We start from the raw sequence: 72,089 nt of genomic DNA, 5'->3' as shown, positions 1-72,089 counted from the left end.
GAGGGCGTTTATTAATTTTTCAATTCTCCTGCTTCCAAAAAAACCTAATGTCTCTACAAGGTGATCATCTACCGTAGGTGGAGTTATCATTGTTATGAGACAAGCCGATCTAGGGAAAATAATACTGAAATTGCCATTTTAATGTAATAGGCTACAGTATGTTTCAGTTTTTAAAGGCTGGACTGTTAATCATGAGGCAGCCGGTAAAAGATGATAATCTAGCGGTCATTTCGTTGCCTCATCTCTGAGGATGTTACGCAGTATTCGTCACAGGAACAAAATAAATGCTTTTGCATCCGCAAACGGAGAAAAGAACAGTATTAATATGCAAACTTCATATGGAATCCATCGTGTGGTAGATAGTTTCTGCTAGGAGTTCTGCTAAACACTACTCTAGCCAAGGAGAGAAGAGAAATTGCGTTTTTAAATATCATAAATTGTGATTTAATTAAGTTTTATTAATTATTAAAATTTGTAATTTTATAAGACATAGATTCTCTTATTATAATTTAAGCAAACTCTTAATTAGTATAACAAACTGGTAATTCCTTTAAAAATACTGAAATTTTGAAGAGAGAATATTTTTTTATAACTAATCTGTACGCATTCTTTCGAAAGATTCCAAATAGTTCATAGTATGACATTTAAAAAGACATCTGGAGCAAGCTGGATGAATTTCCTCTTTTATTATGAATTTGACTTTTAAAAGAATTGATGAGATTATTTCGACACAGCAAAATGATATAGGTTTAACTTTAGCTAACTGGTTTTTTACAAATCTCCTTATGTACCAGTTTCATCAGTCAATGAATTTCATGTATAACCTTGATGAAATGATAAACCTCGGTGTAAGAGTAAAAGCTATCACTCAAAGATTTCAAGTTATAAATACACATGAAATACGCATTCATTCTTATTTATCAATGGTATGACACTATTTGAGGGGAGATAATTAATTTTGAAACTCTCAGTGATTGTTAGAAAAAAAAGTCTATCCAATAAATACTTATGTAAGAATAAAATACTTATGTAAGAATTGAAGACAATTAAACTGTTATCAGCGGTATCGAATAATTTCGAATCGATAGATTTGCGGACGTTTTACTTGAAACACCCTATTAAAATTATGATGTGGAATGAAATCTTTATATCTAACACAACAGCACTTGGAAGCGAAAGACAGTGAAGAAAGTTTGAATTAAGCCAAAAGAGCAGATTTAGTTTCACTTAGATTTTGAAAGAAATCCCATCATTTCGTGATATCTGCTTTTGTCTCATAATACAAGGAGCTTTTTCACTTGAAATTAATGCAAGGCAACGAGTGAATTTTACTAATTATTAATTTTTAAATTTCACTCCTTTTATAGCGTTTATTACTTTATAAGGTATTTCTCTCGTCTTCTTAACATGTCTTCGTGGTGTAGCGGTCAGCACGCTGGACGCATATTGGAGAGGTCCGTAGTTCGAGTCCCGGCGTGAACACTGCTCTTTTTTTCATATTTCCTGCTTCGGTGAGTATATAACGTATTTCTCCCGCCGTCTTAGCATGCCTTCGTGGTGTAGTGGTCAATACGCTCGAGAGATCCGTCGTTAGAGTCCCGGCGAGGGTATTGCTCTTTTTTCATCTTTCCTGCTGCGAAATAACCTAATGTCTCTACAACTTATAACTGTAAACACATTCTTTCCATGATATGCAAATCACTCGAGGCTCCATCTCAGAAAGGTTTACTTGAATAATACACTAATTTAACAAAGCTGGTACACATTCAATCCACACATTCAATCCAAAATACCATATACTGAAATCGTATATTCGTATGATGATTCAGAACATTTCTTAAATAACAACACTGAGATCTTGAACAATGAGTTTTCTGAATGTCTACCAACTGAAATTCTTAGGCTTTTTTTCAGAAAAAAAAAATCTTCATCGAGGAGCGTAATAATTTTCTGCCAAGACATATTTCAGCTGGTGCTGTACTACTGGTATCATGTTTGGCGGAACTTAGTGCATAGGTTAGTTCATTAACACAGTTATTCCAGCTCTGGTAGTAATCTTTTGTGTAGGTGCAGATCATTTTAACTACGTTTCTATTTACACGGTCTGCAGTATTCGACAGTGGTCGATAAGTGGCCATTTTAAAATATTTCATGTCAAGACACCTACTCATTTCCTCACACATTTGACTTACAAATAGCTTATCATTATCTGAAATTATTTTTATCGGAGCTCCGAATTTTAATATAATTTATTTTAAAATGCATTAGCAACAATTTTTGAAAAAGACCTTGCAATATCTATTTGCTAAACTTTCAGTGTAACCGCTGAATTAAGTACCAGAACCAGATAGGAAAAGGATTAAAAGAAATTAGATTCTTTAAAATTCACAATGCGTCGACTTGACAATAAGAACCTACGCTCGCTCGGGTGGTAACACAAGTAGCAAGAACTAAACTTAAAATTCAAAGATATTAACAAAACAGTAGAATTTTCCCCAGGGCTCATATAATCTCGTTACCTAAAACGGAGTCGAAGTCTAGTGGCGGCAGAATAATAGCAGTTACGCTACTTTAACCAGCAATAAATACAGAATCAGAAGCTTACGCTACATAGGTACAGTGCTTGCCCACTCTCTCTAACGTTCCCGTCTTGAGCTCAGTATTTAAGCCTTTCTTCCTAAATGGTAGAATTTGCATTCCTTCACTCGCGCTACCAAATTTAAACATTCTGGCATTGACAGTTAGGGAAATGAAATGCTTATAGGAAAGAAAGCATAAAAAACTTAATTGATTAGTAAAAATAAATATAAATCCATACAACTTTCAAAGGGGAATTATTTGTACCCTCTCTGAAAAATGATTAACAATCACGAGCAAGTACCTGTTTTTAATTTTTCACTACGTGGGTAAATAGCCTAAAAGAGACCGCCCAGACGGTATACGTAGTGGTTAGAGGAGCCTGCTGCGATATAGAAGGGCTCAGGTTTCAATACCTTATAAAACATGGATGTTTGCAAATGTATAGTGTCTGCGAGGCATGGAGCACTATAATATGGGTTGAGCCGAAATTCCTCTCCAGAGGTTGATGGTAAGGGAAGATAGATGGAAAACCCTCGATCAGTTCCCCTCCCCGGATTGCTCTCCTTCAAAATTGGGGCTGGAACTGAGTGAAATCGAACGCTTACCTGTATGGTGCTCAAGACTCTTGCCAACGACAGGCGCAATCTTGTTCTCCTTGCCATGATGAATTTCGCAGACTTGTTCTGATGTTACTGTGAGGCACAACACACAACAGTACAACAGAACCTAAAAGATCAGTTCCTACAATTTTGTTTAGGAATGGAGGTTTTATGTTATTTATGTACCTGGCTGGGATATAATTAATATCGTTAATTAACTGGCAAGTGTTACAAGGCTTGACATAGTCAGTTTCAAAATCATTGTAACTGTGAAAAATAAACAGCTTGCCTTACTCTTTGCGTTGTACCTCATATTCCGCGATGGCTTGCTAAAGGCAAATCAGGGAATTTATGTAAAATACTTAATCTTAAACTTGGTGGGATAATCCGCTGTAATTCATTGTTCTGATATGTTCCTTTCAAATAGAACAGAAGGTTATCAATGATATCTTTGGTGATAGCCCTGCTCCTAATTCCTGTTATATCAAGATGTTCAAAGTGGATAGAGATCTTTCAAATAAGCGTAGATATTTTTAAATTGTGGGTCTACTTGCAACAATGATTATTTCTCATGAATATATAGTTTTAAAAACAGTAGGGTATATTTACGTTCTTTTACCTCATCATTTAGTTTAATTCTTGATACAGCATCCGCCACAAATTTTCTTTCCCTGCAATATGTCAAATTTTAAAATTGTACTCTGGTAATTTAAGATGCCATCTTATGGGTCTGAGTGAAAAATTCTTCCAGAATGCAGATGTATTGCAGCCACACAGTTCGTATATACGGTAACAGCTTCCTTGCCAAAATAAACTCGGAATTTTTGAACGGTGCTTGTGATGTGACTGTTATGGCATCAACATAAATGAAAGTTGATTTACCAACTACAGACGTAAGATTATGTCCATTGCCTTTGAAACGTAGCATAAGTTAAACGGCATTTCAAAAAAACTATGAACAATTGATTTGGTAATAAGTACAGTTTGCGGGTCCTCATGTTTCACACATATCTGAAATCTGAAGTGAGATATTTTGTACATTTAATTTACTATTATTGATAAGGGGTAAACTGGATATTTTGTGTATTGTTGAGTCTCCTGTGATCGGCAACGAATCTCCAGGTTTCAAAATCGATGAGAAGATTATTCTTTTTTCGGCATAGGTCGACAGGGCTAGCGTAAGGCTATTTGTAGGGAGTATAATTTTGTTTTTCAGCATGTCCCACAATTACGCGTTTCTACGGTCTCCACTTTATCGTAGAGGTAAGCTTTTCCTCTCCATAGACGATTATTTCCCGTTTCACTCCAGTGACTCACCACATGTGATAATCCTAAGGAATCATCAAGTAAAATGCAAAAATTTCTTACTAGTTGCTCGAAATTTATTTTATCTTCCAGTTGTAATTCTTTGAAGTTTAAAACTTGAGGCTGCACTTCTTTCTACGTCAGCTTTTTCATATTTAACTACATCGTATTCTCGCGGAAATTATTATGTGCTGATTTTTAAGAAAAATAATCTCGAAAACAATTTCTTTCGCTCATTGTTAGTTCCATGTTCAACGTCAGCCCCTCCACTCATTCACAATCTTATTATTGCCTTGGAAGCTGCAATATAGATTAACCAATGACTACTAGACTACTAAAAAGCTTCTTTGCGCCCCTATGTCCAATAAGGCATCTGAAGGAATTTCATTCAGAATAATTTGGATATTCGGGAGTATACGTTTTTAATTAGTATCGTATTTAATTTATTACACATTTCTTTTCGTTCATCTTGGGTGACAGACCTTTCTGACCCATAGCACCCATACTTATTTCATTTAATTTAAAAGTTTCCGCTTGCTATCAGCCAATTTAATTTTTTGAGATTTATCTTGTCCATCGCCGTTAGCGAACAGAAAATTTTCCTACCGAAACGTCTTTTGTCGTCAAATTTAGCTCCTCTTTCGGCGGCGACATTCAAATTTTACAGCTAACACGAAACCCTGTTTTATCATACCAGGGATTCTAAACTCTAAAAAACCTTGGATATGCGCAAATCCTGAGTAATATTATCAGGTTCAATGTTCCGTCTTCCTTTCTTCGGGAACATGCAAGGACCTGACTCGGAACAGAGAGCTTACTAAAGCTATGTTCAATAACTGTGGGAAGTAGACAGGATACACAAGAAGGGTATACAAAACCCTTTATTTTTCTCTATTTAAAATAACTTCCGTACTTCGGAATACAAAGACCCACTACTTGTGGTCTAAACGTAAAAATATAAAAATAAAACTAAACTCTAATTTAACTTTAAAATAATAAACGTGGAAGATTGGCCTTATATTAACAGGAAGCCGTATGTAGTACAGAGAACTGTGAACACTACAATACGTTTAAAGTTATCAAGAGGATCAAACCTCTGGCCTGGAAGGCAACCAGCAACCGAGTAAAACTGCTAAGGTACGCGGCCTGCTTCGACTAACTCCTTCCTCTCTCTCGCTTGGCAAAAAGCCACAACTTAAGTACTTGGCGTTCGCCAGACAAATTTTGCATAAATAAGTTAAAGCTTTTAATTCTGGCCGGAAGTAGAAAATAAGAAGTGATAGTAAAGATTTAAAATAAAATAACCGTTAGTAAAACTTAAGATCCTTACATACTTCCCGCCAGAGTTAATTAGTTTGAAACTGAGGTCTAAAACGACCTTGTTGAAAACTTTTAGCTCTAGAATCTAACGCGAGGCCAATCTTTTACAACATTTTTCGCTAGAAACTAGAAATTTAAAAGAAAGAAATTTGTTTTTACAATAGCAGCTCCCAGGACACGCAATTTTTTCATCTGTACTGCATCTAAACAGGAGCTTTTATTCAAATCTGGTTCCTTCCAGAGATCTGGAAGGAAAACTAGTTTAATGAAATGTTACACAATGAAATGGCAAGTAACATGCATAATTATATTTCTCTTAACATTCTTATTTCATTCATGACTATTTTAATTATCTCTCCCCGTGCTCTCTGACATGTGTTGTAAAAGAACCCCAAACACGAATGTGTTTATGTCTACGTGTTCAACACTTCCTCCTACAATCAAAGCACTAACGTGTTAAAAATTCAACATACCAAGACCTCGTAACACACCCTAACTTCAACTCTAAACCCTGAGGTACTATTCTGAAAGTGGCTAACTCTGAAGTGTAGCGTCTGAGAGCCTAACTACATTCATTCAACCTTTAACACATATTCACCATGATTTGGTCTTTTTACAGTCACACGAATAACAAATTTTTAACATTACTTTCACTTTTACCATATCACGGTATTTCTTAACATTTGAAATAACAGTTCACATTGTATATAAGAACATATTAACATGCCGTTAATTTTACGCATTTGACAACATACATTAGTAGTACATTGTTAACTTCTATTCTTTTCAAAGCAAGTGCCAATTCTTTATACATTGAAATACTACATTTCAAAAAGTCTTTCAGACTAAAACTTCTTTCTTGCCAGAAAGTTTTAAATAAAATTTATACAATAACTTTTACAATATTTAAGTCTTTACACATCGCTATTATACATCAAATTTAGTTTTACACGCGAGTAATTTAAAAACATAATACCAAAATCGGTAACAACTCATTTCTCGCCCTTTTGGCGATAAAGGTAGACCTCGCATGAGGTAAAACTTCTTGAAATCTGCCACTGGCAGTAAGAATGAAAGATTAACTTAAGTTTGCAAAGTAACACAAAATTTTACTTATCTTTGTGATATTCGGACATTCTTTTCTGAGCCCAGTCCTGGAAAGTAGCGAAGATTCTTGTTTGATTTATCCTCCTTCGTGTGCGGGCTCGCCCTTCAGTGCCTTTCTCTAGAAGCTTTCTTTTTTTTCCAGTTCGATCACCCTTGAATACCTTCTTTTTCGCCTCTGCCTGTTGTCTTGGCCGTTTGATGGCAGCTGGTCTTGGCGGAACCGGAAAATTTCTTTCATGTTCCTGCTTGGACCTCGTTGCTGGCCGTTCAAATTTTCCTTGTAACTTTTCCTCCGCCGCTGGTGGCCCTTCCGCAGTTCGGCGACATTTGCTGCGGAGAGTCCTGTCGGATGTAGAGTAGATCTTCCGTTTTAGAGCCGGGTTATAGTTGTCGTCATTTCTCCTGGCTCTCTTTGCATACGTCGTCCTTCTCCTTTCTTCATTCTGGGGGTGTTCGTGAGCTCTCTTTTCTGGACGGTGGAACGGCGTCTTTTTCTTGCTACCTTCAATTTTCCGGCGGGGAAACTTTCTTTTCACTTGCTCCTGCCTCTTAATGGCTTGACCTTGTACTTGTCGTTGTTCCACCTCTGGAGCTTGTGCCTGCGGTGTCTGCCGTGCCGGATCCTGCAAAACATCTTTGAAAATTTGCATTTTATTACGATCCTAATAGGGTTTGATTTGATCAATGTTTGCGGAGCAGGTTTCCCCATTCCTGGCTTTTAACACTATTACAGCGTGAGTTATTTTTTCTATGACATATGGTCCTTCAAGTCGTGGAAAATATTTGGCAGTTTTATCTTCTGGTGCTGAAGAAAGTGAATGCTTAATTTTTAATACTTGATCCCTTACTTTATAAGTTACTCCCCGTCGTTTCAAGTCGTAATACAGCTTTTGTTTTCTCTGTGCTACTTCCGTATTCTTTTTCGCTTCTTTAATTAGTTTTTCTATATCACCCATTTTAAATTCTGGGGCTCTTTGTTGCACATAAAATAATTTATCTAACGGCGTTATAATCTTTCTGCCTAAAAATAACTCAGCAGGAGTTTTGCCCGTTCTATCATGTTTTGCGGTCCTAAGGGCGAAAGCAAATTCATTGACATAGTTATCCCAGCTTTTATGAAAATTTTTAACATAACTACGGATAATTTTCACTATATTTCTATTGACCCGTTCCGCTATATTTGATTGCGGCCGATACGGGACCATTTTTGAATGACGTATGCCCAGTTTTTTTCACATGTCTTCAAATACATTACTTACAAATTGAGGACCATTATCCGATATAACTTTTAGGGGCGCCCCCTATTTTAAAATATATTATTTAAAATAGAATCAGTAACTAATTTCGCGGAGGCTCGTTTTAAGGGAACAATTTCGGTCCACCTACTAAAATGATCAACCATAACAAGGAGATAGCGACTTTTATTTAACTGACTTTTTGGGAAAGGGCCCAATAAATCGATGCCAATTATTTCATTTGGAAATTCGGATTTAATACTATTTAGAAACCCGGCCGGGCGGAAATTAATATAATTAACTGCCTGACATGTTGGGCAGGACTGGACATATGCCCTTGTTAACTTTTGCAGTTCCGGAAAATAGACTACCTCGCGTACGCGTTGGATAGTTTTTCGAATACCAGCATGAGAAGCTAAAGGGCTGTCATGGAGCTCCTGCAGGATATTTAATCTAAGACTAGCTGGGATAACAGGTCGAAATTCGTTGTTGGAATTCGTAGTTTTTGTATAGAATAATAGACTATCTATTAGTTCGTAATGGGCCGTCCTATTTCTTATCGCCATAATATCTTGGTGGCTAAAATTTTCAGGATCCTTTAAATACTCATAAATGCTTCCAAACTCAGGATCCTTACACAGTTCGGTTATTACAGTTTCTCGGGAATTTATTTTACATGCTGTGAGCATTGCCACCATTACGGTATTACCTTCTTCATCTATTTTAATTCTGGATAGGGCATCTGCTACGATATTTTCCTTTCCGGGGGTTTGCTTGATTACCAGATTATATTCTTGTAGCTTGAGTGCCCATCTTATTAACCTTGGAGATAAGTTTTTCCCTGAGTACAATCTAGTTACCGCCGCATGATCAGAGTACACTGTTATCGGCGCCTTTCCAAAATAGACTCGGAACTTTTGCACTGCTAACAGAACTGCAAGTGCCTCTCTCTCGGTCGCGGAATAGTTTCTTTGTGTTTGATTTAAAGTTCGGCTAAAAAATGCCACGGGCTGCTGATTTTGCGAAAGTACCGCTCCTACCGCATAATCCGAAGCATCCGCTGAAATTTCTAAATTCTCATCCTTTTCAGGAAATTTCAACACAGGGACTTGCGTTAATGCTTGTTTTAATTTTTCAAAAGCACTATTGGCTTCGGCCGTCCACGAGAATCTTGCCTTTTTCCTTTTTAATTTTAACAATGGTTCAGCAATAGCTGCAAAATTTTTTATAAAGGACCTATAATATGAACAAAGTCCTAGAAAAGAAGAGAGCTTCTTCACCGTGTTTGGAGTCGGATACTTTTTTACAGCGATTATTTTTGATTCGTCTGTCTCTATTCCTTTCTGAGATATTTTGTAACCTAAATATTTTAATTCAGGGGCTGCAAATTTGCACTTTTCGACATTAACTTTTAGACCGGCCTCATTTAATAAAGAAAACACCTGTCTTAAATCCTGTACATGTTGGTCGAGATTATCACTAGTAATAATGATATCGTCTAAATAGATAAATGTGGACTTTCCAAGAACAGGCCTTAACACAATGTCCATACATCGCTGAAATGTTGCCAATGCCCCTGAAAGGCCAAACGGTATACACAAAAATGCATAAGTGCCAGACTTGGTTATAAATGCAGTCTTAGGCACGTCCTCAGGCCTAACCCCTATTTGAAAATAACCAATCGTTAAGTCTAAAGTCGTCATATATTTGGTGGATGTTATGTTGCGTAGAATTTCTTCAATAATAGGTAACGGATATACCGGATATTTAGTTATGGAGTTTAATTTACGGTAGTCAATTGCGAATCTCCACCTTTTTGGATGTGTCAAAGGATAGTCATTATTTTTCTTACATAAAACCACCGGGCTAGCATAACTACTTGAGATGGGCGTTATGATCATTTTACGTAGCATTACGGTGATATGCCATTCTATAATTTTTTCCTTATTCTTATCATACCGGTATGCTTTGTGGCGAACTGCATTGAATCTCCGGTGTCAATACTATGGTTAGTAACCTGAGTAAATCCTGGAATATCACTAAATAACGAAGCAAATTCACTTACCACTTGTCGGATTCTTCGCTGTTGTTCATTAGGCAGGTGGTCAAGATTTAACATCGGCGGTTCAACCTTTTCTCCACGAACTGGTTTCATCGTCAGCTTAAGGGACGCTTCATTAAAATCCAGCGTTGCTTGTGCCTCTGAAAGAAAATCTATTCCTAAAATAATATGTGCTTGCAGATTCTTTACTATGAAAAACGTAACCTTTACTTGTTAGTCCTTGATACGGACATACAGCGGTAATTTACCTATACACTTACATTTTTCTCCTTGCGCCGCTAACACTGTCGTATTATCCGAATTATATATGCGGTATTTCAGAAAATACTTCCTAAAAAAATCTTTTGCCACACAGGAACACTGCGCGCCTGTATCCAGGAGTGCGGTGGCTGGGATATTATTCACCAACACTTCAATCTTCGGATGAATCAAATTTTTCACCATTGCTGTATTTAACTTGAAGGAAGATGGGTTTTCGTGGCCTTCGGATTTCCGCACCCTCCCGTCAGGAGAAATCCGTTTTAATTTAAATTATTTTTCATTTCCGTGCTTTCCTTCTTTTTCCACTGGCCTTGAGACTTCCTGGATTGCTATTGAACAGTCGACGTTCGCCGGCTGTTTTTGAATGCTCGGGTTTCCTTGCCCACTGATTCGCTTTGCTTCCGTAGCCGTGTGCTTGACTTTGCTGTAGTTTTGGCGCACCAAATTGGTTTCGCTGTTGATATTGGCGTGCGTCTTCTTTCAATGTCCGCCGTTCTTCTACTTTCAAACTGGATTGCTAGCTCAAATAACTTTTCCAGTGTAGTCGGATTTCTTAATTCAATAAAGTCTTGCACTTGGGGCAGTAACCTCGGCAAAATCACTTGAATTATCTCAGGATCCGGACGGTTTCCATACAAGAGTTTGAAGACGTGAATTTTTCTTAAAATAAATCTTGAGAGATTTTCGATTCTTTGCTGATATATACTAAAAAGTTCCGTTTCTAATTTCGCACGATCCCTTACAACAGGGAAGGCTCTTACTAGGGCAGTCTTGAAATTCTCGTAAGTATAGGTGGGACTTCCTGCTTGACCCAAGAGACTTCTGCCTATACACTTGAACCAATTAAGCGCTTGGCCCCTCAAAGCGCTGGTAGCTAAGGTAACTTTTTGAAATTCGTGCACGGGGTAGAGCATGAAGTGGTCATCCAATTTTTCCAAAAAACTGGTTACCGGTGAGTTTCCATTAAATGTTGCTTCTGGTTTCATCGAAGCGCGCATGGTCTGGACGATGTAACCAAATCCTTCCAGGGCGGCAGCTGGCATTTCTGGATTCTGAGCCGCTTCTGCAGGCAGCACAGGTTCTTCTTGAAACTCGGCCATGGTTATTCTTCTTCGTCGGGCGCCACTATCAGGTTCAATGTTCCGTCTTACTTTCTTCGGGAACATGCAAGGACCGGACTCGGAACAGAGAGCTTACTAAAGCTATGTTCAATAACTGTGGGAAGTAGACAGGATACACAAGAAGGGTATACAAAACCCTTTATTTTTCTCTATTTACAATAACTTCCGTACTTCGGAATACAAAGACTCACTGCTTGTGGTCTAAACGTAAAAATATAAAAATAAAACTAAACTCTAATTTAACTTTAAAATAATAAACGTGGAAGATTGGCCTTATATTAACAGGAAGCCGTATGTAGTACAGAGAACTGTGAACACTACAATACGTTTAAAGTTATCAAGAGGATTAAACCTCTGGCCTGGAAGGCAACCAGCAACTGAGTAAAACTTCTAAGGTAAGCGGCCTGCTTCGACTAACTGCTTCCTCTCTCTCGCTTGGCAAAAAGCCACAACTTAAATACTTGGTGTTCGCCAGATAAATTTTGCATAAATACGTTAACGCTTATAATTCTGGCCGGAAGTAGAAAATAAGAAGTGATAGTAAAGATTTAAAATAAAATAAACGTTAGTAAAACTTAAGATGCTTACAATATCAACTCAATAATTTTTACAACGATTTTTTTCCATATAACAAATTCGCAACCTATACTTTTCTTAAAATATGATCAGTTAGTCTTAGATTATTATTTATCATAAAGTATTTACCATAAAGAGATAATTTATCATAAAGTTCCGATTTCAGCTTGGCTCTATCTTTATCCACCGCGAATACTCCCAAAAGTGCATTTTAAAATACATCTATCTTATTTTCGAAGTCCCTGCTTCATTTAGTATATATTTAGTAGTACCTTTACACCATTTCTGTACTTGACCTTGTAGCTGAATTGTTGGTATGGCCATCTTTTGCACTTCGAAAACTAGTTTAATAGTAAATGTGTCTTAAAGTTTTCTAAAAAGGCCAGGACCTTCTTCAACACTACTCGATGGTTTCATTGAGGCATGCATAGAGCCATGCATTGACTATAAATCTGAAGTCTTGCGTGTGACTTCAAAAGTCACATGGAAGGCTTATTGGTACCGTAGGCTTCCTGGAGCCGTTGAGCACCAAATGTAGGATTCTGGTTTGTCTAAAAGCTTGTGTTAATGTCCTGTACACTGGAAACGAGTATCACTTATTCTCAAACGAAGAATAAGAAACAAAAAAGACTAATACACAAAGTCAATAACAAAGTTAAAAAAAACCAGCTTATTTAATTTTTAAATGTACAGAAAGGCAGTGCTTATGGGGCAGATTAATCTCCATTACTTGCGCGAATTTAAATTAACGTAAAATAACATTAAATTCAAATGTAGCTAATCTGAAACTGCAACACAAAACAAACTATTTTAACTGGCTCAAGATAGTTATTGTGCGTATTTTAAACGTCAGCTAGCAAGATTCTAAAGCTGGAAAAAAATTGGGAAAACTGGCGATATTAAGTAACAGAAAGACGAGCCTGCCAGAAGTTCTAAGCATTCAAGCCTTCGGCTTAAATACACAGACAACTAATTTGCATTCTGGCGAGGACCACGAAAATAAGAAATTACAATAAAGTTCAAATCATAATAATTGATTAATTAGCATTATCAGGTTCAATGTTCCGCCTTACTTTCTTTGGGAACATGCAAAGACCCTGACTCGGAACAGGGAGCTTACTAAAGCTATGTTCAATAAGTGTGGGAAGTAGACAAGATACACAGGAAGGGTATACGAAACCCTTTATTTTTCACTCTTTACAATAATTTCCGTACTTCGGAATACAGAGACCAACTACTTGTGGTCTGAACGTAAGAATATAAAAATATTAACTAAACTTTAACTTAAATTCGGAATAATAAACAAGGGCCTACGTGGAAGATTGGCTGTATATTAACAGGAAGCCGTATGTAGTACAGAGAACTGTTAACACTACAATACGTCCTTTTTTGTTCACAGATTATTTTTTTTTGTGAAGACTTACTTTTTCATCGCTTTTTCATATCTCTTAAAATAATTTTAGGTGCGAGTGCTGCAGAGGAAATGCCAAGACCTAATGCCATCAAGTTCCATCTTCCCTATCACCTGACTCCAAAGTCAGATAAAGCCAAGTATATTTATGTAGCCAGAAATCCTAAAGACTGCTGCGTTTCCTATTTCCACCACATGAAAAATATCCCTGGTCACGGCTTCAGTGGAACTTTTGATGACTTTTTCGAACTTTTCATTTCTGGAAACATAGACTACGGGGATTATTTTGATCACGTTCTTGGTTGGTACGCTCACAGGTAATTCCAAAGTAATTAGCTTTAATAACAAGTCAGTTCATAAAATCTCTTTTCTCCATACTATATTGTTACTAATTTCATCATATATCAAAATAATATTAGAATAAGAAAATAAAATGATGCTCACCTTTCTTACCTATTTCTCATTGCGCTGGTAAACACCTTCCGTTTTAATTTCTTATTAAATATCGAAGGAAGCAGCAAAAACATTTTTCAACTAGGGACCACTTTTATAAATTATATTCTCTATGCACCAACTTCTTCTTGTCCCTTTCAAAAGTAATTTTTTCTCACATATTACTACCAATATACTTATGCTTTTAAAATACAAATAATTAAAATTCATTTAACTTTTATACTGCCATTAACTGATTAAGTTAATAGAAGATAATGTATATTTGTTTTGAATAACTTTAGCACTTTAGCATTTTAGACACTATTTGGAATGCAAGAGAGACCACGTGGAGCCGGCCGTGGTAGAAGAGAGAAATATCTTTAAATTTCTTGCATTTCCTCCATCTAAAGGTCAACTGAAAGGAAGAAGTATGGATGCCAGGTATCCCAGTTTTTGACGAAGTTGTCTTCTGTCTTGAAATAATGTTTTCAAAACGTTAGTTTGCCCAAGATTTTTTTTCATATTATTTCTTACAATAGTCTGCCTCCATCTGGTGTTCTTCGAGATATTCACGTGCACACGATTTCGCAATCATTTTTATATTTCTCCTGTCCAAATATTTTATTGATCTTCCCCTCGGATAGGAATCTGGTTGGATTCTGTTGTTATCATAAAGCAGCTGTGAGCAGAATATTGTGGTAGGTTTTCTTTCGTAATCAATAGCGGCAATCGTTGCATATACGTGAATTCAGTTCAAATATGCCCTTCGAAATTTTGATGTGACAATGACCCACATACGGCAAGCATTGTCTTAAGATATTACAGGTGGAATATGTGAACATTCTGCGAAATTTCCATAGTTTTCCAATCATATATTTGAATGTACATAGAATATCATAATGTCCACTTACTATTAAATGCCTTGGATCTTCCCAAAATATTCAAGGAATACATCTTTTAGGAATGTTTCAGAAATTTAAGCTATGCACATAAAGTCTGTTTCTATGTCAATACCTAAAGATTTCCTTGGACTTTTATACAAGCAACCATCATAACCCATTCTTTGCGAAGGTTAGGTACACCTTTAAGAATATATGAAAGATTTTTCTTTACAGTGTAAAGCCCATGAAATACAGCTCAAATATTTCAGGCATATTTTTTCAAATAGACTGAAAGAACATTCAAATTGGAATATGCTTGAAATAAATCAAATTACTTGCGATTGTTTCGGGAATATTAAGGGAAGAAAATGCTGCGTGAGGAGCAGCACAGACTATTCCATGCTATGCAAGGCAAAAATCTAAAATTTCCAAATATGAAAATTATTCCATTATTGCTTTAGAAAATATTAAGGCGAAATAATATTCTTAATATGTTTAGTAAAACTAATTTAGTGAATAAAGCATGATTTATTTCCGTAGAAATATCCTTGATGATAACAGTAAAATAAATATGCCGGGTTTTGGCAGTCAAAAATAGCGACAACTCTAGGGAGACTGCAATAACCCAGTCAACTAGAACATTATGATAACAAGTCCCCATCTATCAAGTTTTGGTTTTGTCACCACTGTGGAGTCATTAATAATCATTCTTGAGCAGAGAATATCGAACAAATAGTTGTACTCTCGCTAGAAGCTGAGACCTTCCAGTTGCCAACTGGTATGGTTGGATACGGTAGTAGCTCACGAAAAGAATAGCTTTAAATTTCTTACAAAAGACCTAACAGAAAGCAAAAGTATCTTTATCTCAGTCATCTACACTGGTGTGCAAAAATTAAGGACGAAATCGAAAAATTAGCATATTAGCTGAACGAAGAGGCAGAGCGGACAGAAAGACCAATCAGGAGATTAAGTAAGGTCATGTACGGTAGCACATGCGCAGATATGCAGGCAGACGTAATGGGGGGGAGTGTCTGAGTAGTGTAAAGCATGTTGTCGGTGTAAGATCAGTATTTCTGGCAAAGAGATTGCACGTCGTATAGCAGTTAAAATCACACCGAGTTGCTGCCTCAGCGAGAAATGGCGAATAATCAATCTGTTAGACGACATCTGGATGCTTTTACCCGAGGTCGAATCATTGGGAAGTTGGAGGAAGGCCGCAGTGTGAAAAGTGTGGCTGCAGAGTTTGGAATTGCTCACAGCATCGTTTCACGACTTTGGAGACAATTTCAAACTACAGGAACAGCTATGCGGAGGTTTAGTAGTGGTCGTCCACGAGGAACCACAACCGCAGATGACCGGTATATTGCCTTACAGGACAGAAGAACCAGGCGGCAGACAGCAGCAGAAATCGCTAGACACACGACACAAGCGACTGGATGACCGATATCGCGTTTTACCGTGGCCAGAAGACTGCACGGTGGTGGTCTGTTTGCATGACGCCCTGTACGGTGTGTATCTCTAACGCCTGCCCATCGGAGAACGCGTTCTCTGTGGTGCCGGGAACACCGGAATTGGAGAGACAATGAATGGGGACGAGTACTCTTTACAGATGAGAGCAGATTCAGTCTGAGTAGCGATTCTCATCGCATACTCATCTGGAGAGAGCGGGGAAGCCGCAATCATCCCTCGAACATCATTGAAAGGGACAGCTATGGAGGTGGCGGTGTTCTCGTTTGGGGAGGCATCATGCTTGGTAGTCGTACAGACCTTCACATCTTCGACGCAGGTTCAGTCAACGGGACCCGTTATTCTAACGAGATTCTTCTTCCATATGTGCGTCTTTTTAGAGGCGCTACGGGTCTGCAGTTCCTTTTCATGGACAACAATGCACCATGTCATCGCAGAGTAGCTGCCGAACAGCTCTTAGAGAGTGAGGATATTGAACGTATGGATTGGTCGGCACGATCTCCGGATCTCAATCCCATCGAGCATGTATGGGATTTTCTAGGCAGACGCTTGGCAGCTCGTACCTTACCACCAGTAACGATTCTGGAGCTTCGATTGGCGCTGCAAGACGAATGGGCAGCAATGTCTCAACAACTCATTGACACCCTCATTCTCAGCATGGGCAGACGCTGTGAAACCTGCCTAGCAGTCAGGCAGATCATATCCCCTATTAAAGACCGGATGTTTCTTGCTGGACACCCATCACAGGGGTGTTTCGGCCTTCAGTCGCATTGCGCTCCATGCAACGTTTTTCAATAAAGCTTCTTTTTATCCCTCTGATTTCTCTTTTAGTAAGTGTTGCTTACATTACTCATGTCCTTACGTTTTGGGGATCTTACGGTATTTAATGTGTTGATTTGGAAAGCTTTTGTACAAAGTTATATTGAAAAAACCATCTCGTCCTTAATTTTTGCACACCAGTGTATGTGGGTAATCTGTCTGTGTAGACATTGACATGATTCTTGCCTCTACATATTATTAGTCAGCAATTATTTTGTCAAAGAAACACAATTCTGGATAAAACATAATGACTCATTTCACAGGTTAATATTCTTGATAGAATTGCAACATTTTAGATTTCGGAATTTTTTACGAATGCGCAACGTGTACAGTTACGAACTTATTGCATATTTTTTTTTTTTTAATTTAAGACTTGCTTCTCTCCGTAAGCACTTAAAAAATTATGATTAAATTCTGTGTCTTTTCTAGGAAGGATTCAAATGTACTTTTCTTGACTTATGAGCAAATGAAAGAAGATACAAGTGGTGCTATTTTAAAAATGGCATCGTTCATTGATGACTCTTTATACGCAGAACCTCTCCGAAATGATCCGGAAATTTTGAATAACATATTAAAATTTAGCAGTTTTGATTACATGAAAAATAAAGTAAACAAAAGTATGGAGGAACTGACATCAATGACTAAAGAAGAAATAATGAATTCTTCTCTTCCTAGCCAACTGAAAAAGTTGTTCACTTCTTTTGATCGTCCAAAACCGGAAAAAATACAAAGGAAGAAAGATGAAAACAGCGGTTTTGTACGAAAGGGAATCATTGGCGACTGGAAAAACTACTTTTCTGAGGAGCAGAACAGACGCATGGATGAGAAATTTGCTGAGAAAACGAAACGCACCGATTTGGATAATTTGTGGAAAAATTACATGTAACTAATTTTCAATGATCTGAAACTAACAGAGGAAACAGAATGATCTCGTAGTTTTAGAATACCTTAATAATATGTGCAATAAATTATTATTATTATGTTTGAACCTTTAATTTTATTTACTTAGCCTTTCGAATATCTGATGCATTACATCATTATATGCAAACCTTCACTATATAATGCAATATTATTTATTATTTTATTAACATGAGATAAGAATTAACGTTAAGTGAAATTCTGAAAATACGTATTTTATACACGAAGATTAAATGCATAGTAGCACAGGCATAATCTAAGATAAAGATAAAAAGAAATATTTTAATTATTTTTTAGAACTGTCTCCTTCTTATAATAATTCTTTTATTAATGCAATAACTCCCACTCGCTCAAGATTATTATACCTGCTTTATGTCTTTGAAGCTATGAGTGCAAGCAGTACTTAAATATTTTATTTGTATGTATTTCAAATATTTGTAATTACTTCAAAATAATATAATTTCCTTTTATCCTCCGTTAAACAATCACGAAATTTTGTAATATTCTTTATTATATATTGAAGACTGAAGAATACGTTTTCTTCTACAAAATAATTTTTGTTAGTTTTTACACAAATTCTTTTTTTAATTAATTATAAAAAGAAGGTGTCGTGTCTAAACCTATCAAATCTTAACCTATTTTGTATTGGATTGATTATGGCAAAGCAAGCACGGGTTATCTACCTAAGAGAAATGATGCTTTCATGTAGGATTCTTTAACAAAAGCTGGGTAGCATTTTTGTTTCACATGGAGAAACTCGTGGAAACGTCCATGTAGACAGCCCATTCTTTGGGTCGAATTATCAACATTTAGCAATTTTATCCACCCGATTACTGGTGTGCTTATTGTTTTCGTGCTAAAAAAATTAACCTCAAACGCTAAAAGGGAAGGTATGAAGATAAAAAGAGGTATTCAAAATATACAATTTACATATAAAGTAGAGGTTGCATCGCCAAATGCAAATAAGCAACCAAAATTAGCACAAAACGCAATCCCACATTCACACCACAACGACTTAAAAAAGGGCATGCCGCAACTATGTGTCAGTTCGCAAACAGCAATAATTCAGTACAATCCAAGACGCCAAAGCGGAAAGCCATGAGCTGAAGATACCATTTGCATGATGAAATGCATTGGACGGCTGTCGGCTAGTGCAAGACAATCCGTTGTGGCGAGAGAGCTGAATGTGCACCGTAGGTCATCAATATGCTGTGGAATCATTATCAAAGGGATCAAAATCTCTATAGAAGACGTGGGTCGGACGCCGAAGTATTACCATAACAGTAGATGATCGCTACCTGTTGCTATGTGTAAGACGCCATAGGTCACTAACAGCATGACAGTTGGCGTCACATCTCTCTGCTGCTGCAGAACATATAAAATATTCTTTTATATTAAATAATTCGCCTGTACACTCTAGGATTACACTCTAGGATAGAGTGTTGTATAATTATACACCTTTTTCAGTGGAAGTTTTTACTTAGCTCTTGAAGAAAGAAAAAAAATCTTAATAAATTATTTGCATTTTAAATTAAAATTTGCGTGAAAATTCATTTAATTACGTATTAAGTATCATTTAACTTTTGAAAGTCACCCTGATCTGTGGAGAGGTTAGAGTAACAGACTGCCGTATCGTTGGGCTCGGGTTCGAATTCCGGAGAAAGCTTGGATCTTTGGGCATGGAGACACAAGTTCGCTCAAGAATATTTTCGGTAGCGAAAGAAGAGTGCGAGACTCTCGGATCCACCTCTCGGGGTGTTTGCAGTCAAAATCGTTTTGCAACTTCTCCCTTACTTGCGGGTTATAAATGAGTTGTCCCCTGTGGAGCACCTTGGTGAGATGGTTGAATGACCTATGGATATGGACAAGTGCCGATAAATGCATTAAGTTGTAAGTGTGCGGTCAGCAAGCTAATTTGCAACAGTAGAAAATCTAATACAGCTCAAAGCTCTGTGATAGAACTTAGAGCCTGAAATCTTATTTATGCTCCAAACTAATTTGTAATTTAATCAAAATTGATGAAAGTTAAAAGAAAGGCGAAACAATTAAGATATTGGGTTAATTAAAATGAAACCGTACAAGACTATCGGAAAAGAAAATATTTTAATACACGATTTCTCACACTGCTTGGCACATACGAAATTCAATTGAATTTTAACAAGTTTACTAATGGCTATGTTAATTTTTATGATCATTGTTTTATTTTTCCTGCCAATGTAATTTAACTTTATAGCAAATTTGCATGTTTTGGATGTAGCCTTTCACCAAATGTTATTTTCTATTAATGACGATTTAAGAATGGATTTTTTTCTTACTTTTCTTATTACAAAAGTACATTCGGTTAAATTTTTATTCTTGAATACTGTTTTAATTAAGTATCAGAAAAAAAAACTATCATATCCAAATATAAATATTTTTATTGCATTTAAAAACTACATGAAATATAAATTGCTATCTCTTTATAATGACATTGCTATTAACTTCAAATATATATCATCTGTTTTAAATTTGTAGAATTAACATCATTAATTTTACCACGTCAAAATTTCACTAGGCATCTCTGAATTGTATATGCTACTGTTTATGTATTAAAGGACGTTTAAATTTTAAAAGAATTCAAACTGCATACAGATTCAAATTTAGTTCGATACGTGGAATACAGAAATTATTAAGATCTATAATAACACAAATCTTCATATATAATCTGACAATTCCGGAGTCTTATTGACTTGATTTTTGTGCCCGTAGTACAAAAACTACTAATAAAACTCCCAGTTCTGTAAAAAATGGAATAAGCGAACGCGTGAAACTCGCTGCGGTATGAATTGTATGGAAATGAGAATCGTAAAGTTAAAAAGTAAAAAATAAATCCAGCTTTAAAGCTGTACATACATTTTGAAACCTGGCGATATGAGCAAGGGAAAATTAAACAAAATTAAATAATAATAAAAAAATCTAAAAGGTTTCAGATTTTAAATATGTCCAAAGGGGCGTTTTTTTTTTTAAGTTTTGTGTGTTACCTTTATTTTTTAAATATCATGTTCTACGTACTCAAACCATAAAATTCAGTCCAACAGCAAAATCCCAAAATAATTATGAAATGAGCATATCTTAAGAATTTCCGACACAGAGTCTTGCGCGTTGAAGATAAAAAAGTTTTTTTTTTTGGGGGGGGGGTACAATGTTGCCATTGCTCGCTTTGAAATCGTTTAGTTTTTTTAATCAAAAATTCGTTGAAGTGTTACAAAATATGAAAGCGGTAATAAAACAAATTCCAATTAGGGCTTCCACATGCCGATATTCTTTGGAAGATTACGTTATTCAAATTTTGATGGTTCTAGGTACCGACGTTTCTTCACAATGCGAGAAACATACAGACATTCATGCAGATTCTTCATTATTTAATTTCTTTAAATATAATATAGGGCGATAATATTTGGTGGTAACAATTTGAAACGTGATTCGCCGTTTATAGTTTTTAACGCAAATGCCAAAACGAAATTAATAGTCCTTCAGGTCAAAGTTCCCCTTTAGACTAATAAATCAACATTAAAAGAAGGTGTGTCAGTTATTCTATTGTTTTTACATCATAACTCAAACTTTGCACAACAGTGATCAATAAAATTAACAAAATTAATCAACTCATGAAATTAAACAAATACCTTGTTTCGGGTAAAGACATTGTTAAACATTAATAAACATTCATCAGCTGAGTGCAACCACGTTTCTCTTGCCTTTTTCTAATATAAGATTTTCCTTACAAACCGCTTATAAAGGCAAATCTCTCAAAACAAATCTTACATATATAAATATTCATTGCGATAAATACTAAATAACTTTTTAACATAAAGTTATTTTTAAATCAATATTTATGTTTATTTTTTACAGCTACTGAAATGACTATGATGAATATGATCCTATTTATAAAGATAAGTTTTAACATGCTGACAAATGTTCATTTGAAACATATATCGCCGTCTCTCTTTATCATTGTATTTACACATCTGTACTCATTTAAATTAACTGAAACAAAAATGTCTCATGTCGTTATTAAATTAGACGTGATTGTGTAAACATGATTTCTTATAAAGTTCATTTACGACACTGTATTTTGTACGAATTCCAAAAAGGAAGAAATACCACAGAAGGGTGTCCAAATTTAGGGGAAAAAGAGAGTATGTGAAGGACATGTTTGAAAAAATTTGAAGCAGGTGATTTTGATCTTAATGATAAGACACATTCCACGCTCGGGATGGCCATCTTTGGTCAATGACGATATTGTTAAGATCATGCTGGAACAAGATCGTTTTTTGACAACATCGGGGCTTGCAGAAAAGCTTTATTAAGCTCAAATAACCATTTTGGACCGTAGTCGGAAACTAGAATTTGTCTGTAAATTCCAGATGTGCGCCTCATTAGTTAATTGATTGAGAGAGATAGAGAAATTGCAAAATAATCATTGTAAAATGTAGCGGTGGTACTTAAGTTTTTCAGTTTTTATTTAGACGGTACGCGTTAGTCGAAAGGTTGATATACGCTGCTGTAGACCCTACTGAAAAGACTAAATAGCGAATTCTCGGCAGGTCTTGGAAGAACAGATGACTTCAGAAGAAGATTTTTAAAACTTTTTTATTTGAACTAAACTTAGCAGAAACGCACTCACTCGGTGTCACAATTTACCACTAATGTAATTTGTGGCTAAGTATTTGAACAGAAAATAAAATAGACAATCACAATAAAAGTAAAGATTAGCTGCACGACTGGCTCCTGCTTCATCTAAATCGCTAAATCGGCTGTACACAGCAAAGCAGGGCCTAAAATATCAGAAGACTGGCTGAGCACCAACTATTCACGTATAGAGATTCTTCAAGCACGCAATATAAACTCGGAACTAACTCTCTTACTAAAAACTCTTAAAACCGCTGCTGAAATACTGATTCTGAACTCACTTAGATTTGCATGCACGTCATTAAAATTTACATTCTGGCAGTAAACTGAAATCATAAGGGAAAGGAGAGCTTCTAAAACTAAAAATAAATGCTCAGAATAAAATAGGGTGTTTACAAAGCGAGTGCCAATTGTATGATTAAAGGGCACACCAGTCGTTCGGTTTAAATCCGCTGAATATCGGCAGTTCCCGTTTCGGAGCTTAAATCTCGGTAAAAGAGAAATGCTGGAGAGAAGATTTTATAGCCTTTCCCATACTTCATTGTTGATATGTGCTAGTTTCCTTTAGAAAGTTCCACCAGAAGTTTTTTTTTAACCTTAGGCAGGTAGACTTCCCGTATTTCATCTTATTCAACTATGCAAATAAGATCGTTTTCATCATCCAAACTCGCTTGCTATACTATTTCCTCTTCTGTCGTAATATTCCTAGTTCAGAATAAGTTATTGATCAGCATACCTTTGAGAACTAAAGAAGGAACAGAAGTTGTTGTAATTTTAGTACAATCTCCTTTTAATATTTTAATGTTTAACTCATGTTGGTATTTAACAATAAATAAATAAATTAAATATAAATGTAATCTTGAAGTTAAATTTTAAAACTTAAAGATTTTATATTTTATTCCTCAGTTTTCATTGCGCTTCCTTTCAATCTTTCTGAAATTATCTTCGACTCTCTATGGATGTTTCGTTATATATCTGAGAAGTGCTTTGAATAACAAGTTGATAATCGTAGCTATAAAATATTCAACAGAAAGATTTTAAAAAATTATATTTTTACTGGATTATGACAATTAAATGTTTTTTCATATATTAAATAACTAGCAGCTACGCGGCCCCCCTTTTAAATGTACCGAAAAATACCTGAAGGGAACACCAAACGTTAAATTTTAAAACTGCCCAGAATTTTACTCTACAGAACAACTTCATCAAAAAAAATTCAAAAGAAATATATTACATATAACAAAATTACAACGAAATAAGCAATATCTCTTAATACAGAAAATATTAATTATCCTAATAAATAAATTAACCAACTTCCCGTTGCCTTCTCTCAACAAAAGTCCAGTATCCAAGAAAAACATTAAATTTAAAAACTGCACAGAATTATCGCCCTCCTTTTTCTCATTTTAATTAATGAAAAACTGTTGCCTAAACCACATTTCTAAAAGAATAAAACTATTCTAAATCGAAAAGATAAATTTAAAAAAAAAATCTAATTCGAATTTTGAAAAACAAAACCGCTTCGAGGTACACTGGCTCTTGTCTAGATGCACTTATATACCAAATTTCGTAGCCCTGGGTGTATTAGCTTAAGCGCAGCACCAACGAAAGACACAGACTCTTTCTTTTATTATATGTAGAGATTAAATATGTTATGATTAACCTATGCAATATTACACATTTAATTTTATAATCTTAAAATCGCATGCATTCATTAAATCATAAAATTAGAAAGATAGCTCTCGATTCAACTTCTAAATTTATATTATCTCTGCATTTTAGATAGAACTAATAAAACAGGCTATTTGTGTGCTTATATATATTCCAACATCATACTTTACTTCTTAAACTCCTATGAATCTACAAAAGAATATAATCAGGAAATAACTGGTAGATTTACCTGCAATTGGTTTCCAACGTAGTAAGCTGGTTATTATTACTATTTATGTGTTCCGCTTCTAAGGCACTATACAAAATGAACGGATGCCTTCGTGAAGGACTTTCTAAGGGGAACTAGCTCGTATTAATACGTTACACATGACGAAAACTCCCATGCAAGCAGCCGGTAAAGACCTTTGCAACTTTAGCAGAAAATGTAATTCTAAATTTTTTTAGCCGATTTAAAATAAAATCTTCTCTATAACTGTATTCAGACAAACCACTGCCTTTGTTTACAAGCAGAATTCTGTACAGCACATAAAGTAGATCAAGTTGCAATAGACAGTTTTAGAAAAGCAACAATTAGTGCATTATTATGGGAAATTTGTTAAAATCTGTATAAGTCTACCTCAAACTGATTAAAAAGGCTTTTTAGAACCACTGAAAGAAGTTAATATTATTTGAAAAATGTTTGAGAAATGTTTATGTCAGCTGTTTTTTTTCACACTAGGTTCGACACAATATGCTATACTGGGCCGTTATTAATAAATAAAAACTAAACTATGGAGCTAATGAATTTTATGTAGACTATTGACACCACTTATTTATGTATATATAGAGAGATAACCTCTATATATTTAATTTTACCTAATGACCTGATGGTCAATGGCCAGGCATTTCATAAATAAAATATACTTAATAATATTTATAAAGATAGAGATAGAGATAAATTCAACTGTATTCAGACAAATTAGAAAGATAGAGATAAATTCAATAACTTTAATTTAGATTCAAAGCATGGAAAGTTTCGAAAGATAAGCTACATTTCAGTAGATGTCATTCCATTTCAGCTGATAACATACTCAAAGTCGCTTTGTTTTTCAACTCCAGTGCATCGCTTCTCGTCAGAATTTCCAGGTATCTCTCTTTTCTATACTCACATTTTAGTTTGATGAAATAATATTTATATGTTTGTAGGTGATTTATAGCATAATTTTAGTTGAAATATGTATATTTACCCGAATTAAAAGCTTTGAATGACATATCAAAACTCATTTTTTCTCTATGAGTGGTCCAAATTAAGATTTCCGCTGCTTTCCTTCCTAGCATTCAATATGTTGCATGTATGTTTAAATTAGGTGAAAAGTTAGATTTTGTATTATAATTGTAAAGCTCGTAGAAGAAATGTTTTACAACTTTCTCTGTAGGAAGTTCCATAGCATACTATCATAGCAAATGAAAGACATATTTTTATTTTTCAAAATTGCGAAAGAAAATATGCTACAAAACTTTCAACCAACGAATTATTTTAAGTTTTGCATCTTGAAATTATTATACACTGTTCGAAAACTGAAAAAAAAAAAAAAAAAATCACCGAATGTTAATTTTATTGCCTTCATTTTTTTCTTTTGGTGAGGAAAAATCAAAACATACTTTTAGACCATTTCCCTGTGTTTAAAATAATATCCAAGACTAAGACAAAGATTTTTTGTTTTGCTTCTGTGTTTTAGTTGATGCATTTGTCTTGAATTTGTGACATCCAGTAAGATAGTTTACCACTTTTAATTGATATTATCTCTACATATTTTTTCTCTTTCTTATACATGTGCCCGCCTATAAGATAAAAAAAATAAATAATAACAAATACTCATGTTAATTTAGAGTAGATTCTTAACCCTTCTTTATAATCTGGTTGTTAATGTTTTCTATCCTAAAAAAAATCTGATGTGTACACCACATGACTTCCTTGCACGGAATATTAAATTATATGCATATTTGTTTGCATTTCTTTTAAACTTATTGGATTGAATTTAATCCACTTCGTCAATAGCGCATAAACCACAATAGAATAAATGCATTCTTTAAAATTCACTATATTTGTTTACCATAGCGACACTCTGACACTAGGTTCACTTAACATGTTACATTTCGTTCATATTATAACTCAGAATGCACAAAATTTATATCATTTGAAAAATTATCTAATCGTTGCGACATGTTATATTCAAATACTATAATAAATCTAAAACGATATATAAAAGAAATTAAGCAAACAAAACAAAAAAGAAACAGTGTCTCACAGACGATTCAGTATTTCTCTTTCAATTAATTCAGTTCTTACTTCCCGAAAAAGCAAAAAAACACACAAAAACTCAAATATCTATATTAAAAATTATGAAGTAAATCTTAAACACTTATTTCCTCGAATAAATTCCAGAATGTATTTAAGCACGATTTAATTCGCAATATAAAAGAAGGCGTTATCTTTGTTGTTGCGAAGCTTAGTTTTTCTAGATTGGCAATAAATCCGCTATTCTGCCAAGTTTAAAATGTAAACAAACATGGCGGCTATCGCAAAACTAATTATTCTTAGCCGCCCTTAAACAAGTTTTAAATTGCTGATAACTCCACAAATATTGCATGCAGATTTACTAAAGGCCTAGAAACCTTAAACGGAAGATAAGAACAACGTAATTCAATCATTTTTAAAGCAAAAAATGCACAATTTACAAACATATAAGTGTAAGGAAACTGAGATCATTCAGCCGGGTAACAGAGTGGATATATATATATATATATATATATATACATATATTTATATACGTTTGGTGCGCTCTATTGCAACAAAAATACGAGGTGCACATCTACATGTTATAGCAGTCCTATATACAAAATTTCAACGTTCTGAGGTTACTCGTTTTTTGAGTTATGCGGGATACGTATGTATCCCGCATAACTCAAAAAACGCCAAGGAAAATTCTCTTCAGAATTAATTTAAAATCCTTTTATAATTTTTTGGGGGTAAATGAGTCTTTTATTTTGTTCTTACGTACAGATGTCACGCAAAAGCATCGTTAAATTGCATTCGATAGTAGTAAAAATGGATATTTTCGTTGAAATATGATGCTTGAAACTTTTCCCGAATACAATACTTCCTTTTTACTTCGTACAAGGGAGTAAAAAGGACACATGTTTTAAAAATATCTCTAAACTGCTTTATTTCCAAATTAATTGTTGCTGTGTCATTCTTACTAATACTAATGACGCAAGGACTTACATAGCGTTTCAGCCAATAATAGTATTAATATCTGAGAAATTAAATTAACCATCAAAATGAAAACGAACCAGATTTATTTATCCTGAGCCAGGTCTTTATATCAGAAACTTGGTCTTCCTTCTTTGCTTATCTGACGGCAAGCTTTTTGCTGTTTCTTTTCCTTGCTTCAAATAAATAAAAAATGCTAACAGCCACAAAAGTGATCAAGGACGGGAGCACATTATATGTCCATTAAGCTGTGTGTATCTGTGCCAAAGTATTTTTTCAAATAAACATGACTGTCACTTCATCTTTGTGCATCATCACTCAGTCACTAAGTTGTACATCATCATCATCTAAATTATTATATGTCTGTATAAATATTGTGTCAATACTGTTGTTGTAAAAACATAGTATGTGCTCAATTGGGCGTGATTACTGCTATATCATTATTCATCTCTGTCATTAACATCTAAATATTACATATTATTTATTTACGTATGCATTTCATCTCTATATGCATGCATTAATTGCATATCATCTATATATGCATGTATTTACTTACGTATAACTGCAGAAATGCTATACATTCAATGGTTATTTTCAATATTTGACAGAAACTCTTCTGTCTAGAATATTTTATCAAAGCTAAGTAGTTATTGACTTTCATTCTATAGTAATGAATCTTGAATAATGTTAAAAATGCACTTTTTGAAGAACTGACTACTTCTTACTACTTTTCTAGACAGAAAGAATTTTTCCAGTTATTTCCTCTATTTTATTTCTTTAACGATTTTGATATTAAACATGCTTCAAAATTTCAATTTTTATTTCTGATAAATTAAAATAAATTTTAAGAAAACTGTGAAATAAATTTAAATTTTCATTATGAGAATAGAGGTGTTAATAACAACCTTTAGGAAAAGTATAAATTAGTGTAGAATTTTTTCCGCTGTCATATTCTGAAAACTCTCTCTATATATACACTACTAGCTACCCAAACTGCTACACCAAGAAAGACAAGAGGTGTCACAACAAAATTTATTTAGTAGATAACATGTCGACCAAGTATCAAATGATTAAATTTATAGACTTCTGTGAAGTGTGGTTCCTTCCAGAATCAGTAGCCAGAGTATTCGTCATTGTTGGAGATCACCGCTGCCACACGCCTCGGCATTGCTTCAAAGCGACTTTGGATGTGTTCTTGGGGTACGGCAGACCAAGCAGCTTCCACACGTTGCCAAAGTTGATCTAGTGTGGCAGCTTGGGATGTAATCTGGGTCAATCGTTCAGCAACCATAGACCACATGTTTTCAATCGGCGAAAGATCCGGAGAGCGAGCCGGCCAGGGAAGCAATTCAATCTGGCGATTGACGAAGAAAACTTGGACAATGCGTGCACGTGTGGTCGCGCATTATCCTGTTGAAATATGGCTGTGGGCAAGCCCTGAAGGTAAGGAAGGACAACTGTCTCCAACACCTCAGAGATGTAGCGCTGGCTGTTTAAAGTACCGGCAATGCGTATTAGAGGAAAGCGAGAGTGATATCCAATACTACCCCATACCATAATACCCCTTGCAGGACCAGTGTGGCGGTGTGCAGCTGTTCAGCATCCTCTCTCCACGATGTCTCCAGACTCGAATCCGACCATCGTGGTGTTGCAGACAGAAGCGTGACTCGTCAGTAAAGACAATTTCATTCCATTCTGCCGTCCCCATCCTTATTTCATCGCACCATTGGCGGCGGAGACGTCTCTGGTTCTGCGTCAAGCGTAGACGAAGCAATGGACATCTTGCGAACAGACCACTCTGCTGTAAACGACGTCGAATGGTACGCGCAAACACTGAATGATGCGTTACAGACTGAATGTGCTGTGCTATGGTTCGTGATGTAACTGAGCGATCCGTCACTGCCATGCTCACAATGTTTCTGTCATCACGTGAAGTGGTGCACTGAGGTGGATGCGATGGAACACGTCGGTCCGTCGCACCCTCCTGCATCCAACTGTCACATATCCGCATTACAGTTGTTTGGTTTCATCCAACACGACTACCGATTTCCCTGAAAGCTAATCCACACTCTCGGTAGGCCACTATCCTTCCTCTGTCAAACTCGGATACTTGATCAAACGATGATTGCTGTTTACTACGAGACATAATTGATCGTTTTTTCTAAAGAAACCACAAGAAAAACATAATTCCGGAACTTGAAATCGTCGAAAACTCCAAGCCTTAAATAGCACTTCGAAGTGGCATCACAGGCGCACGTGATGTGCGGTCTGCGCTGAAATTCTAATCATTTGCATATTTCACCTCCGCTAATGCATGTTGTAAATTTCATGTTATTTGCATGCTTCCTTCAGGGTGTTGCATTTACGTTGGCGAGCAGTGTATATATAAAAGATTAAAAAATATGGAAATTAGCTTTATAATTTTATTTATCTATTACCTCTTAACTCCTCCTATTTAATTTGCGTATTTCCTCACCGTATTCTAGAAACGGTAATAACTTTTCTGGACTTGGTCATTTCCAAATCAGTCTAGGCCACATGGCTTGCGTAACGCTGATGACGTACCCTTTGGACTGAACTCAGTAACTGAACCCTTTGGAGACGAATGTTACGAAGCGATTAACGATACGAATGCGAAGTTCGAAAGGCGAGTAATAACACTTGACGATTCTTGTTCGAACGCTATTTTTGTTTCGACGCGTTTGAATCACTCTAAATTTGATTTTGATTTGGTACACAAAAATACATGACGATATCTTTCATCTATATTTAATGAAAACACCAAAATATATCACAGTAAGACAGACACGTTGCAACGGCGAACCACAGTTACATAATGTAGACACACAGAAGAATTCTTTCAGCGCAACAGCGCCCTCTATACTATGAAAAGTTCGAACACACCCCACCTGTACTCTGTTAAGAGCACACTAAATTTACACATCAGTAATATATGTAGATATATCACAAATCAATATATAGAAACACAAATCAATTGTGAAAACTACATTGCAAATTAATATTATACATGACAAAAACATATATTATACTCGTATATCACTTTAAACTTCAAAAGGATAGATCAATTGGACAAGTCTTCGATAAAGTCCTTGAGAAAAACAAATCAAACATGAACGCACATACCCATCCCTACCTTTATAAACTTCTTCTATAATTCTAATAGGCCATAAAAATTTTGATTTCGTCGATCCCTCCAGCAATACAACCTCACCCTTTCCAAGATTCCTTTCAGGAGATGGATTTATAAAAGTATGCGCAGACCTTAATTCGAGGAGATAATTCTCCTTCCACTTTTTCCAAATTTGTTTCAAAAGATTAGTTTGATACAGTTTTCTCCTGTTCTGCCTGTTCAATGGTTCATTCCTGAAAAGGTCGGCGAAATGTACAGGTTAAGAAACATTTTCTTGCCCTGGAAACAAGAAATGGGCAAGTGTGAGAGCTTCTGGCTCTTTTATTTCATTGTGGACATAAGTAAGAGGTCTATGATTTAGCACTAACTCAATTTCTAATAGAATAGTCATCATTTCCTCAAAGTTAAGAAGAGCCCTTCCGAGAATCTTTCTCAAAGGATCTCTGATACTTTTCATAAGCCTTTCATAAAAACCACCCCACCAAGGCGCAATATATTGCCAAGTTATGCCGTTTATTGATATGAAATCTTTCAATTTTGAATCTATTATAATTTTTGAAAATTCTTTAAGAATTTCATTAGTGGCTCTGAAGCTATTAGCATTGTCGGAAATGATAACTTTACAATTTCCTCTCCTAGCTAAAAATCTCCTTAATGACAAAATAAAATTTTTTGTTGACATATTTGTGATTAATTCTATGTGCACAGCTCTAGTAACACTGCATGTAAATAATGTTATATAAGCCTTTCGAGGCGTATCCTTTCCTGATTTTATAAAAACTGGGCCAGTGGAATCTATGCCAGTTACAGTAAAAGGAGGGTTTTCAGTAATTCTAATTTTAGGTAGTTGACTAGTTATTTGTTCAGCTGGTTTCAACTTATACTTTCGACAAATTAGGTAGTTACCTAATACTCTTTTTATAATTTGTCTACCTCGTGGAATCCAAAATCTAGACCTAATTTTTGCTAGCGTAAATGTAACTCCACCATGAAAAATTTTATTATGTTCTCGAATAATAATTAACTCTGTAAATTTAGACTGCTTAGGAAGAAGCATGGGATGAGCTTCATCCTTTGTAAACGCTCCTCCTTCTGATCTGCCTTTTATGCGCAATACACCATAACTGTCGAGAAATGGGACTAAATTTGAAAGTAGAGAGTTTTTGGGAATCTACTTCCCATTTTTAAGGTTTTGTAATTCTAAGTTGAACTCAACGTTTTGCTCATGTTTTATCCAGTCTATTTCAGCATTTTGAAGTTCTTCGGCTGTTAGGGGACTTGCAATCGTTTGTCGTTTTTGAAGCTTATTAACAAACCGTTTAACTAGTGCAGTTACTCTTAGTACTTTTAACAAACAACTATATTTCCTTAAATCTAAATATAGTTTCCTAAATTTCGAATATTCCTAAATTTCGAATTTTCTACCAAACAGTTATTTTGCACTGTACTTTCAAATTCTTTTTTAGCTCTAAGTCTTCGTCTATAGATTTTCTCTCTTTCAGTAGCCCAGTATTCAGGTGATTGGCTTAGGCATGGTGGACTGTGCCACCAAAGTTGGTTTGTAGCTAAATTTGCTGCAGAAATTCCTCTGGACAAGATATCTGCAAGTTTATCCTTACCAGGGCAATGAGCCCAATTACTGGTATCTGATAAAGATTGAATTTCTTCTATTCTATTTTTTACGAAAGTTTTGTATTTACTAGATTCTCCCTTAATCCAACATAACGTAATCATTGAGTCGGTCCAAAAATAACTAGAAGTATTAAATTTAAGACATTTACTAACTTGATGGACTAATCTTGCGAACAATAAAGCTCCCATTAATTCCAGTCTTGGTAATGTAAGACCTTTCAGAAGAGCTACACAACTTTTAGAACAAATAAAACTGATATTTATCCTCCCATCTTCAGATATAGCTCTTAAATACAACACAATTCCATAGGCTAAAAGAGATGAATCTGAAAAAGAATGAATTTGAAATGAAATAAATTTACAGTTCAAATTTGAAAAATAACATCTAGGAATCTGGAGATCTTCTAAGTGTTCGACTTCACTGCACCACAACTGCCACTTGTGATCCAGTGACGATGTAAGTTTGTCATCCCAGTCCATGTCATGACTCCACAGTTCTTGTAGAATGCACTTCAGCTTTATGATGAAAGGTCCGAGAAATCCGATAGGATCATAAATACGACCCACTACTCGAAGAATAAACCTTTTCGAAGCAGTTCCGTTTTTGACAAACTTTGATAATTCTTTTACTTTGAAAGATATACTGTCCGCATCTGGATCCCAAACTAGACCCAACACCTTGAATGGTGAGTCAGGTCCCGTACTTGAGCTCTTTTCCTCATCGATGTCGAACTCAGCCTCTTTCCACAGCTTACGCAGTTCCATGGAATTGGTTTTCCATTTTCGTAATATCATACCACATCTTTTGAGAATTTCTACACTTTCAGTCGTAATTTTCAAAGCCGCTTCCAAGTCTCCAATTAAATCGTCGACATAAAACCATTCTGATAGTAATTTACAAGTATCAGGAAATTTTTGTTTACATTTATCAAAATGATATTTCGGAGTTGCAGCTAATAAATACGGGCTTGGTTTTAGTCCAAATAAAACTATACTAAAGTTCATTTCTTGATATGAATTAGAACCGATATTATCAGTCCAGAAGAATCTAGTAAATTTTCTATCACTAGGATCGATCAAAATTTGTAGATACGCTTGCTTTATATCCGCTGTGAAGGCGATTGTATTTTGTCGAAACTTTAAAATCATTTCAAATAGATTTGGATGCAGGTTTAGTCCTTTAAATAAACAGTCATTAATTGAAAGTTGTCCTCCTTCATGAGAAGAACCACCAAACACGATTCGCAGTCGACTAGTAGATTTGTCCTCGCAAATGACAGCGTAGTGGGGTAAGTAGAATGACTGCTCAGAATATGAACTTCAATATCTGACGACGAATTCTCAATGATACCTTCCTTACGATAATCATCAATTACCTTTTTATAATCCTCAAAAAAAGCTGTATCATTTCTAAATCTCCTAACCAGACCATCGAAACGTTTCCGAGCCACTTCTCTATTATTTGCTAATTTCTCCTCCATACCTGGTTTCCACGGCAACTTTACACAATACCTTCCATCTACGAACCCAACAGAATTATTAAATTCATCAAGTATCTCCTGTTCCACTAAAGTCAAACACTCCGCTTCCTTGTTTTCAATACCTAAACTTTCCAGTTCCCAGAAACGCCTGAGTTCAGCTGACACAGTGCTTTGATCACCCAAAACTAAGTTTACAGCAGCCATTTTACACATATCACCACAATTTCCTTGCAAGGACCATCCAAGTTCTGTGTTTACAGCTACCAAAGACGTACTTAACCTATCAAAATCTTTTGTCAAATTCCAATAAAAATCTATACCTATTAACAAGGAAATTTCATTATCATCTGATGCTTGATTATATCCCCACGTTAAAGTTAATCCCTTGGCTTCCATTTCAGCTCTTGTACTCTCATTCGGCAAATTAATCGCAGCCCTCGAAATTTCATCTGTTTTCAACGCCTGTATTACGACTTCTTTTCCATCTAAAATATTTCGCAATCTCACTTCAACTTTGCGACATGTTTGCAACCAAGGATCCTTTGCTCCAAATGAATAAATCTTTAATGTTTCTGACCCTAGACATTTTAATCCCAACCTCATAGAAACATTTCTTTTAATAAAACTCTTTTCACTACCGTTATCAAACATTGCAATAACTATACCTGACGATTTACGACCAACAATTTTTGTCCTAACACACTGCAATAAAATCTCATTCCTATCATTTACAACTGCATTCGAAATAGTAAGCTGAATTTCCATTTCCTTTGGTTTTTCTTCTTCCGATTTTGAATTAGATTTTTCACTTGCTAGACTTTTCAAATTTAAAACAAATAGCTTTGGCATGTCTACCAAAGCAGAATGAACACTGTTTAGCATTACAGTTTTTCACAAAACAGTTTGTGTTACAACATAACAGACATCTTCTTTCCTTAATTAATTTATCCCCTTTTTGCTGTACAGTCATGTTTTCACATTCAGTCTTAGTGACCTTGACCGCAGAATAAACAAACTTGGGAAGTTTTCGCCATAAATTCTGTTACTGACGTGTGTTGATTATTGCGACTTGGAGGGAAGTTTCGTTTCTGATTTCGAAAATTGTTTTGTTTGTGTTGGTTAGAATGAAAATTATTATATGATGATACATTATTAGATTTAATACGGAATGCTTTTTCTCTTGCACTAATAGCATTATGTAAAAACTTCATCAATTCCTGTAAATCATGACAATTATTTTTATTTTGCTTATAAAATTCAAGAGTCAATTCTCCTGACAGATTTTTTAGTATTATGTTAATCAGTATTGTTGTGTATGTTTCCGATTTAACATTTAATTCCTCCAAACATCTAATTTGAGTTTGGGTTTCAAAATAAAGGTTACGAAGAGCCTGAATATTGGAAGTATTTTTTACAGGTGTCAAATTTATTAAATTTGAGCATTTATAAAAATGTCTCTTTAGCCAAATGTTTCAGAAATTAATTTAACAGCCTGTTTAAAATTTCTGTGGAGTAATTGATAATCCTTTAATGCTACCTAAGGCTTTACCACCTAATAACGACTTTAAATAGCAAAATTTGTCAACCTCAGTTAAATTAGAATTATTATGCACAGAATTCTCAAACTGATTCCAAAAATCTAAATATTCTGAAGGCTCACCATAGAATCGAGGAAGCGAAAGTTTAGGAAGTTTAGTTCTGTTTCCTAAATGCAAAGTTTTATTTTCTACGTGAACATTTTCTGGCTTTCCTGTTTGTTCACCTGACTGAATTTGAACTTTTCCAATTGATTTAATTTTGTTTTGCAACTTTACTTTAACTGGTATTATTTTTTCGTTATATTCATCTACTGTGTTAATTTCATCCTTAATTTCTTGTTCTTCTTTCAACAATTCATCAGTGTCACTATTTAGTACGTTAATAATTTCAATTTTACTGTTCTAAATATGAATCACATACATCTATGTCAATACCTGATTCATTCAAATATCTGTTTATCTTTTCTACTAACTTTAAAATTTGTTCACGATGTGTGTCACGCTTAGTTCGAAGCTTTAACAATTTAGCCATTTTCACAGTTTCTAGCAACAAATTTTACCCCTCAAATACTTTAACAATAAATTCTAATTCTAGAATTCTAAGAAAACAAACTGTAATATTCAACAACAAATCACACTTCAAAGCATTAACAACAAATTCTAATAAAACACAACATTTTCTTACTTACAAATACATTCGAACTTCCAAATATCAATGCAAACATTCAGTAAATGCGAAACCGAAAGTTGTAAATTTTTACCATACAAGATGAATGACATCAAACAACTTTACTACTTCAACAATTACAAATTATTCTGTTCAAACAAATTTTCAACAAAACTATTTACTCACCCCACCATTACGATATTTCCCGACCGACAGCACCACATGTTACGAAGCGATTAACGATACGAATGCGAAGTTCGAAAGGCAAGTAATAACACTTGACGATTCTTGTTCGAACGCTATTTTTGTTTCGACGAATTTGAATCACTCTAAATTTGATCTTGATTTGGTATACAAAAATACATGACGATATCTTTCATCTATATTTAATGAAAACACCAAAATATATCACAGAAAGACAGACACGTCGCAACGGCGAACCACAGTTACATAATGTAGACTAGAGCTGCAGCAAATCGCATGTATTCGTTACTGAGTAACGGGTACATCGGTTGACTCGAAGTACCGATTCGGTACTCACAAATTCATTTCGTTACTCGCATCTGTCGTATGATGCGGTTTATTCGAGTACGAATGATGCGGTTGCTATTCGAATACGTATGATGCGGTTGCTATGCGAATACGAATGATGCGGTTTCTATGCGAATACGAATGATGCGGTTGCTGTTCGAATACGAATGATACATTTGCTAACAATACCCGTGTGCCACATTTTTCATTGATAATTTCGATTTTTTTTTGGTTACCTCATCGGGCAAACTCTTGTTTACATTATGTGTTTTAGATGAAATATTGTTTAGTTGTTGATATTTAAGAAAATGATCAATTTTGATAGCGTGAAGCGTTATTTTGTATTTGCTTTTCACGTTTAGATTTATGGTGCATATTATGTTTGTAATTTGAAAATTTAGATCATTATTGATTTTTTTCTTGAGCGTGCCATTGGGAGATTTTATTGAGTTGAAATATTTATATACTGCACTTAGGTATTGTTTAAATAAGGATATGTAGGTTAATATAAGTTCTTTACTTCCTTGTACGAAATAAAAAGTAAGTAAGTATTGCAATCGAGAAAAATTTCTGGGTATCATATTTCAACGGAAATATCCATTTTTGACGATTACAGGATTCATGTGAATTATTTTTTTGGATGACGTCTGTACGTACAAACACATTTTTTTTTAAATTTTTTTATTCCAGAAACGGATTGTTAAATGTAATCCCATTTACTCTAAGCTGATACTTATGACTAATGATTATGACTCTAAGTTGATACTTGAAAGAGATTTTTTCGTGATGTGTAAGTACGTATATATGCATTTCGCATAACTCAAAAACGATTAGTTCTAGAACGTTGAAATTTTGTATATGGGCCTGTTATAACATCTAGATGTGCACCTCCCTTTTTATTGCAATTGGTAATACTACAAAACGTAAATATGTATATTTTAAAGAAATTATAATTAAATGTAAAGTACATATATATATATATATATATCCTTATAATTAAATGTAAAGTACACACACATATATATAAATATAAAATAAAAGCCAAGTAAGGCGAAAATAAAAGCCTTGGATTTTATTTTATTTATTTATCACTAAGTAAGTTACTTGGCTTTTATTATTTTACCAGAGTATAGATAGAAATTTGGTTATGTAGCCTATTCTTCTAAAACGACGTTTCGTCGCTGCCTTCCCCCACCAATTCCCTATTTTCTCGGTTTCGGATTATTTGGTTACGGCAATGCACACTAGGGCTATTGCCTAAGGGAAGGGATGCCTTCGTGGAGGACTTTTTAAAGGAAACTGGCTCATATGCAAGTTACACATGGGGAAAGCCACGAAAACGCCCGTGCAGCCAGCCGTTAGCCGGGAATTGAACTCCGGAACGAACTATTAGTCTTCAGCGACTTTACCGCTCGAGCGCTGGTGGGCTCTTCGGTGTTTGCAAAGTAGGTGTTCACTTTACGATAAAGCAAGCACCTGTTTTCTTCAATTAAAACAGGTTAGACGATATGACTCTTACTACTTCATTCTCACTTAGCTTTTGATTTCTAATATTGATTCAATATTTTCTGTAGACATTCTGATTAGAATAATGGATTTCAAACATGTGCAAAAGGTGTGTATCTGAATATAATTAGGTTTTTACAACATACGGCCCATTTTATCAATTTATAAAACAATATTATCGCTGTTTAGAACCACATTATCGCTGTTTTGAAAGAAAGCAAAAATGTGACAAATGTATAATGAACATTAATATACATGCTTTACTAGAAATTCACCCTTTCGTCATTAGCGGTTCTGATGAAAGGAATGGGGAGAAGCAGCAAACGAAGTAACGAATAACCGACAAATAACGAAATCTAATCTTTAATGCCCTCTCCCAGTTTCTTTAGCCCACCAGCGGTCTAGCGGTAACGTCGTTGAACACTGGTAGTTCGGTCTGAGGTTCGAATCACGCGAACGGGCTGGCTGCATGGGTGTTTCCGTGGTTTTCCCCATGTGTAAAGTGTATATCAGCCATTTCCCTTAGAAAGTCCTCCACGAAGGCATCCCCCCTTTAGGCAGATAGCCCTAGTGTGCTTTGCCATAATTAAATACATCAACACCAACCCAGTTTCTTTATTTGTATTTGGGAAAGTTTTATTGTCATTAGGAAAAGTGAAATTTGATATGGATACCGCATAACTTTTTAAATTATGCTTATTTTTGCTGCACTTCATTTAAACTTATTTCCTCGAATTATTCTAACTTAATTAAGCGATACCCGAAGGCAAGCTACAAATGGCATCAAACACTGCAAATTTTGAAATTAAATTTCCCGGTCAATCTCTGTCTACGAGAATCAAACTTCTTGTATTTTTATTTTTTCATAACGAGTATAAAACTTTGCCAGCTATAAATATAGGAACCAGAAGACAACATTAAAAGTTAGATTTCATAATTTGTCCAAAATTAATTCTTTTTAAAATTTGACATTGACAAAATATGAGTATTTTCGTCATTTAAAATACTTCTGTATTTTGTTGCACCGTATTTAAACTTGCTTCTTCGAGTTATTGACATTAAATTACATTAATTCCGTTATCTATTAGAAAATAATTATAGCAAATCATCTAATTACCACATCTCTAAGAGGTCACTTTCTAAGAGATCTGTATTTTTTGAACATAAACAAACATTGGTAGTGAACATCGCCTTTTTAAGACCACGACATGTAAAATTCTCTAAAAAGCATGAATGGTTGCATTTAAAGAGGACCCATTGCTTTTAATAAAGAATGTAACATTAATGTTAATTATACATGTTTTTGGTGTGTGTGTGCCAAAATAGTGATACCGTGGTTCTGTTGCTTTAGAAATGTGTGAAATTAAAAAAATGGATACAATATAACAAAAATGTTGTTATATTTAGATACAACACCTTCTGAACACGTCTGAAATTCATTCTTCTGCTCAGCATAATTCGTCTGCATAAAATAATAAATAGTATTAGAAATCAAAAGCTAAGTCGAAGTAGAAACAGTCATCTCTTCTAAACCCTTTTAATTGAAGTAAACAGACGTTCGTCTTATCGTAAAGTAAACACCTATTTTTCAAACAGCGGATAAAACGGGAAAGAGGGAATTGGTGGGGGAAAGGCAGCGAACGAAATGACACTTTTTGGAGCTGGAATGAAATGAGAAAGGACAAAAAGGTACTAAGCCAATAAGACAAGATCTGGTATTTTACTTTATAATTTAACTATTCATCATAAATTTAAGAATTATTTTAATTTTTATTTGTCTTTACATTTTTATTAAATTTTACTTATAGGTATTTTATATTTCAGTTGCTAATTATTATGTTACTTTAATTATTCATTATTTTACTAAGTAATTTTTACTAAGTAATTTTTTATTATTTTAATTACTAATTAATGTTATTATTGTAATATTTATTTTATTTATTCCTATTTTCCTGACGGCCTTCCGTAGGCGCTTCTGACTTCTGACTTTTGTGGCACAACAAAAAGAGGTGAATTATTTCTATCCAAAAATACGACGTATAACTCCCTATCGCATAGGGCCATATACCGATCCCTAGAGCCGTATACCGATAAAATAGGCTCAGGATACGAATACCGATGGATTTTACCGAAAGTAACGAGTAACGATACGATAGTAACGAGTACTGGTTCACCGAGTAACGAAAACATACGGGTACACAATTTCTCGTTACTTCTACAGAACTAATGTAGACACACAGAAGAATTCTTTCAGCGCAACAGCGCCCTCTATACTATGAAAAGTTCGAACAACGTGTGTGTGTGTGTGATTATGACAAAGCCTCGAGGGCTATCTGCCTAAGAGGAGGGATGCCTTCGTGGAGGACTTTCTAAGGGAAACTGGCTCGTATACAAGTTACACATGGGGAAAACCACGAAAACGCCCATGCAGCCAGCCCGTTCGCGGGATTCGAACCTCGGACCGAACTACCAGTGTTCAGCGACTTTACCGCTCGGCCGCTGGTGGGCTAGTTCGAACAACGAAAGGCGTGGAAGGACTCGACTTTCAAGACATTCTGGTCCTTGGATTAATCTCCACCGAATTCAATACACTTTCTCCCCTAACAACCGAGCGAGTCGATCGTGGCCTGCCTTCACTTGTTCTTAAACTTCTTAATGACTCGTAGTATCACAAATTTTGATGCAGACGTTCAAACAAACTGTGGTGTGGTTGAAGTCTGTCGGGGAAGCGTTCTCGATAAATGCGTGCAGTGGCTCTTCCATTACCCTAAGCTATTCCATACACTAAGTGCATGTCTGCAAGCTCTTCTTTCGTAAAGCGTTCCATGCTCTTCCTATGGTGCCTACCGCTCGAATGAAGCAACCTCACTTTCCACTAGCACTCTCCTATACAACACCTGGCGGCGTACAGTGACGTTTCTGGGCATGGGTTCCTATACAGTTCTTAATCTCTAAGATGTGTCCTACCTTCGCTAGAAGTTTGTCTCAACATTTACGAGATACCTTGTATACAGAGAGAATTATGTTATATCCTACATTAATTTTTCTAATTTATTGTTAAGAAGCGCTTCAGTATTAATTCTGCAATTTTTCTCAGAAAAGTTTTGAAATTCTTTTCGTAACTATACATAAATACGGCACATATTATTTGTAACTACAAGTTTATTAACTTCCCTATTAACGAAGCTTGTTTAACTTAAACTTTAATATTTATATTTTAGAACATTTGAAAGACATTTTGTAGCGTTCAAACTGTAATTTTGGCAACTATCATAATTAGATTGGATTGAAAAATATACATGTACAGTCATCCCCTTTACTATTTTCATACTTACAAGCAATATAAAAAATTTATTTTTGCCAACTTTACATCGTTAGAGAGAGAAGACTTCAAAGCAAAATGAAATAGAGATAATGAAAATAAATAATGCACAGCGAATATACTCAGGTTTTTTTCCCACTGTTTTACTACGACTTTAGAATATTAGGGAATAGTTTTTGATTGCAGTCCTGTTATACCTAAACCACTCACTGACTATGGGAAGTTGAGACCATAGGAATAATTAAAATATATGCATTCCATTTCCCTTGATTTTTTTTTCCTCGTTTGGTGTTTAGAAATTTTAATATTCGCATTTCCAAAGGTATTGTAATTATCATTCGAATACAATGATGAGAGAAAATCGAGTAACTATACGCAGTTTTTTTTAACTGAAATGTTTGTGATTCACATCCTAGCAACGCAATGCCGCTGAAGACAGTTTAATTTCTTTCTGTTTGACTCATCGAATGTATTCGTTTATCCTGAATTTTAAAGATCTGTAAATTGTCCTATATTATTCAGAACCGCATTCGCAAAGAATTTTATAAATGCCTTTTACCGAATTCCTTTGCTGTTTTAGGGCACCAAAATTATTGCTCGAACTAATTTGCCTTTCAATTTGGGTTTCTTAGAAACTTCTGAAATTTTCCAGAACAGCAATTTCTTGAATGATCCAGATTCCACTCTTTGTTTCCGCTTCATTATCAGGACGCATTTTCGTTCTTGAAGGAGATATTATTTTCCGCGATCATTTTTAAGAGATGTAGGAAATAATTTTCCCTTTTGTTTAGAATTTAGATATAGTGAGCATTCCGTTTTATTTCTTACATGAATAAGCAATTTTTTACTTTATGACTTACAGCGGCTGATCATAATGTCAGTATTAAGAAAGTTTAAGATTGATGTCTAAAAGCATACAATCTATGCAAGACTTACATCTTGCAGATTTCTTTGGTTCTAGTAAACAGGGACTTATACCTGATCGCCGTCGAAATCGAATGAGTTCTTGACTAAATCTGCGCTAGACATAAAGTTGTTGCTTTGTTAATTTTATGTTTCACTCAGGCGTGTTTCTCTTCTGTTTTGACAGATTTAGATTCTCAAGGTAGAAATTTATACAGGGTGCTGCAGAACGTTTGATCCCACATTAAAAAAAATAAATAAATAAAATAAAAAAAGAAAAAAAGAATATTTCGAGTCTTATATTCTTTGCATACTTTCATGATAAACAATTAATGTTGTTTCGGAATCTATTCTATAAATGATTTGAAATAGTTATTTTACAATGGTAGGATATAAATTATTTCCTTTATTTTAATTTATAAGAGAAAATAAAATTTTATGCTATAAGTCAATCAAAATAATGTTTCAACTTAAATATTTATAAACAGAAAAGACTTAAAAAGGAAAGAAAAGATGGGTTTTCGAAAGATGTTGTTCTTATTTTTATAGTTATTAGTTTGAAACTAATTTTCTAAACCATAATTTGAGACAAATTATTCTTAATATCATACTATGCCTATCTTATGAATATTTGTTTCATTGTTAAATTTTCTTATCTAGACCAAGGTTAATCTAGACATGATATTTATCTCTACTCCCCCAGATTTTATTAGTCAGCAAATTTTAAACATTCATGGATCATGTGTGTGGTAGATTTGGAGCTAATCTGAAATAAATTATTTCATCCTATTGAATCTTGATATCATTCCATGTATGCCTTATCAAAATCTATTTCATTGTTAAATATTCTTATCAAGACCAAGGTTATTCAAGACATCATATTTATCTGCACACCCCCAAATTTTTATTAGTCGCCAATTTTTAAGTACGCATGGATCATGTGTGGTAGAAAGGTAAAAGAATATAAATTATTATATTAAAAAAATAAAAGGATTATTCACTAGATATTCCAGTAGGTAACGAATTAGAAACAAGTATTCACCAGGTCCTTATCTTCACCTCCCCAAATGTTATAACACAGGTAAATGTAGCATGCGCGAAATTCGTAAAGTATGATAACTGTTATAAAAAATATTGGGTTAAAATATTTATCATAATTACATGTGAAAGAATATTATGAATGATTTTTACTGGTATGGAAACTAAAATTACGATTATATGGCATACTTTAATTTAAGCAAACTACGTGAAAACTATTTGCTTAGACTCTGTACCAAAATTAAGAGAGATCACTCCAAATCAGTGGAGGGAATCCGAGGATTTCTTTTCATCTTTAACAACCATCATCTTTTCGAAAAAACTTTCTATAGACTCTAATTCCTTTTATCTACAAAGACTCTGCAATCAAATCTCAAGCCTTTCCACGGGATTCAAGCTTCGGGTTAATAACGAACCCAGTCTTGTAAACAATAAATCGTCAGAGAAGGCTGCTATCATCAAAGCTATCAACCGTATCCTTTTCATAACATTACTAAGCAATATATTTTTAGCTTAGTATTTTCTTCCCCCCTCCAAAAAAAAAAAAAAGAGTACTCTGCAATCGTATACTTGTCAGGGCAGTTTTGTAATGACAAGGATATTAACCGAATAAATTGAACAATTTTTGCGAAAACATATCTGTGAAGTTCCTCGGAATTTCATGCAATGAGATTAAAGGGGCACAAGTTAGCTACAAACGACAAGCTAAAAAGCGCAGGTATTTTCAAAGCCTTAAATGTTCATATAGTGTTTCGTTCAAGCCATTCGTTACTTTTTCGCTACTGTTTGCCTTTATAAGCGAAATGCTTTAATAAGAAAAATGTTGATTTTAAAATTTTGTTGCAATTTATAAACAAGGACAAATTTTAGAAAATAAAGTATATATTTGCTTTCATGAGGTGAACATTAGTAAGAAAACGCTTACTTGTAATTTTGTAATTTCAGTTATGCTGAATCCTCAAAATGCGAGAAAGTGCAAGCACATGAAATTAAAATGCAATATGAGTCTTTTGTAACGTTTAAAACAGACCAGTCTTAGGAAAAGTGCATATTCACGTTCAGGAGATTAAATTTATGACTAATAGCTTAATTTTTCTCTATAGCAAGAAAAAATAGAGAAGATTTGGGGACTATTTGTAATGTTTTATGCTAATTTGCCCGTTTATCTTATTATTTGAGTTTTAATTTGGCTTCCACTTCATCAACTCCTAGCAGAATGCAAATTAGTTTAAATGTAAACTAGGTCAGAGTGCTTGGGATTGGGAAGAAAGCACTTTAGTAGCATTACTACTCTACTTACCTTATCTGCTGTTTGAATTTAAATTATCGGCTTAAGCTTCGGTAGCCGCTTTTGTTTCGCGAATACTTACGGCTGCGCCAAGGTTTAATACAGCATATTGATTTTGTATTTAGCTTTCGACAGAATTTGAATGTATGCTTTGAATTACTAGAGAGTGGTGGAGTTTTATTTCTGTTAAACCTTTCGAGTTGCCGTAACCTTCAGGTTGACGTGTAAATAACATTCAATTTAAACCTTTACTTTGAGTTGTGATATCTTTAGTTTGAAGGTAAGAGGTACGATAAGTAATCTGACCGTCTTTAAGGTTAGTGAATTTATTTCAGTAATTTAAGGTAATAATATACAGCATAATCAAATGTGACATTTGGGAAAATATAATAGGGTTCTCATCATTTGAATCTTTTTTTACATTAAGTTAAAACTCAAATAATACTGCGAAACAAATAATTAATTAAAAAGTTAATGGTTTACATGATTTACATAAGATATAATAATCGAATTACTTACCTGAAATGCAGTTGTTACCACATCATAACTTTAGTTCCTATACAAATGATGTACATTTTTTTTATTAGTAAATGGTTAACAAGTTACTCAATAGAACATTTCAGTTTCATATCCACTTTAGTAACTTCATAAACTTTGCACTGGAAAAAAACGTTCTTAACGTGCGTCTTTGTTGCGAACGACAGAAGGATTTTGGAACTGGAGAAGTAAGCTTTTCACAAATATACAAACTAAGTTATATTATTTCTCTGCCGTTTTTGGTATTTATTTTCTAGATAATTCAAAATGAACAAAAATAGTTTGTCATAAATATACTTTTCAAAAATAGTTAAAATTTCTTTAGTTCAAAAATAGGTAAGACTTCATCAGAAAGTTTGGCCTCCCTACGAACAGAATTCAAGTTATGCTGAAAACCCCAGAATCGAATAAACAGTATTTAAAAATATTGATTAATTATCACTTCAGTAAATGTAAATGAAAAATCTGGATTCATATTGTTAGATGCGTATGGGTTCGTAACGGATTGAGTGCACATAGAACCGATGATAGCTTGACAAAATTTATTTGTTATTGTTGTTGTTACTAATCGCACTTGTCTGAATCAGAGCAAGTCTACGAATTATTATCGTTTCAAAGAATACGAGATTGCATCTGTCGTTAGCTAGAGCCCTGAGCACCATGCACGTTACTGTTCGACTAACGTGTCTACAAGGGTCTGGCAGCTCTTTTCCCCTATCAACAACCTCTTAAGAGGGCATTCACCTTGCCACATATTTATAATGTCCCCAAGCCACACAGACCCTATACATTTACAAATATCCATGTCTTCTCTGGGATTTGAACCCGGGCCCTTCGGTACAGTAGTCAGCGTCGCTAACCACTTTACCATCTGGGCGGCAAAATATTTGTTTTCCAAAAAAAGAAACTTTTCACAGAAGTACTCGTACGGCTCTTCTCAGTATGACAGAGCACAATTACTAATTAGCACTTCATACTACTTACTCAGAAGGCTAAACACAGTGCAGAGCACAGCGCATTTAAACAGCGAAGCTCGCATGGAGATCTCTCAATACTGCGAAAACAAGACTGAACTAAAAACTGAGAACTTATACTGTCTTCATTTTTAATAGTTTTTCATCGCCCTTCGCAAAATTTCCAGTATCTTCGATTCCTCGAAATTGCAGGAAGGCGTATGCAGTAACATACAGGCCAGGATTCAGTTTCATCCTCCAAACAGGTATCATTACAGTTATACAGAGAATCGAATCAAAATGTCGCCAAACGGTCATCTAGACAGGAAACGTTTGGCGATTTATCACCAAATTTGGCGACAAAACTTAGTCTTCAAAATCACCGTCCAATTGGCTCTATCCTGCCTCTTTGGGGAGATAGATCTCTACCTGTAGAATCTATAAATCTGTATCTGTTCTATAGATAGAGACACATCGAGACAGATCTCTATGTATAGAATATCTATACATAGCCAGTTTGGTGAAATAGATAATTACCTCAGTGTTAAATAGAACTTGCCTATGTAACCTTATTTATCAGGCGGATCTTTACTTTCTTGATACATTTCATATTATATTATTATACAAGAGATGCTACAATTTTGCGTATAATTTCACTGATATTCTTTGCATATATGTAACATGACTGACATTGCCCCCTTCCCAAGAACTTCATTTCACTTACAATCCCTGTTCAACAAGCCATACTTACAGCTACGGAAAATCAATGCAATACTAAAATAATTTTAAATAACATAGAACAAATTAAATACCAAATCACTATATAAATGCATGAATTTACAAGCTTGTATACACATAAGACCATGGTCTTATTATATTAGTTACATTATACAGACTATGGGATCTATGTGCTCTGGCCATATTAACGGGCTAGCCCGTCCTAATGAATGACCTAGAATTTTATGACTAACGGATCCGAATTATGACGTCGTTCAGCCTGTTTGAGGCTGTGTAAGAACCGTCTCAAAATGATTTAATTTAGGAGAAAGTGCTTTCTCTCGAATCGGATTCCATAACCACGCCATGATTCGTGTCGTATCAGATCTTCATCTTCTCCATCTCCAAGTTGACTCGCTCTCGTTCTAAATTGGGCATCACTTCAAAACGTGCCTGAAACTTCTGAACGTACTGCTCAGGCAAGGAAAGCGCATCCTGATGGTGATCAAATAACAAATCACAAGGCGCACGAAGGTCACGACGGATGAGTTGTGACTGGGTGGAGGTATCTGCAGGTTATTTACTGGAATACCTGAAATTTCATGGCGTACAATAATTCGCTGTTTAGATCTTTGACATCTGCCATTCGCAGGGCTTTCTGTGTCGCAGGATCCCGGATTGCTATCGATGAAGTACTGGATGGGCAGGATTACCCTGGTTTCTATTAGGCTGTCCGAAAGGCGTGATGAGACAGCTTTTCAGCTTCCATTGAAAACTCCTGCAGTGTTTCCATAGTTCAACTGAAACCTGCTATATAATGCTTTTGAACACTTCTCGCCAAAGCGCAGCTCCAACGCGCGAGAAAGAGCCGCCCATATTCCGACAAACTATGTCGCGTCGACTGTATGAAGGTGGACTGTACGCCCCACGACCTGTGTTACTTTGTCCCGATCGCATGTTAGAGCGCGGTTTAACTGGACCCGTGAACATTGCAGTTCGACACCAGAGCAATGGGGTCATGCACTCTTTACGGATGAGTCTCGATTTAACATCAAGAACGATTTTCGAAAGGAATGATATGGCGAGAATCAGGAACAGATATTCATCGAAAGATACAATTACAAAGGATCTCCTCTGTAATTGTTTCTTTCGAGGCTTAGTTGTATGGAAAGAAATAGTAATGAAATGCTGAACCGACCGCTATGTGATTCTCGGGGATTCCGTCGCAGCTGTCCGATATCGCGACGAAATTCTACATCCTATTGTGCATCCGCTTACCGCTACAATAATTACCGAAGCGATATAACGGCCGCCTTCATAGAGTTCGAGTTGTGGGGAATTATCGGGAGAATGAAATCATTCCACATCATCCGTGGCTTGCTAGATCACCGGACCTGAATCTCCTACAGCATGAGTAAGGCAGGTTGGGACGAAAAACAGCAGATCGCAGTGTGCCACCAGACACTATCCAGGAGAGTTTGGACATGCGTGAATGGGCGCTACTGTTGCAACAAGCGATCAAATTTACTATTGCCAACTTGCCTTGCCGTTGTCAAGCACGCAATTCTGCTATAGGGTATCATACCCGTTATTAGCGTGATGTTTCCACTGGACATTCGCCTGACCTATTTCATTTTACACGATGTGATGGTCATAATACATGTGTTTTTGTATGTCTTTGCTTTATTGCATGCTATGTGGTCTAGTAATGACACGCCAATCTCTTGGATCAATTTCACTCATATCAGTCAAATAGTTTTTGTTTTATTTCACGTTTTGCCTTTGTTGCTTATTTTTTGAACAAGGGTGTATTAAGATAACTGTATGAATATTAAGGGGAAAACTTACTTTTATTTTCCCTTTATTTTACTCGCGTCATTTACTGCAACATTATCTTTCGGTTGCAAAGAAATTCTTATTAGCATTCTTATCCAAGGGAATATTATATTTTACTAGCTTAAAATTTTATAAATTTCTGGAAATTGTAGATTGATTCTACATCTGGTTTTAACTTTATTGTAGCTTTAAAGCCAAATAATTCTTTATATTTATTTGCAAACCCTTAGGATTTGTTGACTAACTAGGCCTAAAATCGACAAAATGTTATTTTCTATGTAATCTTATTTTCCTGTTGATCAGAGGGTGGGTAAGTGAAACTTATAAAAGTTACTGATACATTTATATGTACGATAGACATGTGAGACGTATATTTGTTATTTAAATCTGTGCTTATTTTCTATTACGAAAACGTTCTTTATATGTGAACTATATTTATTTATAAATATAATGAATCTATTAACATTATGCTAGAATTAATTAAATTAAAAAAATCTGCTCAAAGTCTGTTGTTTTGCAGAATAGTTTTAATTTAGAAAAATACCGTTTGTAAAAGTTACTTACATATGGAAAATAATAAAATAAGTGTAACAGAAATTATATAACTAAGATAATAATCACAAAAGAAAAATCTGAAGTTCACAGATAACTTTCTGATCGTTGCAAAACATTTGAAAACTCCACGAAAGTCATGAAACGATAATAATAATTAAAAACCTAATAATCTCGTAATTAAAAATATGATTTTCAAACAATTCAATCAGCTTACTAGTCGTATTTAAGTTCCTTCTAATCGCTTACTTGTGCTGTTAGAAGAAACTAGTCGTAATGTTGAATTAAAACATGAAAAAAAAAAAAAAATAACACTCTCAGTCGGAAACAAATTTTTTGTGGTAGAAGAAAAGACGAAGTTTTCAGCAGAAATTTATGAAGGTTATTGCTGTTGAAATATCAAGTAGTTATATTTATAGAGTTTGGTGGCCTTTGGTAACATAAACTAGATCCAAACTCTAAGACAGAATCAGTGAATTATCACTATATCGTGTGAGTGACAGAGAGACATGCGACATGCGACGGAGGACGTGGGTACCATCCCTCTGCCAATTGGTTAATTGGTATAGCGCCACGTCCACCTTTATCTAGAGTTTGGGCAGAATAATTAGTTGCAATACAGGGCCGAACAAGGGCATAATGATACATTTGGATGCACATTTTACAGAGTTTGTGAACACAGATTACATTGAAAATTTAAGTACATTTGGTTACATTTTACACACATTATATACAAATTTAAGATATTTATATCATATACACTGCTTTCGTATTCATTTACTTATTAGGTTCATTAAATAATGCTATTTACATTTATATTGAATTTACCTTATGATACATTTACATTACATTACCTTCACGTCTAGAAATAAAACTTATAGAGGGCACATGCTATGCACATTGTTTACTGATTGCCTATGTGCACCACCTTTACAGATTCATTACTTGTGTTGTTTACATTAATATTACATTTGCATTACATTGAAATTATGTTGCTTTCATAATTAAGACATTTAACAGACATTTACAAAATATATACACTGCTTTCGTATGCATACACTTAATTAAGTTCATTAAATGGTGCTATTTACATTTATATTGAATTTACCTTATGATATATTTATATTGCATTACCTTCACGTCTAAAAAAAACCCCACTTATAGAGAGCACATGCTATGCACATTGTTTACTGATTGTCTATGTGCACCACCTTTACAGATTCATTACACGGTGTTGTTTACATTAATATTACATTTGCATTACATTGAAATTATGTTACTTTCATAATTAAGACATTTATAACAGATACACAACTTTCATAGGCATTTACTTATTCAGTTTGTAGCGTAGCGCGCCTCCAACTTGCACGCAACCAAGAGGTGACTGTTGAAACTGTATAAAAGACAGAGTCTTCTTAAGGGTTTAAGTCCCTTTTTATTCAACGTAATAAATTACAAGTGCGTGCTCTTGACGCTCACAAACTGCGCCAACTCGGCGGTCAAATAAAAATAATAACCTAAAAAGAAACTAAAGACAAGACTCTAACTACGAGGCTCTCTAAAAGTAACTAACCTCACCGCGTTTTACAATACCGCTGCTAATTCAGCAAACTTGAAGATCACTTGAGCGATTAACAATTCTTCCAGGCCAGCACACAGGCCGAAACGCGGGGTTCTTCAATTTCTGGCCAACTACCTCCGCGCTCGTGAAGTAAGAACAGCACACCTTGAACTCGTTTCCTTTCTATTTAACTCAGAATACTTCCGCTGATAATTTGAATCCTTGCGTGTTCTACTAAAATTTACATACTCTGACATTGGCAGTTCCAGGGGAAAGTGAGGCTTGACAGGAAAGGTAGTTTAAACTTAAAATAAATGTTAGTTAAAATAAATATAAACCCTACATTTGCCGCTGCCAGAATTTGGAAAACTTGGAAGCAGGTCCTACAACGACCTGTTGTAAGTTTCTATAATTCTGAACTAACTCCCGAGAACCTAGTTTACACAAAAAAAAAAAAAAAAATCTTATGTAACAAATTGTATACTAAATTTCTGTGTATACTTATAACTCTCTCATCTTACAGCAACTTTTCCTGGACTTCATCAATCAATCTCGGTCTTTTCCTTCCAGCATCTGGAAGGAATAAGTATCAGTATCTTTCTAAATGCATTATAATTTACACTTTCTGGACACAATAAATTTCTGTTTTTAAACGTTTCGTTTTCCTTAGTTATTGCTTAATTCACATTCATTCAATTTTTCAAGCATTAATTTAACTTTACCCTGGCTCTCCAACATGTGTGGTGTCAAACGGGAATATTCGTGTTTTAGTCTTACAACACTTCCCCTAACCACCATGATTTGTTAGAATTCAACGACCAAATAGACACACCTTACTCGACATTCTACAACTCAATGAGCTACTTTAACATCTTAAAAATTCAAGTGTAGGTATAATTCCTTTGTGTCTGATTCAATGTTTTACTAAAAAATGCCAGAGGATGTCTATTTTGCATAAGAACCGCAGCCACCGCATAGTCTGACGCATCTGCTGCAATTTCCAGGTTTCCGTCCCCCTCCGGGAATTTTAAAACAGGGGCATTGATGAGCGCTTCTTTTAATCTTTCAAACGCTGTGTTTGCTTCCGCTGTCCACGTAAATTTACCTTTCTTTCTTTTGATTACTAAGAGTGGTTCAACAATATTAGCGAAATCTTTTATGAAAGACCGATAGTAAGAACATAACCCAAGGAAAGAAGAAAGTTTCTTGGCGGTGTTGGGCGGTGGGAAATTCTTGATAGCTTTTATTTTTGAATCTTGCGTTTCTATACTCTTTTTCGAAATTTTATAACCGAGATATTTAAGTTCTTTAGTTGCGAACTTGCATTTTGAGGCGTTAATTGTAAGACCGGCCTCTTTTAATAATTTAAAAACTTGTTCGAGGTCATTAATGTGTTGTTCCAACGTACTACTCGTTATAATTATATCATCTAGATAAATTAAGGTTGATTTTCCTAGGACAGGCTTTAGAACAATGTCCATAGCTCTCTGGAATGTTGATGGGGCCCCACACAACCCAAAGGGCATGCGTAAAAATGCATAAGTGCCCGATTTTGTTATAAACGCGGTTTTATGTACGTCTTCGGGTCTCATAGCTATTTGATAGTAGCCAGACGTTAAGTCCAAAGTAGACATGTATCTTGTCGATTTGATCTGTCTAATGATTTCCTCTATAACCGGCAAAGGGTAAACTGGAAATTTAGTAATACTATTTAGTTTTCTGTAATCGATAGCAAACCTCCAAGCCCTTTTATCCGAAGGAGGAAACTCGTTCTTTTTCCTACATAGTACGACTGGACTCGCGTACTCACTATTTATGGGCGTTATTATTTTATTCTTTAACATCTCCTGAATATGTTCTTCGATGATTACGTCTTTTTGTTTGTCGTACCGATAAGGTTTAGTCCTACAAGGTTTTTCGGCAGTTACTTGTATCTTATGCGTAACTATCTGACAATTTCCCGGTTTTTCTAAAAACAAATGAGAAAAATTACTCACCACTTGCTGTATTGCTTGCCTTTCATGGTCATTCAGATGGCTAAGGTCCACTTGCGGTGTCTCCACAGGTTCCACCACCCTCTGGTCCATCTCCAGCACCACGGAACTGTCTTGAAAATTCAATTTGGCCCTCGCGGCCCTTAAAAACTCCATACCTAAAATAAGAGAATTTTGCAGATTTTTCACTACAAAAATTAATACTTTGAGGGTTTCCTCTTTTACCTGTATGTTTAATGATAATTTCCCGATGCAGTGAGATGTTTTTCCTTGCGCCGCTATAATTTCCGTATTTTTGGTTTTAAATAATCGTACCCTATAAAAATTCTTTTTGAAGAAATTTTCGCTCATAAAATTCCCTTCTGCTCCTGTATCGATGAGGGCTTCTACTGGTACATCGCCAACCAGGACTTGTATAATTGGTAGATGTGAGTTTTTTACGATGACCGTATTTAAATGTCTTTTTGAGGGTTTTTTTAAAACTTCCGGGGTCTGGACCCTCCCTTTCACAGGCCCCTCTATACTCGTTTAAAGCTTTCCTTTCAAGTTGTGCCTTCTGGGTACGCGGATGTTTATCTTCGAATTTTCTTTTTGGGCCTTGACCTTCGAGTTTCGATGAGTTAGCTTGATAGCTCATTCCCCCATAAGAGCGATTTCCATTTCTGGTTTCCTCATTTGAAGATTTCCTTCGGGTTACTAGAGGGGTAATACGTTGCCCCTCTAGCTTTTTCCGCTATTCTGCGATTTTGAAACTTCACCGCCAATTCGAAGAGCTCCTGCAATGTGCTTGGGTTTCTAATTTCGAAGTAGTCTTGAACAGCGGGTAACAATCTTGGTAAGATTATTTCAATAAGCATCGGGTTTCTTCCCATACAGCATATCCGTCAGCTTAATTTTTCGTAGAATAAAGTCCGTCAATTCTTTTATATTTCGTTGATAGAAACTATATAGTTCGGCTTCCAGCCTTGCTCGATCTTTCACTATGGGGAAGGCCTTTACTAACGATTTTTTGAAATTTTCAAATGTATATGTCTGGCTTCCAAATTCCCCTAATAAAAATTTGCCTATATTCTTCCACCATAGCGCGGCCTGTCCTCTTAGTGCGGATGTGGCGATGGCAACTTTTTGTCTTTCAGGAACAGGGTAGAGCTGAAAGTGGTTTTCTAGACCTTCTAGAAATACCGCCACCGAATTTTTTCCGTCGAAATGGACGTTTGGCTTGATTGACGCTCTCAAAGTCTGGACCAAGTATCCAAATCCTTCCAATTGGCTTGTCATTTCTTGGTGTTTTCCAGCGGCTTCCATCCAATTTTCGGCCATTTCAGTTCGATAAGTGTTCGGGCGCCAATGTAGCGTTGCGCGCCTCCAACTTGCACGCAACCAAGAGGTGACTGTTGAAACTGTATAAAAGACAGAGTCTTGTTAAGGGTTTAAGTCCCTTTTTATTCAACGTAATAAATTACAAGTGCGTGCTCTAGACGCTCACAAACTGCGCCAACTCGGCGGTCAAATAAAAATAATAACCTGAAAAGAAACTAAAGACAAGACTCTAACTACGAGGCTCTCTAAAAGTAACTAACCTCACCGCGTTTTACAATACCGCTGCTAATTCAGCAAACTTGAAGATCACTTGAGCGATTAACAATTCTTCCAGGCCAGCACACAGGCCGAAACGCGGGGTTTTTCAATTTCTGGCCAACTACCTCCGCGCTCGTGAAGTAAGAACAGCACACCTTGAACTCGTTTCCTTTCTATTTAACTCAGAATACTTCCGCTGATAATTTGAATCCTTGCGCGTTCTACTAAAATTTACATACTCTGGCATTGGCAGTTCCAGGGGAAAGTGAGGCTTGACAGGAAAGGTAGTTTAAACTTAAAATAAATGTTAGTTAAAATAAATATAAACCCTACAAGTTCATTAAGTGGTGTTATTTACATTTATATTGCATTTATCTTATGATACATTTACTTTGCATTATCTCCACATCTAAAATATAAACACATAACGAGGGCACATGCTATGCACATTGTTTAGTGCACCAATTTTACAAATTCATTACATGGTGTTGTTTACATTAACATTACATTTGCATTACATTGAAATTATGTTACTTCCATAATTAAGACATTTATAACATATACACTGCTTTCGTTTGCATTTTCTTCTTGAGTTCATTACATGGTGCTATTTACATTTATATTGCATTTACCTTATGTTACATTTGCATTGCATTATCTTCACATCTAGAACTTTCATAATTAAGATACTTAAAGAGGGTACATGCTATGCACATTATTTACTGGTGCTCTCTCTATGTGCACCACCTTCACAATTTCATTACTTGGTGTTGTTTGCATTTATATTACATTTGTGTTTCATTGAAATTATGTTACTTTCATAATTAAGACTTTTGCAACATATACACAGCTTTCGTATGCATTTATTTATTATGTTCATTAAATGGTACTACTTACATTTATATTGCATTTACCTTATGATACATTTACATTGCATTATCTTTACGTCTAAAACATAAACGCTTAAGGAGTGCACATGCTATTCACTTTCTTTACTAATTCTCTATGTGCGTTAATATTATAATACATACTGTGCACATTATTATTACTTTTGCGTTACACTGAATTTATGTTACTTTCATAATTAAGATACCTATAAGATATACACTGCTTTCGTATGCATTTACTTATTAAGTTCATAATGCTTATTATGTTCATTACTTATTAAGGTCATTATCCTATTTTACGTATTACAGTACATTGCATGGTGCAGCTGGCATTTTATTATATTTACTTTATATTACCATCGTACTCGTGGTAAATGCTGATACACTTGGTGTAGATATTACGTGCAGTTATATTACAGGTAGAGTGAAAAATCTAAGGATGGCACAGATCTGTGTTTAAGTCAGACAGTTTGTCCATCAGTTATACTATCTTTTAAATTAGGTGCCGCTGTTTTATCATGTACTTACAAAAGGTTTGACGGTTCGTCTGAGGTAGATTGATGTGCAGCCCTTCTGTAAGTGGGCAAGACGTAAGATAGTGCTCTGGTGAGCCATTTTCTCTGCACGCACATTGGTTTGTGTGGCTGATGCCGCGTTTGTGGAAGTATTCCGGAAAAGGTCCATGTCCGGATATAAATCTTACCAGCTGTGTGTTGGCAGTGTTTCTGATGGGATCCACGTAGCTGATAAAGTAGTGCGTGCGCCTCCCGGTGGCGCTGGTGTCCCATTCACTTTGTCATAAACCGGTGGCCTTTAAGTGAAGTGTCTTTTTGAGAAACGAGTGGGGCCATGGAATGGTTATTTGCGTACTGGATGGATCTGTCGTTGCCTCCTTGGTGTGTTGATCAGCTAGCTCATTGCCTTGGTGGCCGGCATGAGCTTTCATCCATTCTAGTTTCGTGCGATAAGGAAAGTTTTCCCTGAGGTCCTTTTGTATGCCCTGTATGATGTCTGATGGGTGGTCCGGATTCCATATGGCATACAGTGATGATAGACTATCAGTTTTGATGGTAGCATGGCTGTGCTGATGTGTGTGCAGGTAGCGAATTGATTTTGCGATTGCTACCGCTTCGCTCTGGAAGACGCTGTTATTCTGTCTGAGTTGACCTTTCCATTGCTCGTTTACTGTGTCGTGCGTCATGGCTACATATGCGCATCCTACCTTTTCATCTATTCTTGACCCGTCCATGTAGATGATAAATTCTCCGGGACGATGGGTTGTAGTAGGATTAACAGTGATAAAAACTCCCTTGCTTTTCACTGCTGGGTGGATGTTGAGTGTTCAGATATTCGTTTCATAGTCTTCAGGATAGAAATTCTCTTCATCGAAAGTGACTGCTCTTTTGAGCTGTAGGACGTGTTGTTGACGTGCTGCCTCTTCTTCGGCACGAATGTGCAGAGGAAGAAAGCCGGCGAGCACGTTAATAGCATCAGTTGAAGTGGTTCGATATGCTCTGGTGATTCCCAATACAAAGGGTCTTTGGATAGTGTTGAGATGCCTGACTTTCCTGCCTTGCATTGGATGTACCCATACTGCGGCGGCATATGTTACTATTTTCTCAACTACGGTTGTATAGAGTACTTTTTGGATATGCGGGTTAAGGCCCCATTTATATCCGTAGAAGAGTCTCATCTGCTTAGCAATTGCTATTGTCCATATTTTTACATCCTGAATGTGGGGGATCCTTGTCATTTTATGATCGAACGTAACTCCTAGGTACTTCAGCTGATTTACTATCTTCAGACGTTGGTTATTAATTTTGATGATACTGCGTCTTACTAGTGAGCCTCCCTTTTTCGGAATTAGTAAGACTTTGGACTTATGCTCAGCTATTGTTAGTTTCAGTTTTTGACAGTGTTCGTGGAAAATTTCACACACTTCGTTGCAGTTTCGCTGTAACTCTTCCCGTGTGTTTCCCCTTACAATCAGTGCCACGTCGTCTGCATATGCAAAGATCTTAGTGTGCGCCGGCCACGTCGCTGTCAGAACTTTATTGAAAGTTTCAGAGAGACAGCAAAGGTATAAAAGACACTTTTATTAGTTTAAATAAAGTTTAACATTCAGCACTAATTCATGCTTACATAAGCGAACTATTATGGCTTAAATTAAAATAATGGATCAACTAAAATTAATGAAAATAAGTTAACCTCACGGCTTTACGACTGAAATAACGGGGAAACTGGCTCTTGACTAAGGTCGGCGTAAACAAGCCTAATGGCAAGAATAACTCAACACCGCAAAATGCTAATCACAAGAGAATCAAATTTAGCAACGTATCCTTCAAGCAGCCAAAACATGCACTAATTCTACCTTCTAAAACCTTCCTAAATAGACTTTTCTTTCTACCTAATTTGAATATCGCGCGAGCCACAAATTCACATTCCGGCAGGGAAATAGAAGTGTGATTGATAAGAGAGAATAGTAACATAAAAAACTGGTTAAGAGCTTAAATGATCCATATATATTTTTAATTGAACAGAAATCTGATATTGTTGTTTTTATCATTGACTTTTAAAAATATGTTATTTATCACATTTTGCTAAAAAACTGAATAATTCAAGAGTATTACTTTAAATAAATACATGCAACATATTTACGTTACAATATAAAACCGAAAGTTTTATTAAAAACTTGAGCATATGGAAAAACAAAGTAAAAAATGAATCTATAGAAATGTTTACAGCTGCAGAAGATTTAAAAATTCCAACTCACTTTTCCAAAGATTTAACTCGAAAAGTTATAACTGGGTATTTAAAAAATCTGGAAATACAATCTCAAAAATACTGTCCTTCAAATGTGGGTGTTAGAAAAGAAAACTTTGTTCGTATACCACTCTCAACTGATATGATTAACATCAAACATTTAAATGCTCAATAAGAAATTCTCAAGTCTTCTAACAACACAAATTTGAAACTTGAGTTTTTCGCAAAATCCTTAAATGAGTTTTGGCTATGGATTAGCACTGAATTTCTGAAATTTTCCTTAACATACGTCTAGCATTTTGTACTACATATTTATGTAAAGCGGCATTTTTAATAATAAGATTTATACAAGATAAAGAGTCGGCCACCTCTGCAAAGAAGTTAGAAAAAACTCTCCGTACTGCGGTGTTAAATATTTACTCAAGATTTAAATCTTTGTATAAAGTACACAAGCACACTCAGCTCATTATCTTAAATGTTCGGCTTCATCTAGACTGCTTGATTAAATTTAATTCATATGCATGTCGAAGAACTGCTTTCAAATAAATTTTCTTTGTGATTTATTATCATGAAATGTTTTAATTCCTATTCGTACTTTAATTCGTAGTTTATATGTCTATACTCAGGACCGCAAAAATATTTGCTTGGATAAAAAGGATCGCTATGTGGAACAGTTTGGAGAAGCTCTGATTTAGATCATTTATAAAATGAGGGAAAATTCTTGAACAGTTTCTTATTTGCTTGATGACTAATTATTGGTGTTTAATTACTCTTTGATTGTAAACATAAAACACATAGTCATTTGATATTGGATGAATCATTTTGAATTACTATGAATTTTCTACCATCTCCTTTCAGCAATCACAATGTCTAAAGTTCCTGTAACTTCAACGGTATCGCAGTTTATTGATGGCTTCCAGATTCCGGCGTTTTTTAATGCAGAAACATTCCGTTCCGCCCTTGCCTACAAGCCTCGAGATGATGATGTGTTTATTGTGACCTACCCTAAATGTGGAACAACATGGGCGCAACATATTCTTGTTCTTATCTTTAGAATGGGAAAGCCTTTAGAATCAGAAATAGAGTTGTGGTCTGCAAGTCCTTTTCTTGCTATGGCAGGTAATAACTCCCTTAAATTTATATATTATTTACGGCAACCTAATAATATGATCAACATTTATGTTTTGTAAGCGTTTTATTTCCAGTAGCAAATTAAACAACTGTATGCACTTCATTCATAAAACGTAAGCGCATTTAAATTCATTGAAGAGGAATTATTAGCTAACGTAAATAAGTTCTTTTCCTATAAAAAGCCCCATATTTAAATTTTTAAAAAATCATTCATATATTTTAGTTTTTTACTACACCATTGCATTATTCAATTTATCTAACAGAAGTTAAAATAATGTTTCTTTTATTTTGGGAACTAGCCATTTTAAGCTTTGGCCACTGCTAAGGCAGAAGCTGCGATCATTTTATTACAGATGCACAGGCGGCCACTATTACCTCCTGTGAAGGGGCAGACAATTTACATCCATGTCTTCTCCGCACCTGGGCTCTATGGATTCGCACCCGGGCCCTTTGGTGCGGCAGTCAGAATCACTACTTTTTTCCCGTCTGGGCGGAGGGCCCACCAGCGGCCGAGCGGTAAAGTCGCTGAACACTGGTAGTTCGGTCCGAGGTTCGAATCCCGCGAACGGGCTGGCTACATGGGCGTTTTCGTGGTTTTCCCCATGTGTAACGTGTATACGAGCCAGTTTCCCTTAGAAAGTCCTCCACGAAATGCATCCCTCCCCTTAGGCAGATAGCCCTAGTGTGCTTTGCCATAATTAAATACACCAACACCAACCCGTCTGGGCGGCGTAGAAGCTAGTCATAAGCTTTAAATTCTAACTCTCAAACGATTCTCACTAGCACTTTATCAAACGAATTATATCTGAAAAGAATTCAAAAAAGCTTAATAATAAAATAATTCAATCATTAGACAAATAGTAGTAAATAAAGCGCTTTTCTATGCTAGGTCTTTCCATGATATATAGTTAGTCCCTTTTATTAAATTTACTTATTTTTCACCTTATCCGAATTGCAAAGCTGAACATATTTGAGTTTGCGTGCATCTTATTTTCAGAAATAAGTTAAAACTCTCTGCGTTAAAAAGCGTAATTTGTAAAAGTGAAATGAGCTTGTAATGATATTTTCGCTGAAGCAGAATTAACTTCAGTAACTCCATTATTGTCTGATAAAGTAACAAGAAATTACGATTTTAAAACATATTTTTCAGCAAATTTCAGCCTTCCACTAAATCACTGTGATATGATTAATTAAATATAATACAGGGCTGTAATATTTGGTGACAACAGTGAACTAACATTTAAAGGTTTCAACGCAAAATGCCAAAATGAAATTAACAGCCCTTCTGGACTAACGCCTTTTGGGCTAGTAAATAAAAATCTGAAAGCTTTCAGATTTTACTTTACGCCCAAAGGGGCGTTTTTTTAGCGTTTTGTGTGTTACCTTTATCTATAAAATATCATGTTCTTCGCACTTAAACCATAACCATTCAGTTCAACAGCAATATCGCAAAATAATTTTTAAATGAGCATGTCTTTAGAATTTCCGACACACATGCCCGCGCGCTGGAGACAAAAATGATTTTTCTGTACAACGTTGCCATCGTTTGCTTTGAAATCCTTGAGTTTGTTAATCAAAAAGGTTTTACAAAATATGAAAAAGGTAATAAAACAAATTCCAATTTAGGGTTTCCACATGCCCATATTCGGGTGGAAACGGACGTTATTGAAAATTTGATGGCTCTAGGTATCGTTGTTTTATCACAATGCCAGAAAACTTTAAGCAGATTCTTCATTCTTTATATAATTATTAAATATAATACAGAGCTCCTATATTTGGGGGCAACAACTGAAAACCGAAACGACGTTTGTAGTAAATTAACGTAAAATGGCAAAACGACCGCCATCTTCTGTGCTCCCCTCCTAGATTTACTGTGCTGCACTCATTCTACTACTTGAAGCGCTTTTCTATGGCATACGAAGTTCTGACAGCGGGAACACAGCATGAACTTTTCATGCTAATCTGGGCATAGAGGGAATGTTGTAGTGAGAAGACAAAACGAAATTCATAGTCCTTCTGGGCAAATTGCCCCTTTGGACTAATAAAGAATTGAAACCGAAATATTTAATGGTAACCCCTTACAATAGTTACGACACTCAGAATAAATTCACATTTAAATCTTCCCCCACTTTAAAAGAAAAGGATGGAAACGAACAGAGCTCTCTACGAATTAATTAATAACGAAAGGCATGTACAATTTATGGAAGCTCTGAGATCCTTAACTAAGAAATAAGAAACTGAATTAGTCTACGTCCCTCGACAAGCGCAGTTCCAGCTGCCAACATAGTTCGGTGGGCCTGATCAATGGATGTAAGTACTCGCATAATGGGTTGATGTAGGTAATAACTATCAGCCACTCTAATTGTTACAAATCTTTAGCTGCTCTTCTTATTTTTTTTCGCAGTCGCCGAGAAAATCAGCCACCAAAATATCTGGTCTAAATAAAAATTTAATTGCTTGTATAGCTCAAATTAAAATTTTATACAGTTACAAATCGACTCCCAATCAAAACTCATAGTAAACTAGCTTTGAAAAATTTAATTCAAGGACGAGTGTAATTTTTTTATTCTATATTTACTTCTTTTACGCTTTTCTGGCTATAATATTTCATCCGAACTGCTATCTTTCGCAGCAAAATGAATGAAATTTTGTGTTTTGGTAATCTTTCATAATGAAGGAAAAAGAAATAAATGAGCTTTCTGTTTTTCAAATAAAAGTAAATTTTAAATAAATTCGGCAATTTCTGGGGTAGATCAGATTTTCATGGTAATTTGCAAATGAAATTCAAAGGGAGAATTTAGTGTACTGCTACACAGATTCTCATTTTTATGCAGGTTATTCGTTGCTTCAGCAGTTGTAAAAATGATTTTTTGCAAATAAGACGGAATACTATCTAGCACTTTTATATGACTTTCTTCTGTTAATAATTCAAAACTAAATATTAATATATAAAGCAGGTCTATCAATGTCAGAGGAACATCATTTAAACAAGAACTGCGTATTTTATTAAAATCAGGTTACTTGGTTATTAGACTGAATTTCACACTAGACGGGAGAAAAATATGTTTTGGAAACTGATTCTTGAGAAATACATGTGTTAATTAGAACAAACAAACGAACAAACAAACAAACACACAGACACTATTCTTTGTATGTGTAGATTTTGTAAAACTTAGAACTTTCTAATTAACCACCTCTACGATTTGAAAGCGAGCTGTAGCAACTCTTTTCGTAATAAAGCATTTTTATCTCCAACGCGCGAGACTGTTGTCACTCGGGAAAAAAAAGTACGAAAATTAGTGTTTTCAGAGTTTTTAATTAATATATCGGCTGATTAAAGTCATACGAAGATAGAAACAGTCGAAATGGCTTCCCATGAGTTTTAGGAATCGGGAATAATGTATTTAATATTTGGCAATGCTATTTTTATTTACATCGTAAAGTTTAGGAATTTTTTATTAACAAACTCTACGATTTGAAAGCGAGCAGTGGCAAAGCTTTTTGAAATAAAGTAAATTTTTATATCCAGCATGCGAGACTGTTGCCACTCGAAAAAATGAGGACGATAGCTATAGTAGTGAATGAGTTATTAGCGAACAAGCACGCAGACTTTCTTCTTTAAATATATAGATAATTCAGTGAATAATACGAATTGAAATTTTTAATTTATTATCTGTAATAAAGCCGTTGATTACCATTTTAAATCTTTAAAACCAATTTAAAATTGTATTTGACTCACAAACTGTTGCATATTGTATTTAAATATATTAGATTATCTACTTACCTGTCTTTTATTATTGTATCCAAATGAACTTTACAGGTGCTAGCGCTGCAGAAGAGATGCCAAGACCTAATGCTATAAAGTTCCATCTTCCTTATCATCTAATTCCAAAATCGGATAAAGCCAAGTATATCTATCTGACAAGAAACCCAAAAGACTGCTGTGTTTCTTATTTCCACCATATGAGAAATGTTCCCGAACATGAGTTCAACGGAACGTTTGATGAGTTTTTTGAGCTCTTCATTGCTGGAAAAGTAGATTATGGTGATTACTTCGATCATGTTCTTAGTTGGTATGCTCACAGGTAACTATATAAAAATTATTTTATAATGGCGCAAGTCATGACTAAGTATCAAAATTTCTTTCCAAATAGTTATATATAGTTGATCTTTCGGGCCTAAAATAAAGGCAGGAAAAGATAAATCTTATATTACAGTTAAATATTGAGTTTATATACAAACATTCAAAGAGTGAATATGGCAACCAAATTAAAAGGGCACTGAATTTAAAAAAATCTGATGTGGTTACCACATGACTTCTTCGTACAGTCTATTAAAATATACACACTTTTTCCTGCACTTCATTTAAACTTTCCTCTTCGAATTATTCTAACTTAATTAACTGATTCCTCAAGGCAACTTGAAAATGACATAAAAAACTGCAAATTTTGAAATTAAATATCCCGGGCAATTTTTTCTACTGTCAAATAAACTTTAAACTTCTTATAATTTTCTTTTTTATAACGAGTATAAAATTTAACAAAATATAATAGTATAGGAATCAGGAGATCGCACGAAAAGTTAGATTTCATTATTTCTCCAATTTTTTTAATTTGACATTTTCAAAATATTACTGTTTTCGACACTTAAAAAACTTCTGTAATTGGAAGTACATGACTGCGACCAACGCCTGCGGAAATAAATCCAGACTTTTAAATCAAGTTAAGGGGGTGGGTATAAACAGGAAAGTAGAATTAAAGGTGTAAACCTATACACATACACACACATATACAGACGGAAGACAAAATATTGCGAACACCTGTGAAAAAGTATGAAATGAAAGGCTGTATACAATCAGCAAGAGAAAAACCTATATCTTCCTCATTTTTTGTTCAAAAAAATTCAAAATCTCTACATTTTACGTGCGAGAGCAATACGTGGCTCTCGAGCCTGCGTTTGAAACAATGCCGACTTATTAATATTATTTTTAAAACAATTAATTCAACTTAACAACTATTGAAAACGTATTCGGAAGTTAAATAATAATGATATTCATCTTGTGCTCTCCAGACATCCTTGTCCATACTAATTTTCAGTTTCTTCTTCCTTTATGCGATCTTATCACAGTATATTGCATAAAAGTTTATATAAGATTTTAAAATATTTCATTTGTTAATAATCTGTTGAAGAATGGTTTATACTTGTGTTATTAACTGCAGAGTAAATTATCCAAATACTGAAAAAGGGTATTTGTTTACTTTTCCGAAATCGGATTCGCTGTGCTGAAAATGGCTACATGCTCTTCACTAACAGAATTTCATCCCATCAAAACATTCTAAGGGATGCGCAATCAATTTTTTAAACTTATGATTTTTTAATTGAAAAAGATAATTTGTGCATTTAGAAAATATGTATTTCTCGATCAAAAATTACGCTTTATTGCTGCATGTTTGATACTGATTAAACTTCTGTGTCTGATATTGTTATTATAAACTTATTTTGAATTCTATAAAACCTGAAATTAATTACGCTGATACATATATCAACAAATGACACAGCAGTTATTCATTAATTCTAAAGCATTTAAATCTCTAACAAAATCTAGTGAGATATTAATTAAAGTATAACATTTAAGCATGTAAGCAAGAACTTCATAAACCTTTTTAGAATATCAGCTGAATTTCAGTATATGTACTGGAATGATGTGTATATACTGGAATATGTGTTGAAGTACTAGGTAGCTGAATTCTAGCTAGCAATTTCCAGGTTCCGCTGGTGACGGTACGGGTCTCTCAGATTTTAGTCCCAGCCGCCCTCAGTGAAAGTTGACGTGCAGACAGTTTACGTGGGGTTAACTAAATTAGACAGTCCAATCCAGTTCTTAGTTTTATTGCTTGTACGGTTTGACAATTGATGTAGTTAAATTAACCTTTCTTTCGTTTATAACCACACATTACATATGATTGCAATCTTTTTATTCTATTATCTTAATTGTACTTTGTGTGTGTGTGTGTGTGGTAGGGAAAAAGACGTATATGAATTTGCAAAACTATCTTCTTTATTTCAAAAATTTTGAAAATGGTTGTATTATTTTAGACAATTACTGAGAAATACCTTAATATATTTATTTACATTACCTTAATATCTAATACTGTATTGTTGTTTTAAATATCAGTATTCTATCAGTCTCAACTGTCGCAAGAAGCAAAAATCGAAGTTGCTCGGGCAGTTCGTATAATGAAGGAAATATGCAGCATTTTTAGTTTTAAAATCGTTTGCTTGTACTAATGTTTTTCTTTTTAAATAATGGTAATGTATCTTTGATAGTATAACTTTTTCATAAAGTCTAGAAAAAACTTTTGACTCTTTAACATAATCTGCATCATTTACTATCTGCTTTTACAGGAATGATCCCAACGTACTTTTCTTAACTTATGAGGAAATGAAGAAGGATATAAGGAGTGCAATTTTTAAAATGGCATCGTTTATCGATGATGCTGCATATGCAGAGCCACTACGAAATGATCCTGAAAAATTGAATAATATTGTGAAATTTAGTAGCTTTGATTACATGAAGAAGGTTGTAAATAAAGGTATCGAAGAATTACGATCAATGTCTAAGGAAGAAATAATGAATTCTACACTACCAAGGGAGTTTAAAAATATGTTCGGTGCTTCACCTACTCAAAAACAAGAACGAGACTACACCAAAAAAGATGATAATGCTCATTTTGTACGAAAAGGGATCGTTGGAGGTTGGAAAAACTATTTCTCTGATGAACAGAGCAAACGCATGGACAAGAAATTTGCTGAGAAATTGAAGGGCACTGATCTCGAGGTTTTGTGGAAAGACAACATGTAAACATTTTTTAATTACTTTTTCGGAAGATATGCTCTTTCAACTCCTTTCCCTAAAAAATAAAGCTTGTTTATTCAAGAAGGGATCAACTCTTTTGAATTATTTCCATACCATTTATAAATTTAAATGAAACTTTATTGCAAATTTTAGTAAATTTGACAAAAATAGATGACTGCCAGTCCCAAAATAAGAATCTTGCAAGAATCCCTGGTATTGGGTCTTCCGTGTTCATCTTTAAAACACACAAAAGGATTGTTCAGATGTACAAGCCATCTCCAGCTAAAAAATAAAGCTTTTGAAGATTTTTCACTTTTGAACAATGTTTATTCCTTTTTCTTACCAAACAAACAATGAATGCCTGTATGCGAACAAATTTTAAAATAACAAATTATTTTATTTTTAAAGCTATATCTCAAATTTGTTTAAAATAAATTCTTACGTTTCGAGCTTAATTTTTGTTTGCTTAGATCTTCAACTTTATTTATTTGAATTTTGTGTGAGATTTATGCATACAAATCAATTATTAATTAACCAGCAACTAACGCAGAACAAAATTAAAGTAACTGTTGCAATTTTATTTAAATATATATTAGTCTCAGTTTGTTAATATGGTTTCGGGCCTTTTGACTTGACATATGATTTGAAACAAAATAGCCACTTAACTTCTCACTTAATTATGGTTAGTCTACAAAAATTGCCATATGACATATAATTCTGGTTAGTTCTAATACAGACACCGGAAATATATATATATATATATATATATTTAACTGACCGCTATTTAACTGAAGAAACCGGTATTCGAGCAATTAATTTTCGTTACATCATTTAATTCAATTTCTATGTTTAACTTAGCATAGAAATTGAATTAATAAATGATGAAATTGAATTAATAAATAGCATAGAAATTGAATTAATAAATGAATAGAATAGCATAGAAATTGAATTAATAAATGATTAATTCATTATTAATTCAATTTCTATGTTTAACTTAGCCACATGCTAAAAAACAATATTTTGCCTTTGCTTTCTTTACGAGATCACGGTTCTATTGTCTTAAAACCTTAATATACTATAATAAAAATTCTATTGGACTTTATTTTTATTTACACTTCTGACCACCCAAATTGCAAGACCAAGAAAGACAAGAGATAGCAAAACAAAATTTATTTAGTAGTTAACATGTTGACCAAGTATCAAATGATTAAATTTATAGACATCTGTGAAGTATGGTTCCTTCCAGAATCAGTAGCCAGAGTAGCCGCCCCCCATTGTTGGAGATCACCGCTGCCACACGCCTCGGCATTTTTTCAAAGCGACTTTGGATGTGTTCTTGGGGTACAGCAAACCAAGCAGCTTCCACACGTTGCCAAAGTTGATCTGGTGTGGCAGCTTGGGATGTAATCTGTGTCAATCGTTCAGGAAGCATGGACCACATGTTTTCTATCGGCGAAAGATCCGGAGAGCGAGCTGGCCAGGGAAGCAATTCAATCTGGCGATTGACAAAGAACCCTTAGACAATACGTCCCACTTGTGGTCGCGCATTATCCTGTTGAAATATGGCTGTGGGCCAGCCCTAAAGGTAAGGAAGGACAACTGGCTCCAACACCTCGGAGATGTAGCGCTGGCTAAAGTACCGGCAATGCGTATTAGAGGAAAGCGAGAGTGATATCTAATACCACCCCATGCCATAATACCCGTTGCAGGACCAGTGTGGCGGTGTGCAGCTGTTCAGCATCCTCATTCCACGATGTCTCCAGACTCGAATCCGACCATCGTGGTGTTGCAGACAGAAGCGTGACTCGTCAGTAAAGACAATTTCATTCCATTGTGCCGTCCACATCCTTCTTTCATCGCACCATTGGCGGCGGAGACGTCTGTGGTTCTGAGTCAAGGGTAGACGAAGCAATGGACGTCTTGCGGACAGACCACTCTGCTGTAAACGGCTTCGAATGGTACGCGCTGACACTGGATGATGCGTTGCAGACTGAATGTGCTGTTGTGCTGTGCTATGGTTCGTGATGTGACTGAACGATCCGTCAGTGCCATGCTCACGATGTTCCTGTCATCACGTGAAGTGGTGCACTGAGGTGGATGCAATCGAATACGTCGGTCCGTCGTACTCTCCCGCATCCAACGGTCACATATCCGCATTACAGTTGTTTGGTTTCCTCCAACACGAGTACCTACTTCCCTGAAAGATAATCCACACTCTCGGTAGGCCACTATCCTTCCTCTGTCGAACTCGGATATTGATCAAACGATTATCGCTGTTTACAACAAGACATAACTGATTTTTTTTTAAACCACAAGAAAAACACAATTGCCGAACTTGAAATTGTTTAAACCTTAAATAGCGCTTTGAAGTGGCGTGCGCATGATGGGCGTCTGCACTGAAATTCTAAACATTTGCATATCTCACCTCCGCTAATGCATGTTGTAAATTTCATGTTATTTGCATGCTTCCTTCAAGGTGTTGCGTTTACGGTGGCCAGCAGTGTAATAACATTTGTAAGAGTAAAACAAGTAATAAAATGATGAAATATTAAAGATTATTTTAACGCGCTCTCGTAAGTGGGAAGTCGTGCTTTAATAATCTCAGATATATTTCTGAATTTATATAAGACAAAGTAATATTTAGACCCAAAAATGAGTAATATACGCCAAATTTTGACATTTGAATTTTGAATATGAGATTTGACTACCATTTTGCTCATTTTTTAAATACTTAAGAGTTTAATTTTGAAAATACGTTGTTTTTACAAATGGCTTTATTGGAAATATCAATCCAAACATATAAAACAGCTCAAGTATCACACATGAAGAATGACAAATAATAAAAAGGAACAAACATTTATAAAGAATCAGAATAAATGAACATGGGAACAGAAGGTAAAAAGTTAAAAATTTAAACAACAAGGAAAGGAACATAAGTGAGGTAGTCTTTACAAGGAGTTCATGAAGGCTCTGGCATTCCAATATAATTTACTTTATCTCACCACGTTTCTGGCGACTCTTTATCTAGTTCTGGGCATATAAGAAGATGCTTTGCATTCATGATGCCCGAATTGCAAATTTGGCATATACTAGATGGAAGGGTGTCAATTTTATTGCGATGATGTTCCATGCAATCGTGACCTGTTTGCAGTCTGAAGTTTGACACAGCCTCTTTACAGAGTTTTTGACAAAACTTTTTCCATGTGTCTTGAATGCTAGCCCAGGATTTGCCTGTTGCTCTTTCTGCCCGGTCAGATTTAAGATTATCCATTAATTCCTCAAAAACATGCTTTTTAAGTGAATACCTACATGTTAAGGGATCCATTGAAAAAGGATAGTTTTGTTGTGTTTATAAAGAAAGTTCAAGGTTTGTCTTATTTCTGAGATAAATTTTGAAAATATTAATGTTTGTGTTTATTTATAACAAGCAAATCTATAAATTTATTGATTTAATTTCATATTTTTGCTTCTTTTACAATATTTCATTTTGATTTTAAATTTTACTTTTTCATGTATAAATTCAGGTTTGCTGCAAGATTATTACGATTAATTTACCCACGTCTTTTTTCACATATCTCCTTAGTGACCGCCACCTTGCTTATCTAATCAATTATTCTGCCATTCAGCATTCTTATTGTTTACTTCCGAATATTCTATTCCCTCTTTGGCAAAGTCTCATAATTAAGGCCAAATCTGCACTTCTACCACTGTATTTATCCCCATATCTAGCAATTTCCGGCCAAACTACAACTTTTATCTTTTACTCCAAAAGCTTTAAACATTCTTCCAAATTAATGGAATACCACAAAAATTTGAATATGTGGCAGCAACGTAGGCACAACAAATTGTATTACCTCCATATCCAGCTTCCTTCCGTACAACTTTATGATTTCAGCTTTCCATAAAACGAAAGACGTTAAATGTTCCACTGCCTTCTGATACTTCATATTCATTCAGATTCTAAACGAGTTTTATCCCTTATTGTGGGAAAAGCTTTAATCACCACCATTTTAAACACGTTGAAAACATATGACTCACAGCTGGATTAATTAAAGTAAAAAATTAGCACTCCTGACTATACTTTGGCTTAACTCTAAGTCCTCGCGGAGCAATAGCGACTAACAGAAATCATGACAGCAAGTTAAATTAGCACTGGTAAGGAACCTAAAGCAAAGTGACAGACAGCTTATGTTGCCAAGCTTATGCTTCTAAAAATTTAGAATTTCGAGCCTATAGCCATCTGCGAGATTTTACCAGAGTGTCTTGTGGTACTTCCTGAAAGATACCACGGAAAATATGAAATAATGAGAAAAGCCCCGCCCTTCATTAGTGCGATTGGATTATTCAGTTATGGCAAAGCACACGAGGGCTAACTGCCTAAAGGGAGGGATGCCTTCGTGGAGGATTTTCTAAGGGAAACTGGCTCGTATACACGTTACACATGGAGAAAACCACGAAAATCCTTCATTAGTGCGAAAATATGTTGTCGAGTTGGTGACACGATGGAAGATAAAAAATAACGAAATGACTCCGGATTTATACACGGTCACTAACTGACCGATGCTTTAGATATATTAAAAACATAAAGAAATGATAAAATATATGTAAAACTTAAAAACGTCACAAAACAAATTATTACAGGGTTAATGTTTGTCATTTACTTCTTGGAACTTTAAGGCACTGTCCTTAGTCTCTAAAAATTATAAGTCTTTTAATCTTATATTTAATACTGTGGGATCATACTCTGCAAATGCAGCAGTTTCAAGAAACTCTGAGGTTAAAGTCTTATTAAAGAAGCCATCGCAAGTCATTAAATTTAACAATGCAAAAAAATATTTAGATCATTTAAGTTTACACTGTTACCCACAAATCATAACGTAGTGATTATGTTTTTAGCAACTTTTTCTTGCTCTGGAAACTATAGAATGTTTTTTCCTGGATTGAAAGCGATCGCCAAGCTGGTTCTGGGGTAATTAAATATTGGCTTTATCAAGGAGAAATAAAAAAAAAAAAGTATGCTTTTTCTCTTGAAGCTAAGGTTTGATTTTCTGTTAAGTAGCTAATATATAGGGACATGTAGGCGGAGTTAGCTTTAGTTGAGCATGTATTCAGCGTGAAGGGGAGAGTTTGCTACCTAAAATGACTAAGTATTTTTAACATTTTCATCACATTTCTTAAGCTAATAAAATCGCTTATCAGTGGGTTGATTTGATAAACCATATTTAACACTAGTGAGAAATACTGCTAATCACATACACGCAATGAAGAATTGACGCAGTCGACAATCTGTCGTGGTGTGTGTATGAGAAATAAGCCTTGGTCTTTGTCAGCAATAGGACAATTAACTTTCATTTATAATTATTTACACAAAAGTCAAAGCATTTTAAGTGCACACATTTTTTATCGCTTACTACTCACACACAAACCGGAACTTTCACTGTAAAGAGCCTTGAAAACACAATGTTCGCTTTCTCTTATTTCCTTTCTCATTCTATCTTCTGTTGAATGGTTGCGTACCTAAACTTATTAATACAGCAAAGGTGCACGTTGCGCGACATGTATAATCTGATAAGTTCCAAGATTTTCTAAACCCATGTAAATCTAACCAGAGCGTGTAAATCACATGCGGACCATGTAAATCACATGCGGACGAAAATGTTGCGGAAAAAACAACGCAAGGCGAAAACATCGTAGAAGAAAGGAAAGCAAAGAAAAATAATCGCAGTTCGAAAAGCATCGTGGTATAAAGCATTGTAGAGTCCCTCACTCTTTTTGTACTAAAATGAACGCTGAGGAATCTAGTAAACTGTTAAGCGACTTATTCGCTGAATTCAAATATCAAAAGTCGTAGACTCAAGAAAGGTTAACTGTACTTTATTTCACTCAAAATAAGATGAACAGTTGACCGCTTTTTCGGACTTACAACAAAGCCTTCACTCGGGCTTAAACTCAAAATATGAAATAATAACTAACTTAGAACT

The 72,089-nt window shown here is 35.0% G+C and overlaps 2 protein-coding genes across 2 annotated transcripts in view; both read left to right on the top strand.

Moving 5' to 3' along the window:
* LOC118195027 (sulfotransferase ssu-1-like) overlaps positions 1 to 18,164 on the top strand; it is a 25,237-nt gene extending 7,073 nt beyond the window's left edge. Inside the window, exons 2-3 of the mRNA XM_035366260.2 lie at positions 13,630 to 13,894; positions 17,606 to 18,164. Of these exons, the coding sequence (XP_035222151.1) occupies positions 13,650 to 13,894; positions 17,606 to 18,062 (702 nt within the window). The 5' untranslated portion in view covers positions 13,630 to 13,649 and the 3' untranslated portion in view covers positions 18,063 to 18,164. The remainder of the gene's footprint in view (positions 1 to 13,629; positions 13,895 to 17,605) is intronic.
* Positions 18,165 to 25,416: 7,252 nt separating this feature from the next.
* On the top strand, positions 25,417 to 66,431 carry LOC118195026 (sulfotransferase ssu-1-like). The gene is made up of 4 exons (XM_035366259.2): positions 25,417 to 25,558; positions 58,980 to 59,240; positions 63,073 to 63,337; positions 65,658 to 66,431. The coding sequence occupies exons 2-4, from the start codon at positions 58,988 to 58,990 to the stop codon at positions 66,112 to 66,114; spliced, it is 975 nt and encodes a 324-aa protein (XP_035222150.1). The 5' UTR covers positions 25,417 to 25,558; positions 58,980 to 58,987; the 3' UTR covers positions 66,115 to 66,431.
* The last annotated feature ends 5,658 nt before the right edge of the window (positions 66,432 to 72,089 follow it).

Source organism: Stegodyphus dumicola, chromosome 5 (assembly GCF_044657685.1).
Source record: "Stegodyphus dumicola isolate Sdum_Otavi_A_Nest chromosome 5, ASM4465768v1".
NCBI lineage: Eukaryota > Metazoa > Arthropoda > Arachnida > Araneae > Eresidae > Stegodyphus > Stegodyphus dumicola.
Note: the sequence above shows the minus strand (reverse complement) of the source record. Positions and strands in the feature narration are given on the sequence as shown.

Bases quoted from the DNA above. Each gene is read 5' to 3' on its own strand.
- LOC118195026 (XM_035366259.2), top strand. From the start codon at position 58,988: ATGTCTAAAGTTCCTGTAACTTCAACGGTATCGCAGTTTATTGATGGC. The intron at 59,241-63,072 runs GTAATAACTCCC...TGAACTTTACAG, and splicing joins TCCTTTTCTTGCTATGGCAG to GTGCTAGCGCTGCAGAAGAG. The intron at 63,338-65,657 runs GTAACTATATAA...CTGCTTTTACAG, and splicing joins CTTAGTTGGTATGCTCACAG to GAATGATCCCAACGTACTTT.